The following is a 66,035-nucleotide window of genomic DNA, read 5'->3' on the forward strand; positions in this document are numbered from 1 at the left end:
CCTACCACTCGGACAACGGGTTTCAACCCTAAAACTCACCACCCGGGCCCGGGCCCGGGTTAATATCAATGCCAAAACCCTAAAACCACCCTCTGACCGGGTTCTACCCCGAAAACCCTCATCTCATGGGCCCTGGGTCCCTTGCTATCTATATCAAAACCTTGTAACTGATTTACTGACTTTTGTTACTCTGATCTCTTCCTATGCACTCTCGGACGGGTTGGAACCACTAATCTAATAACAAACAACTTTGGAACACCAACATATATAACCCTAAACACCTATCTACAAACCCTCACCACCTATCTACAAACCCTCACCACCCATCCATAAACCCTCACCACCTATCTACAAACCCTCACCACCCATCCATAAACCCTCACCACCTATCTACAAACCCTCACCACCCATCCATAAACCCTCACCACTGGCATCTCTCGGAACATTCCCAACTTCTAAACCTCGATCTCCGTATAACACACGATCCCTATCACTAATGACCTTATCACTTACTATACAATCGTCCTGTATATCACCTTCCTAATACCCATCATATATCTATCCTCCTGACCCTATAATTCCCATATATTTCTACCGTAATCATCCCTCTCACCTGGAAATACACTGAATCAACCATGGAACCCGGCAACATGACAACATATATTTGGCCATCGTCTTTATTACTTGAATACGGAAAACACGAACGCCGCTCTCGATTTCCACCTACCCACCACGCTCAACTCCTTGATATGCTCTCCGTAACCAAATAAACTCTTCCGTAATCTGCGCTCGCTTTCGTCCACAATTCCGCGCCATCTGTCCCAAATACCGAATCAACTCTGTATCGTTCGCCCGGATATTATCCACCCCATGCTCACTCAATCGCTGGAACCACCGTTCTCGGATTACTGCATTGGCATGGGGCCCATGCACCATCATCGCAATCGTCGGAATCAATGCCGTACGATATCCATCACATGCCTGGACCGTCTGCGGACTATGCTCCGTTCGCCGATCGCTCCGCGGACATATATACTGCGGCATCCCACACCAAAAATGCGCCGTGAACCCATCGTACGAAATCTGCCGTCGAATCTTGACCATCCAATCCTTACTGGCCTGCGCAATCTTGCCGCTGCCCCCTTCACCATACCAACACTTCCACATCTCATGTCCATCGTCACGGCCTCCTTGGCTGCATGTCCAACAACGATCAACCCACTTCTCAATCTCACGGATCAAAAACTCTTCATCCTCATATTGCTGACCGGCCCTCCCATCCGCCTGCTGGCATAATTCGGCCCGTTGGATATCCTGTTGCCGAAATGTATGCTGGATGGCGATTGGTACGGCCCGGGCCATGGTGCTGGGAATATCCTCCGTCGGGCCGGCCATCACCGGCTCAACCGCCCCAACATCAACCATCGGGTCATCGGCGATAACGGGGGACGCGGATCCAATCCGGGACTCCTGGTCTTCCCAATTGGGCATACATCCATCACATGCGGACTCGACCACCCGATCACCACATCGCTGTCGTTGGTATTCCTCGATGGGTCCATCCAAATACCCATCCAATATCACTCGCCGGCAACCCGTCACCGCCGCCTCCATATACTCAACAACATGGGCATGGTCGTCCGGGGGCGCATCGTGCATCCAAAACGGACGGCATTCCCGCCCCATCGTCTGACCCTCGGCCTGGATGATAATCGCCTCGCTGGGCTGTCCATCACGCCCGGCCCGCCCACTTTCCTGCGCGTAATCTAACATGGTCCGGGGCTGACCAACGTGGATCACACTGCGGATATCGGGGATATCAATCCCCATCCCTAACGCACTGGTGGCCGTGATCACCGCCCCGGCCTGGTGGCGGAATGATGCCAAAATCCCTTCCTTGTCCACCTGCTTGCTATGGTATGCGGCACAACCTAATAACTCGGCCAATGCGGTGACATGGGCCCGGACGGTGGCATATATGATCACCCGGCCGGGGTACGCTCGGCGAACACGGTCCTGGATGAACTGGATCACACTCCGCATCTGCACCCACTGGAACGGATGGTCATATCCATCGTCTACGGGGATCGTATGGACACGATATGCGATATTGGGCCGGCTGGTGTGGCCCCGATATAATACCACTTGATCCCGGACCCAATGCATCCGATGGAATAATAATTCCTCGCTGCGGGGGGGGCAATGTCGCGGTCAACATCACGATCTGGGTGGCTGCGGTTCGTAACTTGCCCAACTGCTGGAATAATGGCCGGAATCGCTCCTGTTGACTTAATACCATATGGCACTCGTCCACCACAATCCGATCTAATCGCTGTAACATCCGCTGCCGGGTCACAAAATCGGCAAATGCATCGCTGTCGGTGCTCTCGGGCGTGATCAATACGATGGATACCCCATCGGGTGGCCGTCGGGGGTCCCATACCGCACATGAAATCCCCAATCGCTGGCATCGTGCTTCCATGTCACCGCGTAATGCAATCAATGGAACAACCACGATGGTTAACCCGGCACGGCCACTCACCCACGCGGGCAACATAAACAACACACTCTTACCTCCCCCGGTGGGCATGACCGCCACAATGGGGCTTACCCCATGCTTGATGGCTTGTAATACGGGACCCTGTTGCCCCCGCAATGCTACGGTGTTGCTCCCCATCATGTGCTGGAATGCCTCGTCTATGTTGGTCTGGTGTAAATCATATCGACGCTGCGTACGGGCCTCGGCCGTTTCGACTTCCCATGGGTTGGGCTTACGCTTGGTGCCGGGGGCCCGGCGGTCATGTTCGATACGGGTGGACTCGAATCCTAAAAAATAATGCCAATCCTGGCTCACCTGGCGGAATAACTCGCGGTGCCGGGCCGTGGTGTTGGGATTCTCCATCATCATCCGGCCATATTGCGTCCCGGCAATGCTGGCGGAATGCGCGGCCTGGATATCCGCAATGAATGCTCGGATCCCATCATCATCCATGGATGTCTCGTCGTCAATGTCGGGGGCCTCCTCCTCGGTGTTGGCCTGGAACTGACTGCTGGGGCGTAAATACCGCCGGCTGATGGCGATGGCGATGTCACGGTATGCCTGTAATCCCAACTTCTGCCCATCCAATCCAATCGCGGTCTCGCGCTTCAATACCTCCCGTAACCGGACGCTACTCCACTCGGTCTGCCGATCGGGATCCGGGGACCATACATACTCGGCCCGTCGACCGATGGTGGCGGCTTCGCCCCGTATATGCCGCTGATATGACTGCATCTGCTCCACAAATGGCAATACTAACCATAAATACCATATGACCAACTCACCAATCTCCCGGGGTAAATATCGGAAAATCACCTTGGTATCATTGGCCACATGGAACCCCTTATGGTATCGACTGACAAATGTGACCATGCCATCCTCAATGAATATATTGCGGCGCTCTCGCTCACTGTTACGATGCCGGATGCTCATTAACTCGGGACCCCGGCTGGGTTGACCGGCACAAACATGGACGGCCACGCTTAACCGCTCACGGAACTGGCTCACCACTCGAAAAAACCGATCGATGGCGGGCATCCGGAACCCGGCCCCGTGGGACTGTACAAACTGACGCTGTAATCGGGGCTCGTGGCGGATACGCTCCATGAACCACGTCGGACCCTGGACCGGCCACGATGTACGTAAATCCTGTAAAAAACTCCATCCGGTGGCACTCTGCGTGGCATCATCGTACAAATGATCCCACGGGATGGCTGGGGGCGGGTGATCGGTGCAAAACATCAACTCGTGGACCAACTGCTGCCGTAACCGGCCAACCAACCCATGCACAAATCCGCGGAAATGGCCCATGGTAAAATGGATCTGTTTGTACAACAATTCATCTCCGGACTTCCACCCGATATGACCCTCGCTGGGGGTATTCATAAATATCGTCCGTCCGTACGTACGTAAATCTAACCACCACTGGACGGGGCCATTGGTCCCACGAACCATGAATAAATCCACCAAATATGTGACCCATTCGGGGAACGTTCGGTCGGGATGCTGGCGCTGCTCCTGTGTCAATGCTCCTAATATGTCATCGCTGGTGGGGGGGGGGAACTACGCATGGCCACCGGGGATGGGGGGGGGCACTGCCATATCCTTCATCATCGTGGGCATATGCCTCATCGATGCCGATCATATCACCTTCAAACCATGGCGGGTTCTGCTGCCCGGCGAACCCACGACGGATCTCCGATGACCGGGGGTCTAACCGCAATGCTTTGTGCAAAATAAAAAACCGCGCGATCTTGATCAAACTGGATATCCGGGGGGGGGAAATTCTCGGGCGTGGCCCAACCAAACTGCCCGCATCCAATCACGGCGGTGGCACAAATCATGGCACATCCATATTCATCGTTGCGGATCTTCTGGCGTAATAAATCGATGCAAAACGTTAATAATGCATGCTCGATGGGACGAATCTCGAATGGCTCGGGCTCATCATCCTCGGGGTCGGGACAACTGGCCTGGGCCTGGGCATGGCGCCACACGGCATCCCATAACTGCTGCTGTCGGGGGGTAAATGAATACTTGGGTGATTCCCAATCATGTTCAATCTGGGATGGTGAATCAACCTGGGTGTCTGATATCGGGTACGGACGTGATCATACCTGGGTTCGTGCAAAAAACATCATAATCTGCTGCCACGGTGCCACATGCTTTTGAATGGCGGTGGCATCTAAATATGCCAATAATGGCTTATGTGGACTCTCGTCCTTCATCGTACGGACCACATCAATGCGTACTAAATGCCCGCACGCCTTGGCGATCTCCTGGCTCACCGATGCCAATCGCTCCATGGCCTCCCAAATGACCAATGCGATACGCTCTGGTCCCTCGGCATCCTCCTCGGGGCGCTGGGTACTCTCGAATAATGGCTGCCGGGGGGGTCCCTTGTAAATACCGAACCCACCCCGTCCGATTCAACCATGGCGTGGCTTCATCTAACTCCCCGGCCTGGATGATGGTTTCATGGGCCTGTTGATCTTGCTGCTGATACTCCTCAACCATTTGCACTAACTGGTGAATCCGGTCGGGGTCTTCCACGGGGTCTATGGGGGGGCTCATTGGGATTGGGCTGCACAATATGAATATAATGTGAACCGGGGCCTTGGCTGAATATACGCTGACACGCAACGGCTCGGCTATTGGCGTTAATGGCGGCCTGGATGGCTTTTTCCTGTCTGGGTGTGGGACGACCACGGCTTTGCTGTACACGATACTGATGGGCCTCTATCCAATGTGCCTTCATCGTACGGATCTGGCGGCATGTATATACCTCACATTGCTGGCACAATAATCCATCCTGATAAACGGGTAACTCGGGGATGGGTTGATCAATCTGGCGGGGCCAACTATCCACCTCTGGGTGATCATCAATATGATCCCACTGCTGGATCACTCTGTCGATATACTGTACCCACGAAATGGGTATCCGATGTACGGTACTACTTAAATGGGCCTTGATCTGTCCCCGGCGTACGGCACATTGACATTTCTGGCAAATCAACACGCGAAATTCGGCATTGACACAAAATAATTCGTGGGCCTGGTATTCGGTGTCCATGTCGGATATGGAAATCTATATATCGGCTGGTATTGTATATCTGGGAAATGGGATCAACTCAATGTTGTTCAAATGGACCCAAAATAAAATGGGATGATGATGGGGGATCTGGGAAAACCCCCCTGAAATTTGAAACAAAAAAAAACAAATCCTATGACTAAACTACATATGGTGGTTGTTGATGTTGGTGGGTTTGACTGGTCGCGACCGGCGGCTGGTGGTTACCCCATCAAAAAATCTTGCTACTTTGTGGGGGACAAAATCGATACTGGATATGCTCTGATTGTGCTTAAATTTGGCTATGGAATAAAACTAATACTAAATTAAAATATATCGAAATCTGGAAACTCTACGACATTATTTTGCTAAATTCAATGGGGGTTTGAAATCTAAATTCAATGGGCCCTGGACCCACTTTTTTCCCCCATACTTAACAAAACCCTAAAAAATTCAATGGGCCTCATTGAATTTCCCCCATGGGATAGAGGAATACCTAGGACTCGCCAGTAAACAAGCCAAGGGACAGCATACACACCAGTCCGCCAAAGCAAAAGGTGTCCGAACAATGGTGGAAGCCATGTTCAATAAAAGCAACACAGCCTAGAAGCGACAGGTAATGAGGAAAGGAATCAACATATGCACCCAAAGTTCAGTCAGCACGCGTTTACTCCAGAAATTTACATCCAAGGCATGGCCTCGAAAGCAAACATGAGCCTGATGGCATGGTATAGTTCTGATAAAGAGCCCAATACGCTGGTTCCGATTCTGATTCCACGGGCGAGCGAACAGATAAGAGTGGGTCCCAGAACCTCGCAATCGACTTCAATCATCAGGGATAATGGAGAATTTTAGCCCATGACGAGAAAGGATGTCAATACAGACAAGCCAGGCTCGGTGTGCAGAAGGATCTCTACCCGACATGGCGCAGAGCCAGCGGATAGCCTTCTGAACTATCTTCGTGAGACTGGTCGCCTTTTTTGTTCCAGGCAAAGTTCTGGCGAAGAGCTCAGCCAGTATGATTGTTGTGGATTGCATGATGTAGTGGAGAAAACACCACCAGGGTGACACCTCATATAGCCAATTGATATCGGGTGTTTCGGGCAGGATGTCTAGAGTCCGTTGCGCAGCACCCACACACGTTGTTGCCATCATATCGCACACTGAGCTGGGAGAGGGTGTGCCGATGACTTGATGGGCGAGACGGCGGAGACACGGCTGCGAGATAACTAGCGTAGTGGTGTAGAAGCGGAAGGCTAGAATGGTGCGCTGGCGGATAAAAGGACGAGTACTGTCGAACTCGTCGAATCGAAACTCCGCTGGAAGACGTGAGAGCCAAGTGTCAGCAGTGGTGTTGAAATTAGATATTGCCATTTCCATCTCCAACCACGACCGCCGTGTTCCCGCCCCGGGTGCGTACAAGGTTTCGATTGCCTCTCGCGTTAACATCGCCAAATCCAGCATATAAAGGAAATAAAGGGAATTATTCGGTGGTGGGGTTTCCTTTATCGACTGGCGCGTTTGCTCGGTGCCCGTGCTTGGCGACAGGGTTACTGAAGAGGCCATGCTAGACCCAGGGGTGGTGGGCTCGCTGGAGGTGAGGAGACATGGTAACAAATTGCTCCGGGCTTCGTGGTTGGTGATAAGTTGAGTTACTCCTTCATCCCAAAAGTCCTCTTCGCGATATGGAACGGGGAGGGGCGTGGTGCAAAAGATGCCGCCGGTGCTGGGGGGCCGCCCCTTCACCACGAATCTAACGCAAACAATGCCCACCATACGCGGTATCGGGTTTCCTTCGATAGATGGGCGACACTTTCCGTCTCGTTACGGAGATTGAGTCCCATTGCCACCGCTGAGCGAATAGCTGTCCCAAGGATCCTCCAGGACCTAATAAAGACTGGATTAGGCAAACCCACCACCAAAAAAAATAAAAAAATATCAGTAAAGAACAACCAAGGTAGACACACCTGTTAACCTGACCCGTCGACAAGAGGTAAAATGCAGCTAGACCCTCTACCTGCACTTGCTGTAGGTTTGGATGGTCAAACAGCCCGACGCTGCCCATGCTTAACCGCCACGCCCGAGCAAAGTAGGCCAAGTGATCAGTGTAGTTTCCCTGGAATTGGGTTTGAAGCACATGGGAGTGTTTTGCTGCGATGGCAAACACGAGGTTTAGCACGGCTGTCCATCGCTTGCCGGGGCGCACGTCTAGACTCGAATAGAAGGACCGGTATTGGTTGATAAAAATTTCTTTGCCGATGATGGGAAAATCAGGATGAATGGTCTGGAGATAACTTTCGACGAGCCTGTCAGCAATTTGCTGGGGTGGTCGAACTGCAACGTCGATATCGTCAGGGATAGGGATGTCCGATTCGTCTAGAAAGTAATTGAGAGATGAGATCGATGGTCGATCGGGAATGTTTCCGGCAGGGGCGAGGGCGCCTTGTTCTAAATGGCGCTTAAGTCTGTAGAGCCATGTCACCTCTGAGTGCTCTCCAATGAAACCCATGGACTGGGATGCTTCATCAAGGTTGAAATCCTCGTCAGTGTAGTCCCTGGTGACCAGCGGGACTTCTCCCAGCATCGGATGGAGTGGCCAAAATTCGGGAGACTTGTTACGTTTACGACGGGATACAATGTTAGTGAGAGAAATGAGACCAAAAAATACAAGAAACAAACACAAGAAAAGATTTCAGGCCAAGGTCTGGGGAGGGGGAGACCCTTGGAAAGAGCGTGCATTCTCACACTGACTAATAGACCACCGAAGGCCTGATCAACGTGTTGCGCGGATATTGAGTCCAGACGCGGGTACAGATCTCATAGCAAGTTTTCATGGCTTTGCAGTTGTGCGGATAGATCCTTTAACTCTCTAATATCTTAGTTAGATGACGATCACAAATCATATGAAGCGCCAGCACACACTTGACCGTCTTTTCGCCTTTCCGATCGCCGCAGGAACATTGGGCACCACTATCCTGACAGCGCTGACAGGAGGGGCGATGGCCGCTGCATTTGGCTTTTTGATCGTGACAGTTATCACAGGCTCTACTAACGCGGCGACGGGTAGGATATTCACTAGGATAGACTGAGCGAGGGATCGGAACCTTTGCATTCGGGGCCGCTGGCCTTCGTTGGAATCCGAATGGTCATCGCCAGGGGTTTGTTCCATAATGACCTGGAGCCCGGACGCCCAGGGCCTGGGTATGCCTTGACTGAACTGATCGTAGAATTGGAGCTGACCCGTGAGCCGAAAATGCTGGGTGGTGGATGGTATCTGTCGGACCACTTTTCGCCAATGAAGTTACACAAGGAGAAAATACGCGGTAAGCCCCTTACCGTCCTGGGTATGATTGGTGGAATGTGGTCGAAAATGCTCTGTGATTGGGCTGACTGCAGAGCAGAGCTTTGAGCATTTAAAATCCCAAGGGAAAAAGGCCCATTTCCACTCCTTCGCCCCTCTCTGAAAGAAAGAAATTTGTCTCTTAATGTCAATTTGATTATATGTGCTATCTGATTGGTGCATTCGTATATGCAGTAATTGCTACTTTACAGTCAAGAATATTATGGGCACATCCTTTGAAATCACCGAAAGGTATTCAGATCTAATTACGAGGCCTTGGTGCCTTGGAGTAATATGGTATAATCAAAGAGCTTCATATAAACCTTCAAGTTCATACTGACGAGTGTCGTAGGCAGTTCCGCAAATTATTCATTTACCAATCAGAAAGTTGCCATCAAGGAGATTGGTAAACCATATAGTTCGATGGATCTCGCTAAGCGCACGCATCGCGAGGTTCATTTGTTGAGCAGACTGCGACACAGTAACGTACGCATCAACCGAGCACCTAAAGATGAATAGAAAGACTGTCCATATCAGTTGATCAACGTGAATGATACCTTCAATTGATCCACAAGATAGCATGCGAATTCCCGCTAAAATTGGCGGCGCAAGACAGCTAAGAATTCCTTTCGCTTAAGGGGCTTGACCAGGAAAGTGTTGATTCCGGACGACAAAGCCTCCTTCTGAGCACCGGCGCTATCAAGCCCGGTTAATGCAGCGATGGTTGTGGGTGGAAGCACGTTTTGAGCCGATTCGGATAACCCGGCGCGAAACTCCTTTTCTATGCGTCTAATTTCCCGTGATGCTTGAAAGCCATCCATTACGGGCATTGATATATCTAGTATGGTCAGCCAAGTAGTGAAAAGAAGATAGAACAGACCTCGGGACCAGTGGAGAAAACTTGGAAAACACACCAATTACGATAGCCTGAAATGCCCCAGGTTCGGCCTTAAAAAGGTCAACCGCCTGAGCGCCATCCTTAGCCGACTTGTAGGTAAACCCGCCTTTCTGAGCATAGGCACAAAGCAGCTGGAGATTGACATCATTGTCATCAACTAGCAAGACAATCCGCTCTTGGCCAACTTGTGCGTCGTTGCTCGGCGCTCCTTCCTCGCGCTTGAGAGGGAGGTCTGACAGAACTGGTTGTTTTGAATCAATCTTTTGATTTTCAGGACTTTGTCCAGGGCTCCCATTCTTCTCCTTGCTCATTGTTTCTGCGGTCGGTCGCTTGCTAATTCTCATCCGATCCTGTGGAGGATCTCTGGCATCGATGTCTACTGGGAGGTGGGAGGATCTAGGCACCTCTACCCAGTGAGTTGGCTCATCACTTTTGTGTCGTCCTTGTTCCTGTTCCTGTTGTCGTTTCAAGCACATATTTATTGCCCGAGCCAGCTTTCTCGGCCCACAAGGCTGGCTCACAAACTCAAAAAATGTTGCCTCACTTCGGTTTCGGGATAAAACATACATGCGATGAGCTTCCTCTGGCGACTGGCAGACGACGATGACCGGTGAATTATGGGTGTCTCCAAAATCCAAATTACGGGCAAGACCAAATATGTCTCTTCCATCAACGTCCTCACAATCTAACTCAGTCTGCACAGCAAAGTAGAAATCAAAACCAAAGCTTTTCCCATCTGATGGTGAGATATTAGTCACTTCAAGGCCAAACCAATCACGGCACATTCGTTCCAATGACGAATACAATGCTGTGTCACGTTGCGACTTGAGAGACTGCCCGAATCCTAGAATTCCCACAGTGCGTCCTTCAGTTTGAACTTTCAGAGAGGAAATGGATCTCGATGACGACGAATCTGAAGTTTTCATGGACTTCATGAGTGGTGCATGGATTGAGATTTGAGTGCCTTGTCCCACAGTTGATTCAATTTCAATAGATCCCCCGAGTAGACCGACAGCCTGGCGAACAATACTCAGTCCTAGCCCGCTTCCGGATGCAAGAGGATCCTCCTGCTTAAATGGGTTGAACAGATCGCTTTGTAGGAACTTTGGCCCAATGCCCTTTCCGGTATCTTTCACGGTAATAGTGACATCAAAACCCTGCTTTTGCTCGCTAGGAGACTTCTTCGAAATTGAGCTAGTAGAGCTTGCAGATGATTTCAACCCAAGGTAGATATATCCAGAAGGAGTGTACTTAAGTGCGTTGCCGAAGACATTCATAAGAATGCGTCTCCACGCACCAGCATGAGTCTCAAAATCCCATTCTGTGCTTGCGTCGATGTCAAAGATGACCGTGACCTGACTGGCTCGGGGGTCAACAGGATCTGCTTGATTAGCCTGGCCGGCGGATCGTGAGGAAGACTCCGTGAGAGCTGGGGGAGGCGTCTGTGGATGATTATAGAAGCAGTGACCGGCAAACACACAGTCTGTAACTTCTTCGAGGACAGCATCCAGCTCAACATGAGAAGTTGATGGGTTCTGACCAAGCGGGATATTCTGCTGTGATTGTGATTTCTTTCTGCGCTTTCCATTTCGAGTAGTGTCGCCTTTCCTGTATTGATCGATGAATGTTAGATCAAGCAGGCTATTGATAGTATCCAGCAGAGTACGACCACATGACTCGACCGTATGAACCATCCCATACTGGAGTGCATTCATGGCTGTGTCACTCAGAATGTCGGCCGTGCCCAAGATTCCGTGCAGTGGATTTCGAAGTTCGTGCGTGATGCTGCTGACGAGGTTGGTCTTCGCCCTCTCCGCTACCTCGACATCAATACGCCGAATTTCCGCCATTATACTGTTTGCGAAGGCAGATGTATAGACTAGCTCATTTTCCAATGTGAAGACTCGGTGTGGCTCATTTGTCCAGATCAAGGCTCCCGCAAACCATCTCTTTCGGTCTACATCCCAGATAGGTAAGACGAGAACGCTTCTGGCGCCGGAAAATATTTTGATCAAGTCATCAGCATGTCGCTGAAAGGCTGGCCTGCGTCTGCGTGTGCTTGATGAATGACAGTCATTTTTATATGGCATGGTAGCGTTATCAGATCGTGAATGTTCTTGGATTCGACGGTCACTGTCCTCTGAGACAGACCCATTTGAATTGTATGTGAAGATTTTCCCTTGGGGGTAGCGGTTAATTAAAGAGCTAAATATCGGCTCTGGTACCATGACTGCTCGGCCAGCCCTTTCTTCGTCATTGATGCTTGAGACCCTTGAGCTTGAAAATCCTAGGCATTCAGAAACTCTCTGACCACCATGGTCAGAATCCCGATCAGTATCGGTAACAGACCGACGAGACGATGATTCTGAACCAGTGCTTTCGTCGTCGCCGCCTGTCTTAGTTTCATCGAAACCGGAGCCGGACACTCTGCGCTTCTTCTCATCGACCAGATCCCCGAAGCGATGGGAATTTGCATCAAGAAACATCACTCCTTCCGCCCCAATTGACTCTCTGAGTAAATTTGCTGCGCGGGAAAAGACGTTCCTTATACTGGATGGGAAAGCGTCATGTTTTAGACTACTGCCTTCCAGGACGGCTCGCGCGACGTTCTTATCTTCAGAGAATTTTCTTCCATGGGTCGGTGGAATTTTTGTCTCGTCAGGTAGTGTTTTCTGACCAGAGTCGCCTGATTTAGGACTACTGGCTCGAGAACGATGAGCTCTGTGCGGTAGTTGTCGAATTGACAGTGTTTTCTTGCCTGTTTCCTTTGCAAGCTCTTGTAAATCTTGTTGCTCGATGTTCAGCTGGCCTTCTGCAGATTCCCCAGAGGTTTCTGCTGAAAGGTGCTGAGCATGTGCCTCTGGCCATGAATCACGAAGTGTGGATCTTCCTTCGACAAAGCTGCCAAGACCAACAATCATGCGCTCTGCTCGACGGATTTTTACTGTAGCCTCTCTCATTGACAGGTGTTCCATCACAGTCGCAGCCATATCCTTCAGAAATTGACGAGAGTGCTGATCAGGTTCCGATGATTTTGCCTTGCTGTCCATTACAGTAAAAGCACCAATATTGTATCCCCGCGGACTAATTATTGGGACTGCGACGAAAGAGCGTATTTCCGACAGCCCAGCTTGCAGGTTCGAAAGATTGAAACGCTCATCCTTTTTCATATCTAGAGCAATGAAGACGCTGTCATTATCGCCTGTATCTCCAGCCTGATGTTCACTAGAACGGCGTGGTGTTGACTCGACACAATGGCATATTCCTCGCTCCTTCGGGAACGTGCAGCTCCCCAAGATTAAGCGCTCATTTTCATTTGCCATGCGACCCCCAATAAGACTCAGGCTTGGAGTAGCCTCTGCCAGTAGATGTTGGTGGGTGGAATCAAATAGGGAAATAATAGCTCGCTCAACACCCAGTCGTTTTGTAGCTAACTGGGCGTAAGAATTCAAGGCCGAGTCCGAAGAGGCCACAGGAGTGAAGCCGTCCTCACTGGCGCGATCAAACGGGGCATAGCGTGCCGAGGATTGTTCGTGCGGAAAATATCTGTCGAGAATGAACAATCGGTTAGACAGCAGACTAACATACTATACTATTGCCACCTGGGCAGCCTCAGAGGTAAGTAAACAAGGGTGGAATCATACTTGTGGAACTCTCGTTCTTGCGCCAGTCTATAACGCGACTGCGTACCGAGACCTATGATAGCAGCCATTGACGGCGAAGATCACAGGAGAACAGTGCAGATTTGCGCGGGGGGGCCCATGATAAGCTGCAGCGTGGTTATAAAGTGGATTGGAAATTGGGCTAACCCGGTTTTTCCACTGTTGTCACCTGGTCGCGCCCAATTAAATCCACAGATTCCTCCTAGCGGGTCCATGCAATGGGACGACGTCATCGGAGATCTGAAGTCGGATCGTCTTGTCAAGACGAGCCAGACATGCCTACTAGTATGTAGCTGTTTCTCCACTGCTGTTCGATCAAGATTAGTTCTCTTAAAATATTTGTCAATGTCCCGTTGGGAATTCACAGATAATACCATATTGCTATCATCTAGTCTCATCCCTCGGCCGCAAGCTATTATCCGTCGTGGAATATTACTAGCTACCTCTTTTGTCTGTTCCTTAAAAGGATCTAGGCGGTTGAGTCAGGTTTTGTTGTGTATACTTGACCACAACTCGATTGTTCAATTTATTTCTCCTCGATCTGGTAGTCGATACGGTCTGATGATGTAAGAAATGTGAGCATTAACCAATAAGGTTCTCAGGATCGGGCGAAGGGCAGATTATTGATGGCGCACATTCGCAGACCGGGTGACCGGGGTGGGAGCATACGAGTGAGTCTGTTCCCGTTGATCGGTATCTCAAGGTGATCATCATCGTTGAAAGGAGTAACTATAATCCCCCAAGGCAAAAATGCCACTGAGATGGCGGTGCATTAGCTTCCACCAAGGGTGTTACGGAGCATCAAATCAGGGGGCTGTTGCTGACATATTGGGTATTATGATAAGCAGGTTCCTCGGTAGTCTTCAGGTAAGCGAGAAGCAGGATTTGCAAGTCACTATCGCAATATTTGGTGGCGAATAAGCCCCGAAAATGTCGACGAAAGAGGGTCGCAGTTTTACTAGTGCGCCCGAGGAATATTCAGCACCCCCATATGCCTCCTGTTTTCAACCATGTTTGCATCACTCTAAACGATCTTACTAAGCCCACATCGCATATAACTATTCTGTACTTTCCATAGTATTCAAAATAAAACACACTCAAGTACTCAATTGGCTATGCCTAGACTTCGGCACGACCCACGGGTACCCATGGGTACCCATACCCAACCCATCGATGGGTTAGGTTTTGGGTCCAAATCTCCGACCCATGATGGGTTATGGGTCGGAGCTCAAAACCCATAACCCATATTGCTGTAAACAGGGCAAACTACGAAAAATCTCGTGATTGCATAATTAATGCAAATTTAGCTGTAATTTTAGGTATTCTAGTCACATGTAAAAGAACCTACATGATGATGATAATTGATTCAAATTAATTCTATTATTCAAATTCTAGTACTGCTCAAAATTATTGTCCTCTCTGTGTTTACGCTTCCTTGTAGACATCCGTAGCTGAGTCCCATTCTCTGGTAATAGAGGCTGCTGAGGATCTTGACCCTCAACACCAAGATCTATTAATTCAGTAGTAGAAGCTACAACAATATCCTCCTCCTCCTCCTCCTCCTCCTCCTCATTATCACTAATCGAAACTATCTCAACATCCTGGAGATTCTCATCATTCTGTTCCTTTGACATCTCAATCTCATCCAACGTAAAATACTTCTCAAGCTGCTTCATCTCTGCCTCCTGGAGATCGAATCTTGATGCACACAGGAATAGCATGATTTCTTCAATAGTCTCAGACTTTAAACGGCCGCGTCGGTAATGGCAGACATCACGCGCGGTGTTAAAAAGCCGCTCAACACCAGCACCAGTTGCAGGGATTGAAAGAAAATCTCGAGCAAGCAATGCAGTTGCGGGAAACCGAGACTGGTTCTCACGCCAAAAATGAAGTGGTTCATCTTCGACTGGGTCTAGAAATAAATTAGTATAGAATATTAAAGATAAAGACTCTTTATGAAAGAGTTAAAGAACAAGACTGACCACTATCAAGATACTGAGCAGCCTTATCTCCAACAGGTTTTGCTATAGTCTTGCTCCCACTGAGCATCTTGTTGAGTTTTGATGTAGGTCTTGATGATGCCTGGGGTGTAGGTGAGGCTTGATCTCTGGCAAGACGTTGCTGATATGGAAGCAGTGCTGACTGGAATGATTTGCGATATGCAACACGCCACTGTTGCTCCCAGTCATCAGTTTGAAAGAACTGGAATTTGCTATCTGGTGCAACCATAGTACAAATCGCAAAGATATGTCCTTTCACACTATCTGTTTGCGAATAGTAGCCACCAAGCTTCTGTCGGCCAGCTTCAAGTGATTGGAGCATCTGCTTTTTCCATGGAATCCGCTTCTTCTTTAGCTGACCTATTGACTTCTCAAGATGCTCAAAGAGTGCATTGTAGAGCTTGAAAACCAGATGTGTAGTAACCTCCTTTGTCTTTGACAGCTTAGTAGTGTAGTCAAAGAAAGGCTCTGTAATACAGAGAAGATAATCAATCTGACGCCACTCCTCATTATTAAGCAACATCTCTTTACAATCATACTGCTCACAGAATGATATAAAGTAGCTGCGTAGTCGTTTGGCACGTCGAAGCATCAAAAAGGTTGAGTTCTATTGAGTTCGGACATCTTGAATAGGCACTAGCCTAGGTTCTTTAGGCTGAAGCTGGAGAAAGGTCTCTCGCCGTTGAGGACTGGTATGGATGTAAATTGCAAGATAGCGGACCTTGTTCAATGTGCCTGAAATCTCATGTTTCTGTTGTTTTGCATTTGCCTTTGCTGCAGACGATTGCTGATCGGTCCATTTTATCTCAGCGGCATCATTTTGGGGTACAGCTTTAAGACGATCAAGAAGCTGATTCAGACAGAGCTGGATGACATGGGTAAGATAAGGGATTCGGATAACAGTGGTCTCACTAGAGAGTGCTTGCTGAATTGTATCCACCAAAGTTTTGTTGTTTGTTGTATTGTCTGTTGTAATTCCAAAGACTTGATTTTGGATGTTGTGATGGGTCAAGGTCTTAAGGAGAACTGTGCTTAGATTTGCACCAGTATGTGAGCCATATAATGGCTTAAATCCAAGAAGAACCTCTTGATATACCCAGTTGGCATTAACAAAATAACCAGTGATTGCTATAAAAGCCTGGTTATAGGGAGAAGTCCAATAATCTAGTGTAATCGATATTTTTGACTTAGGAGGAAGGGTTTTGAGAGTAGAGCGTTGTTTATCTTGGATAATATCTCGTAATCGTCGCCGAATCGTTGTTGCAGAAGGTATTATCGGAGGAGAAGGTGCTAAGCGTGCAGATCGGATAAGGGTGTGGAAGGTTGGATGTTCAATAAGATGGAATAGTAGGCGATTTAAGGTGAGAAACTGCAATAGCTGTGTCTCCTATGTAGTTTGTGAGAATGACTGAGTAGCTGTTTGGCCCTAAAATAGTTAATATAAGATAAATAATAGTAAATAGAGAACATACTTCTGATATTAGGAACTGAGAGATATCCTCTTTTCTGTTGGCCTTGACCTTTTGGCAAGCTGCTGTTTTGAGATGCTTTAACAGAGTTGATGTACCATATAGACTTCTGCCATTTGGTAAAATTGATACAGGATGCTCTAAGATCCGGGCACAGTTTTTATATATAACCTTTAGTGCCCCATCTTTACAAGCGGCAACCTGATCAAAGTGACTCCAGATATCTGAATTGCGATTTGTATCCTATTTGAGATTGCTTTTCTGTCCAAAGTCTGTCTGGAGCCACCAATCAACCCAATCTGTGTGAGTCATGCTGTTGTAAAGTATAAATGCCTTTCTCCGATCGGGGCCAACACGAGTAAATAAGTCAGGGGGAGGAAGATTGCTCGGTCGGAGAAAATCAGGCTCACTACCTTCAATTGGACAAGAACCAAGAATACTGTTTGTCGGCGTAATAAGAGGATTTGAAGGAGTAAAATCAGTTAACTGACCTGTGTCCCCCTCATAAAGAGAGGGCAGAAAGTCAGACTCCTGGCTTTGGCCTTGGGACATATTGACACCAACTGAAAAATAGCTGTAGAGAAAGCGAGACATATTAGGAGAGAACATACCTTTAGCAAAGAGATTGACTGAACAGACAGATTCTTCTAAATCCAGCTGGAAAAGGGGATAAGTAAAAGCAATATAGGGAAATGATATTTTATTGGCTATGGGCACAGATCTGATCCACTGAAACCCATCACCAACCCATCAAGCCCATGTGATATATCGAAAGCCCATCGGAAACCCATCGGAAACCCATAATACCCATCAGAAACCCATTTAATACCCATTCCCAACCCATTTCCCACTTTTTGGGTCGAAAAAGATTTTGACCATGGGCAGTTTTTGGGCGAAAAACCATCCCACCTATAAGATAGACTCTTTGTCTCTAAAAGCTCTCTATTACCTGGGTATCTATAGTAAAAATGAATAAATAAATACTAGTAGACTTTATTCTCTATGAGTATTTATTAGTGCTCTAGATTTTGGTAGTTCTTGAAGTGAAAAGCATTTTTGATCCCTGTTATATTGGAGTATGTATTACCTTCCTAGAGATATATATCTCCATGTTCTTCCAAGGTTAAGCGTCAAAACAGCCAAAACATTACATACTACAAAAATAGAACCACTGCTACCTAAATTTAACAATTTGATCTGAAAAAAATAAATAATTTGATTCAAAGATTCTTCTGCTGATTTTAAAAAATGTATTTTGAGAAGAGACTGTAACTATACAGCCATGAAGTCATGAATATCAAAATTACAATGATCAGTCAGCTGAATTATCCATGCCAAGCCTCAAATTTATGCACAATATGGGTTTTTTGTACCCATATGGGTACCCATGAAAAACCCATGGGTACCCATCGGGATGGGTGCACCATTTTGAAAAAACCCATAACCCATCATGGGTTGGGTATGGGTCCAAAAGTTGGACCCATTTGGACCCATTGCCGAAGTCTAGCTATGCCCGTACTAGTCCGTACTGTAACGACAACGTTCCGACAAAAGATCCCGGTTGCTGATATAATGAGACTGGGATCACGTGCATACATTTACCTACCTCTCTCTTCTCTTGTATCTTAGACAACACATCCAACACAACACACAATCAACTCCCCTCAATAATATGAACATTGAAGCACCACTTAATAAAATAACAACCCGCGGTGGGCTGCCCGTGGGCGGGTAAGGAAATTGAAAACCCAACCCAAACCCGCGTTTGGCGAGGTCTACCTCAAGCTGCCATAGTCTAGGCCTCGCCAAAACCCGCCCGTGAAAACCCAGCCTGTTGGTTTATTAAGTGATGCTTCATTGGTCATATTATTGAGGGGAGTTAATTTTGTGTTGTGTTGAGTATTGTGTAAGATACAAGTAGACTGAGAAGTCAAGTATATGAGTATGCACGTGATCCCAGCCTCATTATTATCCATGCAACCGGGGTATCTTAACAGGCGGGTTCATCAAGGCCAAAACCCGCGTTGGGTTGCCCGTGGGCGGGTAATGAAATTGAAAACCCAACCCAAACCCGCGTTTGGCGAGGTCTAGATAAGACCCATTTGAGAAACGGATCTTTATCTTACTATGTCCATTTATGCGAGTTCGCATGTATATTTACCAGTGCAATGACACCATTAGCGCGTTCGCCTAGAGTAAGTTAAATCGTATAACTTTGCTGCTGCACGAAAAAAGGTATCATGGCTATCTTTGAGATCGGAACGGGCTAATAGGCTCCTGCCCTCTTGATTGGCTGATTTCTTTGAGGATCCTGTGCAAATTGGGGGCATGGTAAATGGTTGATTAAGGTCAGATGGTGGGAATACGCGATTTTGAATGGGGTGATCCGTTCCTTTAAGAATTACCTCAGCTCAAAAGAGTAGCTATTTATAAACATGAGTTGATAGTAGCAGCCCCTATCGGCCCGTAGAGCCTTTTTAACCACCAATGCCGACAAAGCCGAGGGTGTTGCCCAGACAGCCTATTCCACATGTAACAAAGTGATACTATAGCTTCACTTTCGTTTGGTACTTTAGAATCTCCAGATCATCATAGCTCAACACGCTCACACGGCTGCTGCGGATCTCCGGACTGGAGAGCAGCGCAGCGTAGCATTTAGCAAAATCGGTGGCCTTCATTGCGCCTGTCTTAGCCGCCGATTCGTCGACTTCAACACGCAGCGCTAGGTAGACCTCATTGAAACGGACATTGGTCTTGTAGTTATCGCGGCATGCCACATTGGCTAGAGAGAACAATGCACCTTGAGTGAGAGCGGGTGGGGCACGGGCCCCTAGATCTCCCTGCGAGCCTGTGCAGAGAGTCCAGGTACTGCGCGGGTCATTCTGATGGAGCAGGTACGGGATCGTTGCACGATATGTCCCTAACGATTGTCAGTCACTGTCTTCCCAACACCAGTCGGAGGACTTACAAAAGTTCGATTCGAAGTTGACTGTCATTATCTGGCGCAATTCCTCTGTACCGATGTCCTGTAACGGCGTGGCCGAATACCCTCCACCGGCTACGTGTCACGTTAGCCGGGCCTCAATCTTGGCATTAAATTTAGACAGTGGACAAACCTGCGGCATAGACATGTTGAAACGCGGGAAGTTTGCCAGCTTTGACTTGCTCAACGATGTTTTTCACCCCACTCTCCGAAGAGAGGTCGGCTAGGACGGTTGTGATTCCCTCCGTGGTTCCTACGTGGTAGAACAATTTGGTTGCTGAAGCCTCGTTGCGAACGACAGCCAGCACATGACGCCCTGTTTGCAGCACCGCCTTAACGGCCGACACACCAATGTTCCCGGTTGCCCCAACGACTAGGACGGTTTCCTTGCTAGGCAGTGACATCGAGAGAGGTTTTATGATGTTGTGGGATCTAACCAAGTGGAATTAATTTTCATCCCAAAAGATAGCCTTGTCTTATATACCATTCATAAGAGACAGAAACAAAGTCCTCATGTAAAATCAATAACCCGGTATCTAAAGTTTAGCCATTCGTTGAATTTCCACTCAATAGTATAGGAGATGTTATAACAAAGATGACCAATGCTCGGAAAATGACAACTACGAGTTGCGAGCGATTATCAATTCGGTGGGGAGATAGACGCGAGCTCCGAGTAGGCTGTTTAGCGGCTAAATTGCTGACAAATATAATTGACTCCGTTATCAACTCTTACGATCTGTAAATTACTCGCCGAACGAACGACTCTACTTAAAAGACGAGAAGACGGCATGTATGGTCACTCTTCCAATGCTTCGCGAATTCATTTCTGCTGTTCAGCCTTTTTCTTAGTAAACATCTTGTTTCACGTCAAAGTCGGCGCAATATGGCGCACTACATTACGACTCACGATGCCAATGGCACCGCAGTGTTCTCCCAAAAAGCTTTCGTCGCGCAAAACACAATGCCCATACCGATTGGTGATATCCAAATTATTTCTTCCAGCCATCATTTCCCTCTGAATCTCTCAAGTGAAACCGATATTGATCAGTATCAGCAAGACCGTACCAGTCCGTTTTTTCCAGGAGGTCGTCGTATATGCCCCGATGATGGCACTGCCACGTGCATAATATCAATGAAGGGTGGATCTGAGAGCGCAATGCACCGAACAATGACGGTCGATACTCTGGTGCTCATCGAAGGAGAGATGGAGATCACGCTGGACTCTGGAGAGACGCGAACTCTCAAAGCTGGCGACAGTCTTGTGCAGAGGGCAACGATGCATAAATGGAAGAATGTTACACCAAACGATGGGTTGGCAAGATGGGTCGTTTTCATCCAGGCTGCTGCTGAACCATTAAAGTTCGGGGATAAAATACTTGGACACGAATGGGCCCATTAAAGGCGTTTTAGAGGAGCGGACGCCTTGGAGGTTCAAGAAGAAGGCATACTGGCACATTGCGCAGTGTATTCAAAGCTCAGATAGCCATAAATGCGAAGCAGGGCCAGTTTAGGTCCACTGCCAACAAATACCTATAAAGACAACGCTCAGAGTACTAACAGGCCGCGTACAGTGCGCTGCATTTCTACAACTGGCTAGGAAGGCAGCCATAATCAACGATTGTCGGGATATATCCCTCTATCAGAACAAGCCAGCGTCTGATAGATCACATTTCTGTGTATGTAACCTTGCGCTAAGCTGCGGTTCCGGCTTATGGGATTCAGGGGTACTTCGAACCTGAGCCGGAACACACATTTTATCATACACGAATCAATCAACCTTTGCTTTAGAAGCATAAACTGTTCACTTAACTGTGTACACAGGACCTAGCTGGTGATACCAACACTGATCAGTGGTTGATTACAACCACAGAACAGCTCGGTTTACACGACCTGGAAGAGGCATTAACTACAAGGGAACGGGGAAACACCTTGCAGTACCCTCATTGTGAAAAATGTGCTAAAGGATATCAAAGTATCTCATTGGGAAACACTTACAGTACCTTTGAGACACGGAGGATTTCCAAAAGATCTACAGTTGAAACTGCAACGAAGATCTGCGTCTACCACGTGAACAACGCGTTAACGGGAAACACCTTGCAGTACCGTCACGACACGCAACCCATCACATTCATTTCGTTTATCTATTTCATTCACAAATACCGATTAAACAACCATACCAATTCTAGACAACCTCGGATACGCTATTGAGGAGGAGACATGGCAGAAATCCATCGATACACTCGACGAAAAGAACCAGACAGAGAAGATATTGAACGGATACATAACATGTACAATGCAGGCATGGAACACAATGCGCATCACCGACTGTGCCCTATGGAAAGACTTTCGTGAAGAATTCAACGGGTGGACCCTAGACACATTCAAGGTGGCGAACAAAACCGCACTGAAAGTGCTTCGACTTTACCTGACTACCCACAGAGTATAGATCAGAGTACGCATAGGAACATCCTACGTGAAGGGACTATACGACTGCCTCCAAGAGGTCACCCAGCACGAATGGACCAAAGAAGAGATCGAGGACCATCTGAAGGAGCACCCAGACAACTTCAACTCCAGATAGAACCCTGCACGCGACCGATCACCGACCGTCCGACCACACTCCCCAGCAGCACGAGCCACCTCGGTGAACCCACCAAATCCCCAAACCCCACAGGCCGATGTAGTAAAACCACACGGTAAACGAATCGACCAGAGATAGGAAGAATCCAGGTCCACAACTCTCGATATACTCGATACAGCCCATACAAATGATCATGTACAGCAACAAACCGACAACAGCAGATTCCAATAAAATCCCCAGGACATACCGTTACCGAGAATGGTTGAAGCAATAACGAGACAGTACAGTAATACGGACGACAAGTATGGCGGAGGACTGTACAACGACCTTGACACAAAATTGGTCAGGTTCTACGATGTCTATAAGAAGGTCGGCCTACAGAAGCATCAGTTCCACATTGCATTCTCACTTATGCTAAAAGGAAAGACGGAGAAATTTTACTTCACAAGGATCAAGGGAAAGGCAAGAGATTTTCCAACAATGGTAGGGATAATGAGGGCGCACTTTAACACAGAAGAAAACCGTCAAAGATCTATCTCTGAATAGAGAGAGACCACCTTTCCGAGAATCATTGCACAGAATCCAGAGAAATCACGCTCGGAGTGCCTCAAGATACTCTTCGAAACACTCGAGAAAATCCAGCCAGAATTGCCCCCAGAACACCGGTCGGAGACAACCCTACGGGAACAAACTATAAATACCTGCAGAGGTGTCGAGGAATGCAAATTCTCCATATACAGGCCAGCAAGCACCTTAGAAGGAGTACAAGCAGAACTACAATCAGCAGTTACCAATACAACTCTTTCACCACAGTCAGGGCAATTTCAAGCTCATAAGGAGTACAACATACACAATCAGCATTGGACTAACCACACATACGAAGAGAGAGGTCGTAGATATAGCCACAGAGGTTATAGCCAGCGCAGAGGAAGCTATAGATACAGTAATAACCGTAAACTCCCACCTTTTCGTGGATCAGGACCACAAAGAAGCTACCGTAGGAGTCGACAGGGCTATCAAGAATCCCGCCAAGGAAGATACTATATCTGTGGACGACAAGGATACTAGTCAAAATATCATACTGGAGAAGAACGAAAACGATCCCTCAACAACTTCCGCAAGCAACACTACTTCACGACAGATCAAACAGCCACCCCACAGGACTTCCAAACATTCATCAGCAACTTTGAAGGTACAGAGAAGATAGAAGGGCCGGATGACAGCAACTGGCATAACCCAACCCAAATACTCGCAGACATGACCATTAAGGATATTGAGTACAAGGGGTTTTTGACAGAACTCAGGGAAGTCGATGGAGCTAGAATAATATCTATCCTGAACGACCAATCAACATACCACTTCTTCACTAAGGACGACATTTTTCAGCAGCGACAAGCAGACGGACAGGCCATAGATGTGTTTACACTTAACAACCGGTATTCATCCGACACTTTCCAGGGCATCATACCAGATACTAGAGCCTCTGGGGTTTCGTCTGCTGGTGAACCTCAGTTCATAGCATTACGTAGGCTAGACCCCAAAGTCAGACTCAACACCTCCCGGGCTGGGGAACAGAAGATCAAATTCGGAGATAGGGATCCAAAACCCTCGTTAGGGACTATCAACGTCGATACCCCAATTAGCACTATTACGTTTCACGTCCTTCCTACGAACACACCATTTCTCTTCTACCTCAAGGACATAGATACTATAGGAGTGGAGCTCCGAAACAAGAAAAACGTGCTCAAACGAGGAGACAAGAGAGTACCTATCGTGCGTAAATGGGGACACCCATGGATGTTGCTACACAATCTAGAGGAGATAGCAGCATGGAGTCACCTCACCGAAACGGAGCTACGACAACTCCACCGACATTTTGGACACCCATCAGTCCGGAAACTGACGCGGATCCTTCAACGTACCGGGCACAAGGTTAATTCACAGTACATCGACTACCTCACGAAATTCTGCCACCATTACCAAATGAAAGGTAAGTCCCCCGGACAATTCAAGTTTACCCTGAAAGACGACTATAAGTTTAACTACTCAGTTATCATCGACATTCTATACCTCAAAGGAAAACCCATTTTACAAGTTATTGATACAGCCACATCATTTGGTACTACTAGATTCCTGAGAGACATGTCAGTACGTAATGCTTAGGACACGCTTTGCACATACTAGATCGATACCTACCAGGGACCACCGGACTACCTTATACACAATGCTGGGAAGAACTTCACATCAACAGAGTTCAAGCAGCTTGTATCGTCAATGTCGATCAAGGTTAAGGAGGTCCCTGCGGAAGCTCATAATAGCGTAGGGAAAGTGGAAAGATACCACGCACCATTACACCGTGCCTACGAGATTCTCAGGGAAGAGCTCAAGAACAAGAACATTGACAGGGAAATGATCCTGCAGATAGCTGTAAAAGCTATCAACAACTCAGCCGGACCAGATAGAATCATCCCAACCCTACTTGTCTTCGGGGCATACCCGAGAATAACTAAAATAGATCCACCATCACCTTCGGTAGTCAAGAGAGCTAAGACGATCCGCACTACAACTAAAGAGGTCCGTCGCCTATATACAGAACGCCAGGTGAATAACACTCTTGCCATACGCAACGGCCCTAATACCACCACCACATTAAGCCTCCCATTACAATCAGATATTCGAGTCTGGCACGAGAAAGGTAGATGGAAGGGCCCATACAAGCTTTTAGCAGTAGATGGAGAGACTTACACTGTGGATATGCCACATGGTCCTACGAAATTCCGATCAACTATTGTCAAGCCCTACTACAGGGAAGAACACCTAGAAGAAGAGGGAGAACAACAACACATTAGTGCAGAGAGCCAAGTAGATGAACCTATTGATACGAAACACACAGACGAGCCTAATAAAATGGTCAAGACCCAACGACAAGGACGAGAACGACCACCAGGATCGAAGAACAAACCGAAGCCACAGATAACCGTGCGGCGGAGCACTCGACGAAATACTGCTGATTACCAAGATCTTAAGGACCAGTTCATCAATGCCATCCAGGAAGAACAAGATATTTCAATGGCACTCATGACAAACAAAGAACGAGCCGACATAGAACTCTCTATCAAGTTGAGGAATGAAGGTGTTATCACAACCCCTAGATTGCCATTCAATCAATCTCGGAACGAGGAGATTGAAGGACTGATAGCCAGAGGCGTGTTCGACTTCGTACAATATGACATAATAAGGCACGCTGGCGTACGCATCTTCAATTCGCGATTAGTCAATAAGATCAAAGGAAGGGCTACGGGTACACCTTTCGAGAAGTCACGACTCGTTATCCAGGCCTACAATGACGAAGGAAAGGAGATGATTCTCACTCAATCCCCGACCATTCAGCGAGCTAGCCAACGTATCATCGTTGCACTAACCCCGTCACTAAGCAAAAGGAACATCTGCCTATCGATCCGGGACATCACACAGGCATATGTCCAATCAATAACCTCATTGAACCGACTGATTCTGGCGCATCTCCCCAAGGAGATCAAGAGCAAGTTCCCAGAAGGCACAATTATAGTAGTACGGAAACCGTTATACGGGATCCCTGAAGCCGGAACCCATTAGTGGGCAACGTACCACAAGCATCACCGGGAAAGGCTTAAAATGGTCACATCTACCTATAACCCATGTCTTTTAATCTCAACAGCAAAGACAGTCTTTGGCGTTATCGGAATACAGACCGATGACACCCTGATCTTAGGGTCCGATGAGTTTGCCACGCTCGAAGAGAAAGAATTAGCAGAGGCAAAGTTCAGCGCCAAACCCAAGGATACACTATCTCCAGGGAGCCCACTAATATTCAATGGCTGTGTCCTCACACAGAAGGAAGGAGATGTTACAGTTGAGTTACGCCAGAAGGACCAGGGTAAGAGACTCAAGCCTATCAACCACAAATCCAAGGACTTCAAACACACATACATAGAACAACATACTCGCGGAGCTTACATTACAACAATCTGCCAGCCGGAGGCTACATTCGACCTATCCATTGCCGCCCAACACCAGGATCCTGCAGAAGCCGACGTTAACACGTTGAACAAACGTGTTATGTGGCAAATAACAAATCTGGACAGAGGCATCAAATACATCACAATAGATCTATTAACTGTAAAACTCTTCGTATTCGTCGATAGATCATTCACAAACAACAAAGATTTCAGCTCCCAGATTGGATATAAGATTATCCTCGCAAACGAATCCGCTCAGAATAAGGAATTTGAGATCACCAGAAACCTAATCCATTAGAGCTCAACCAAGAGTAAACAAGTTACTAGGAGCGTCCTGGCATCGGAGATCTACAGGATAGTAGGAGATATCGATATGGCAATTGCAATCAGCACAACAATCAAGATGATCATAGACCAACTTAGCTTTGGAAAGATCCCTACCATCATATACACGGATTCATACTCTCTATATAAATGCCTCGTTAAACTCGGGACCACCAAGGAGAAGCATCTCATGATCGAAATCATGGCACTTCACCAGTCATACAAGCGAAGAGAGATAATAGAAATAAGGTGGATCAACGGGAGCAACAACCCAGCAGATACAATGACCAAAGCAGAACCCAACAAGGCCTTGGAGAAGTTTATCACCACAAACACCTTACGAGTACGAGTTAAGGGATAGGTGGAGAGAAAATAAAATGGTATGGCGAGATCTACGTGCGCAAGGAGGCACAGTGATCGGAGTTTTTCTTTTTCGTTCGTTCATTTCCTACTTGAGGGCACTGGTCCCTTTGCACAAAAGAAAAGTTGCCAGTGTCGGGATATATCCCTCTATCAGAACAAGCCGGCGTCTGATAGATCACATTTCTGTGTATGTAACCTTGCGCTAAGCTGCGGTTCCGGCTTATGGGATTCAGGGGTACTTCGAACCTGAGCCGGAACACACATTTTATCATACACGAATCAATCAACCTTTGCTTTAGAAGCATAAACTGTTCACTTAACTGTGTACACAGGACCTAGCTGGTGATACCAACAATATATTTACTATACCCTCTAAGGGTGGTAACCATTCGTGTCTTGTTCAGATCCCGATGTGGGAGAGCTTCCGCGACCTCCTTTATCGTAACCCTAACCATCGGTTTACTGAAGATCTCCTCAAAGCTGGTCTTATACAAATATTTCTTGCACTTGACTACCTACACACTGAATGCAAGCTTGTCCAAACAGGTAATACATATCCATAAGGCTTTGTCAAAATGCGTTACCCTAACCTACATTCCTATAGACATTAAAAGCGATAATATTCTCCAGGAAATAGAAGACAAGTCCATCCTTGAAAGTTTTACCCAAGCTGAGCTGAAAAGCCCTTCACCCCGCAAAACCGTCAATGATTTGCCGATCTACGCGTCGCGACGGTTTGACCTGCCGAAGGTATTTGGCCGAGCAGTTTTAAGTGATTTTGGCTCTGCTGTACAAGGAGTCGAGAGGAGGAACCACGATGCACAGCCAAATATTTACAGATCACCGGAAGTAATGCTGAAGACTGACTGGAGCTACCCGGTTGATATATGGAATGTCGGTGCCATGGTATGCTCTTCCTATTCACTCCTCTCTCTCATCATCAGGACTAACCGCTTAGGAATAATAGGTGTGGGATTTGTTTGAGGGGAGACATCTTTTCTACGGAAATGACCCTGATGGCAAAGGGTATTCGACTCGGGCGCACCTTGCAGAAGTTATGGGTTTTCTAGGGCCACCTCCTTTAGATATGCTCCAACGTGGGAAACGAAGCCATGAATTCTTTACAAGCGATGGTAAGTATTATTTTCCTGCTCAGTGTACTTAGCAAAGGCTTACGAAGACATTCTTACAGGGAAATGGAAACAGGACATAGAAATTCCGACGGGGGTCAGTCTGGAGCTGTCGGAAGAGTTCCTCGACGGAAAAAATAAGGAGATGTTTATAGCTTTTATGAGAGGGATGCTTCAGTGGCGACCTGAAGATAGGAAGACAGCGAAGGAGCTACTTCAGGACCCATGGCTGAATGATTAGTCAGAGAAGCTTGGTTTTCTGCTTTATCGTTTATCGTAGAACGTGCTCCATTAAATAAGATCTGTCATTCTGAAAGTACGAAAGTAGCAATCCCCAACAGGAATACAATTCTAGAACTTCAATTGATTCCCCAAAGATGCTGTTGTAAGCTCTATGGCACAGAAAAAAAGTCAAACAATAAGCATGATCTTCAGCCATATGCGATAGGATGGTTCGGGTTGTTCGGATTGACCTCAACCCGATCTAGAGAGAGTAACCTTCGCGGATTGTCCCACATGTCATTCGAGCGATGATAGGAACAAATAACAAATAAAAGCTTCCCAGGGCCTTCATCGTCCCTAGAACCCATTGTGCCGCTCCAAGGAGCTCCGTCGGCGTTTGTGAGGTTATCACGTATCTGTTGATGAGGAGCGTGTCTTTTCAATGAAGTATCATATTAACAAAAGGTATAGTCGACTCAAGATACAAGACGTAGCGCGAAGAAGCAAAGAAAAGATAGCTTCTTCGCGTTCAGGGGAGCCCAGATGTGCCATGTAGGTCCGCGTCCTCGGCTTAGCGTGTATGCCTCATGTACATCCCTGGCAGATTGGCTCATTATTCCTAGGCAGATATCATGCTATTAGTAGTATCCAGTTATCGCATCAGTATTTATCACCCGCAGGCTCCTGGGAGCCAAGACCATATATTGACCAATCATTTCATTAAAGACGGGGCATTTGGGCTATCTATGGCGCTGATTGACTGGTTTTTCCGCACCATTCCGAATCCACTCCGTTTTCAGAAGATTGATGTGGGTGATAAGTTAATGCCTTTGCAAAGACGGGGCTGATCGCAGAGGTTTGATCTACGAAAATGTAATTGACCTAATATCTGACCAACTATATAAGGGACTCTGTTGTAATGGGGCTGTGTGAATCAATCCGCGCCGTACTGTAGCTTGTATCTACCTGATATTGTGTAGGTGTGCATCCTTTTCTCGAATATACGAGTTAGGTACTGAGAAACATGCCTTTTGAATGGTAGAGATCTAGGGTTGCAATATGGCATGGTGTTTGCCTGTCTTTGATGAGGTGTTCATTGGGTAGGGTGTCGTTCTCATCATTGGTGGGTGAAATGAAATGGTGTGATATGTCGCCGCCTCACCTGTTACAATAATTTACGAGCCCATGGTGGTGAATGTTGAAACGGTTCATCGATGCTTTCTGCGGCATGCTCACAATCGTTTAAAAGATGCCAACAGTGATAAAAGGAATTGCATATATCGAGTCGCCAGGAAAAATGCGATGTCTTCGAATGTTGTGTTCAAATGGTGTGTCAGATAAATAACCATGTGTTTAACTGGCTGCAATTTAAGAGTAGTTTGTGTTTAAGCCCTCACAATTGATGATGATGATCTCATTCACGCAGACTGAATACCTGGCCGAAATGCTATAAATACCAGACTCGTCACCAGCAGAACCGCCGTTCGCAAGCATTCCTTTGTGATTTGGATCAAAGAATGTCGATCATGATTCGTCTCCGCGGCTACTCTTTGGTATGGATTGACCTCCAAATCATACAATGAAATAAACTGACCTTTTTTATCGCAATGGCCTGGCCTTTCTCAATAACGAAGTCTTCAGACAGCAAGTGAGTGTCATTTCCCAGTCATTTAGAGCGTTGCTAAATCGGAAGACGCTCGATATCAGCCCCGTTTCCGCTACTTCTCAAATAACCCATGGAGCGAACCTTTCTGGATCCCGAATACCCCAAGCCGCGAGCAAAGTGAGTTACAAGTTGCCTTCCTGAGTTACCTACTGATGATTGATGATAAATAGATGCCATCCTTTATACAGTCTCCTGCAGCGGACAACGATATCTGAGAACGTGAGTTTCGAACTTTGCAGCAAGTTTTAAGGCAGATGTCATGTGCTGACAGCCCTCTATATAGGTCAGCAAATTTTCTATCGCGAGTCGCTCAATGTCTTGTAAGTCATGCTAGTGCTTTGCTCCTACTCCATCCCCAACCCCCCGTACTACATTCCAATATCCATACGATTGCTATCCGTTCGTGGCTCTCTGTTCCTCAGCAAATATCGCTGATGAGTTTTTCTCGTTATAGGGCGCGCGTCAAAATGCCCTCGGCCTGACAGAGATATGCCCCCCCCCCCCCGGCGTCTTCGAAACCAAACCAGCTTTAACAACCTGATGGGCCAAGCCATGGAATATTACAACACTCGCGCCTTTGTTACTTCTGAACACGTGGTTGAAATGGCCAATTCAACCGGCGTATCTAACCAGTCTAATTCAGAAAGGCGTTATGCCCTCTGCTTAGCCATACGGTAGCATTCCACAAAGTGGTTCATCCCTTCAGCATTACCCTTTCCGATCAAAGGCTAACTGTCAATTTGTTAAGAATTTGCCATATTCTGAAGGCTACAAATCTCTTGCCGACCTCCGATCTAAAGCCTCATCGGCAGCCATGACCTAGTTCCACACTAGGCTAAGTAAGCCATCGCAGCATCCGACGTCACGAAAGAGAAATCTAGCATCGACGGCCATCGAAAAAGACCGTTGTTTCTTTTCTCCTAGTGTAAAACCAACCAGCAATGAATCGAGCTTTTGACCAGCTCTGCCAAGCCCTAATTGCAGCTCAGCAAGCGCCACGCCAGGTCGCAGCACTGGATCTATCCCAGATCTCTACCCATGGGAGCAGTCACTTTCAGGTCAGCTACTACTCACCTCAGACCAAATACCATGAGCCCCTCCTTCGGTGGAACTTTGTCCTGAAATTTTTGAAGATTTATTACTCACACGAAAAGCAGAGACAAAGCAGCTATGCATTGGGAGACATTGCCAATATTCATTTTCAGGGATACGAAATGATCCTGGGCCCTCCACATATAATCGAACTGGGCCCGCTACATCTCTGGCTGGCTTTCGCCGATAGCAAACTACATTGACGGCAAGCACCACTCTCAGGTCATGTGGAGAAGCAGTGAAACGCAGTACTGCTTCGGCGGTCCCTACAAGTCCGATCGGGATAGTGTATTGCGGTTGATATTGAGATTCTCATATAGACTACGAGCACGGCCAGTTGCGAACACTCATCTTGCGTTTGTTGCTGAAAATTGGTACGAGATCGAGTATAATCCGACGGCAATCTTTTTGCCTGTGGCCAATGCAGATCAACATCAAAGTGCTCACCTGTGTGTGTACCCAATTGATCACGTGGACAGATTGGGCCATTGCGTGTGTCACGTTGCCTTGCAGGAGATCAGTTTATCACGCTTATTCGAGAAATATTCGGACGCGGCGGAATGACTTTTACCTTGAATTTTTTTTCCTCATCCTGTCATGGCCTGGGCTGTACAAAGTAAGGCCAAAATATTCTGTCAGGATGAGGAATTGAGGTACTGGCTAGTACTGAACATGTCCAATAGAATCAGATGATTGATTGAAGGTGTATGAGAGCGGTTGAACGCCCTCGAGAGTCTGTATCATGCCAATGCGGTGTGTTACGACACCATAACTCCGAGTCTATCCCGAATACCATACGAATACTAGGGGAATTGAGCGGATGATGAACATCCTATCCCAAAAGGTATTAGTGGTATTTAACCACTCCTTCAAATCGACACAAAGGCCTAAAGTTAGAAACCTGGAGCTCCTAGAAGGTAGGGATGGTGTAATTTCGAAATTGGCCAACCCATTTCGAAATGATTTCAAGATCTCAATTTCAATTTCAGTTTTGATCTGCAAAATTTACACCTAATGAAGTTAATTTTACCTAATTAGGCTAGCTTCAATTTCAATTTCAAAAATCTCATTTCAATTTCAGCCAAAATTTGTGAAATTTCGTACACTTGAAATTTCGGCAAGCATCCCTACTAGAAGCCTTCTAGTAGAAGGTTCCCACGCAAACGTAACAAACACCGCAAACAAAGCAACATCTGAACTGGCAAAGTGTCAACTTCTCCCTGTTGCATCTTGCTGTTGCTTCACTTCAGCGCTTGATGCTTCCCGGGAGTCCATGTGGGATCAAAGTGATAGGCAAGTCTCAATAGTAAGGTTTCGGGATCTCCACCATTGCTTATCATCATGCTGACGCTTCAAATATTATTGGATACCAGGGATTACTAGCTAACGCCTTACAGCACTCCTCAGGTCACACCACTACAAAGATATCCAAGATGACCAATAGCATTTTGATGACGATGCCTATCAAACCCAGATGGCCGAGCGCTGGGACGGAAATTCGGATTATGCGCCTACACCTGTCAATTTCGCTCGCACGCCCGCCACCGTGTACTCTCCTAGCCCTGCGCCTAAATGTGCCATGGACCAACTGCAGCCCCGATTATCTTGATTTTACTCCACAGTACCTGGTCATGTTAGCAGGTTGCAAGATGCAGGTCTAAGAGCGTCCGCTTACTTGCGCCAGCGTTGCTCGATCCGAACCCGATGGACCATGGTTTGGTCGGAACGCCCGTAGTCCAGAGGTACAGTACACTCCTGTAGTGTACTGCTACGCATAGTTGCAGATCCCCCCCAATTGCTCAGCCACAAACTCGAACCGCCCCCATCTTGTGGAGACAGTGATCTCCACCGAGGCTGATTACAGAGCTGTTGATTGGATAGAAATGCTTAACCAAGTGCAAATTGCTGCCCTTTGCGTAGTTTTCACGCTACAACTCGATTACCCGATCTGGTTACTCTATTTAGTCATTATACAGCTCGCCTACCTCAACCTATCCGGCTGTCGGCATCGAGGCCAGCGTCAACAAGGCCGAGGCTAAGACGGGGGAGAAGGGGAATGAAGGGGGAAACCGAGGCGAGTTTCATAAATGGCACTCCGTACTCAACAGTAGGATTCGACCCTGGCTCCAAGGGTCGCTTGATTCACGAAGGACTTACCCTGGAGGGTCAGGTACGCTCAGTGACTCACCTAGGGCAAAAGAAAGGCTTTTCAGCCCCTTTGGTCCACTCGTTTCTCCCTGTTTTTCCCCGTGGAGGATGTGGAGGGTCGGGCGAGATTCCTTTTTCGGGAGCCGAAGTGATCCACCGTCAAGGATTAGACAATGATCCTAAGCAGTACGCGGTCATCTATGTAGTATTCTATTTGATTAATTTGATCCATATGACTAATCCTTAGTTGATTCGATCTATTCCATTAGGATGACTCCTTCGCGCCCATGTAGAAAGAACAGGCCTAACTTGCCATCGGTTACTCCGAATCTCCCCCGGACTTCCAGCCCTACCCCTACCATCCGCCACGAACGGGTGGTTCTCCTGGGCAAGAGATTCTTCTCCTGGGCAGGAGCTTCTTCGCCCTTGGCAACGGGCCAATCCTCGGCGGCTGAAGCCGAAAAAGTCCTAGCCGGGGAAAGTTTAACCGCGGCGGCGACTTGGGCACTGTAGGCAGGCAAGTATGGCGACCTGCCGTGGGGGCCGAGGGCTTGTGAGTGGACCAGCAGCGTAAGGAGGGACAAGTCTCGCGGGCTGCCGAGAGGGCCGAAGATGGTCAAACGCCTCATTCATGCGAAGTGGAGTCATGGTAGCGCTTGGCGGGATCAACCGATGGAGACCAGTGGGGCCGGGCCTGATGCCCGCAGACGCAGGAAGCAGACCTATACATCTGAAAAGGGTACAAAGGCGTTGCAAACCCCCAGATTCTGTGTCTATTCTTTCTATGTTGTTTCACTATCTCCTTACCCTCCCTCATTTATTAGAGGCACTCATCATATCAACATGTGGACAACTACCTCCGGCTTTACGGGCAGAAAGCTTCGTCTTGCCATCACTATCACCGCCGTTACTGGTTTCTCCCTTTTCGGTTACGATCAGGGTCTCATGTCCGGTCTGATCAACGGTAATGAGTTCACGAAAGAGTTCACTACTCTCGAGATCCCTAAGGGTGCGAGCGAATCATACCAGAACCAGATCAACGTCTACCGTGGTGCCGTTACTGCTTGTTATGAGATTGGATGTTTATTCGGTGCTATTTTTACTCTCTTCTTCGGTGGGAAGACCGGCCGTACTCCCTTGGTATTTGCTGGTGGTATCTTCATGACCGTCGGTGCTTTGATTTCAACCGTTTCTTACAATCACGCCTGGGGTCTCGGCCAGTTCGTTGTCGGTCGTGTTGTTTCGGGTGTGGGTAATGGCATGGTCACGGCCAACGTCCCTGTCTGGCAATCCGAGTGCTCCAAAGCCCACAACCGTGGTTTCCTCGTCTGCTTCGAGGGTGCTATTATCGCCGTCGGTACTTTCATCGCCTACTGGGTTGATTTCGGTATGTCCTTCGTGAACAGCTCCGCCCAGTGGCGGTTCCCTGTCGCCTTGCAGATCGTTTTCGCCATCGTTGTGAGCATAGGCGCTCTGATGGTGCCTGATTCCCCTCGCTGGTTCCTCATGAGAGGGCGCGAGCAAGATGCCATCGATGTTCTGGCCAAGCTCAACGGTGCTACCACCGACGATGACCAGGTTTTGGCCGAGTTCAACCTCATGAAGGCGGACCTGAAGTCCTCTGCCCACTCCAAGGGCAGCTGGAAGACGCTTTTCACCTTTGGCAAGACTCAAGAATTCCAGCGCATGATTCTCGGTTGCTCCGGTCAGTTCTTCCAGCAGTTAACTGGCTGTAACGCTGCCATCTACTACTCTACGGTGCTTTTCGAGGATAACCTCGGGCTCGATCACCAGCTATCCATGATTATGGGAGGAATCTTCGCTACCGTCTACGCCCTCGCCACGATCCCCTCGTTCTTTATGATTGAGAAGGTTGGCCGCCGTAAGCTGTACCTGATTGGTTTTATGGGCCAGGGTCTCAGTTTTATCATTACCATGGCCTGCTTGATCAAACCTACGGATATGAACGCTAATGGTGCTGCCGTCGGTATCTACGTCTATATTGTATTCTTTGCCTTTACCATCCTACCTCTCCCCTGGATCTACCCGCCGGAGATCAACCCCCTCCGTACCCGTACCATGGCTAACGCCGCCGCGACCTGCGTTAACTGGGTCACTAATTTCGCCGTCGTCATGTTTACGCCTGTTTTCTCTAGTAGGAGTGCGTGGGGTCTCTATCTCTTCTTTGCCCTATTTAACTTCATCGCTTTTGTCTTCGGATGGTTCTTCTACGTTGAGACTGCCGGTCGTGATCTTGAGGAGATCGACATCATCTTTGCAAAGGCGCACGTCGAGAAGAAGTGGCCTTTTGTCGTCGCCAACGAGCTGCCCAAGCTCAACGTTGAGCAGATCGCTCAGATGACCGCCGAGCTCGGCTTGGACAATCCTTTGGCAACCAGCTCCGGCCCTCATGAGAAGGCCGAGATGGCGTCTAGCAGTGATGAAGGCCAGAGCAGATATGCGGCCCAGGAGAAGCAAGCTGCTACTTAATTGGTTTTTTGATGTTGTATAAAGGAGATGATGGGGCACCAGAGTTGCTCATCGTTACTGAGGTACCTACTGTTAGTTGAAGGGTACATTTCGAGAAAGCATGCCATCCATTTTCTAATTTATTTTGACTGCGGTCAGTACATATCCTGTATCTAAGACTGATAGATCTCTTTCTAATTTTATTTTCCCTAGATGTACAGCATGGTTGATTAGTCGAATAATAGCCTGTGTTACAATAGTTGGCGTAAATTTTCCAACACGGAACGTTGATATCAGCAGGAAGTCTAGCACGATATTGATCAAAAGCTTGCTCGCGCTGATTATCAAAGGAACGTCCGGGTTATCCAGCGCTCCCACCGAACAGTGTGTAACAATCGAGATCAGACACTGTTTCCCTTTCTTAGGGTTTTGCGGCTCGCTGGCTTCCCTCCTAGCTTAACTCCGGGCCCACGACCCTTCCTCTTGTCCTTTTTCTTCTCTCACTATGCTAAGTATCGCTTATTGAATGCCATTATTTCCCAATAACCAGGCGCTCATTACCATGATATATATACTATTAGAGTTATCCCGGATCGTCAAAAGGAAGTGCTATACCCGCGGCCCACCTCAAACCTTTTACGAGTGATGACATTAGATATCCTCATGTGACTGCTGTATTACAAAATGAATCGGTTTCTCTATTTTAATGAAATGGGATCAAGCTCATTGCATCGTATCAATCTTGCTGCTTACCACAAAGTCACGTAGATCGATATTGCCTCTTCGTTAGCCCGTTAGGATCCGGGAGCCTCCAGGAGCTACTGGTACCATATTTCGAGGGGTCAAACCAATAATGGGAACAAAGAGCATGATGCCGAGCAGCAAATTCGAGCCCTGATACCCCAAAATACCGAAAAAGCTCTAACGCCCAAAGAAATCGTTCCCAATCCCTAGCTTGACTGAATACTCGTGTTGCCTGAATTGCAGGAAAGATGCAATATAAAAGAGCCCATAAATTCATTCCCTCTTGCGCACAGTACGGAAGACATCAGACTGCTTTACTGATGTTGAATGCGGAAAGTTGATGTGCCACATTCTGGGGAGATTGATCGTCAATGCGCAGAAGCTCTGGGATGTCATCAGTCCGACTCTCTGTTACAGCATAAGCCTGGCAGATGATTGGATATAGAAGAGACAGGGAAGTCCAAAGAATCATATGCAAATTAGCTTCGCCAACTGAAAGGAATCTGGAGGCGGGACCAAATAACTCATCTGTGGCAGGAAACCCTGTTTTTATTTCTCCAGACATATATGTAGGAGGATCTTCGCCATTCCCACTGATCTTGGCATAGAATTGCAGATGACGCCTTTCCAATACCAGGCAATCATGTAGCAGCAATTGACGGGCTTGATGATCAAGAGATTTATTTACGTCGGCGCTATCGACAGCAGCAGCAAGACACGACATATCTGTAAGGAGCTGAATCAATTCGTATAGCAGTCCTTCACCAGGCTCTTTGAGCCACCGAACTATAGGCTCAGAGAGAGATGCACAAGTCTTGAGAAAAGCTAGATATGCTTATAATTAGATATACAGATATACTTATAGCGAAAGGATTCTCTTACCACTCTAAGCTTTTGATGTTGACCATAGATTATAGCCATAATGGGAGAGTCACCCTTTCTAGGGGAGTATAGTCTGATAATTGCGCTTAGTCCATTTAGAAAGCTGCAACCAAAAGATTTATGGAAGATGCTGGATATAGGTTAGGTGCAGAAAACCAACGGCAGTACCGGATCTTTTGGAGGAATCTTCTCAAGATGCGTGAAGCTGGTATCGAAAAAGCCCTATATTACCGCACCAAGGAGTTTGACAGCTACTGCAAAGGATATCCCAAAACGTCGGAAACATCTCTTGTGGATACAATCAAGAAGTGGGAGGTTCAATATAGACCTCATATCGAACAGCTAGAAACGCGGATTCTCAGGCTCGGGAAAGATGACCTGATGCGCGTATCCGATCTTGACAATCCCCAAGTTTCTGAGAGGCTGAAAATTCAGGAGTCCTGTTGGAACTGTGCCAGAAATGAATGGGCCTTCCCCAACGAGGAAGAAAGCTTCAAGGGACTTGGCTTGCAGACTTTCTCTCCTGATATGGAATGCGTACCCTACGATAACCAATTAGTGTCAGAATCTGGTGGAGATAAATCCGCATTCATCTTCCTCTTGCCTAAAGACGACAGCTCTTTGCTCGTCTGTTCCATCGTTCCCGTGCGCGAGGGAGAATTTTTAGGTGTTTTCGCTGGTAAGATTCGTTTCTCGGAAATCTGGAGTCCCACACACGGTATTCGCGGTCCTGTTGACAATCTGTGGCTCGACTATTCACAAGTCACTGGCACGCTGAACCAAATGCTCGTCTCCGAACCTGGTGGTTCCGCAAATGTTCGGACCCATTGGGAATTAATCAATGATGATGTTGACCCAGAAAGCTGCGCCTCATGGAGAGTTTCTGTAAAAGCCACTAAGTCCATAGTGCCGTTCGAACATCTCGTTCGTCAGGCTGCTCAGCAAGAGCAATATGTGTTGCACTTATGTCCTGAGTATGCAAAGAGAGGCTTTCTCGAAATTTGCGAAACTGACTGAAACTACGTTGGACATCTTTGTTGCTACTTATAATCGGACACCGCAGATTTCATTCAGGTAACGCGCGACCTCGATCAAGCAGTCTATTTTGTCAACACCAGTATGCCTGCCCTCTCAAGGTGCCTTTTGTTGATGCCTTTTGTCATAGCCCCCACTGAGGCATCTGGGATCTGTATACAGGTCGGGAAATGTTCCAATGGGCGGAATATTCCAGGTTTGGAATTTTCTCCCAGGTGAAACTTGGATAACGGAATATATTTGGCTTCTATAATTTTTCATGATAAAAGTAAACCCATCACCCCAAAAATAAATATAAAAGAGATTATGCTATTGAATCATTTTCACCGGTAAAAATGTCTGTCTCCTGAGAATGTTTGTAGTAAGACTTCCCCTCCTAATGATACCCAAGCCCTCAAAACCAAACCTGTCAAACAATACCTAGCAATTCATACTAGTGACGCTTCCGAGGAGCGAAACTTTGCGGTCCTACGAACCACTGTGAGGGTCTCACGTATCTGTTGATGAGTAGCGTGTCTTTCGGATGAATAATCAATATTAAAGAAAGCTATAGTCGACTCTAGATACAAGACGTAGCGCGAGGAAGCAAGAGAAAGATAGCTTACTCGCGTTCAGGGGAACCCAGATGCGCCATGTGGGTCCGTGTCCTCCGCTTAGCGTGTATGCCTCATGTATATCCCTGACATGGCTAGTGATAGCATCCGAGGAGCCCACGCTGCGGTCCTAGGAATAACGTACTGTATTGCCTTCCGAAAATGATAGCTTTTTGCGCCAGAAATGGCTGTCACCATCGATGGTCATAACTAGTCGGATTTGTGGAGCAACCCTTTACCGAGAAATCATCCAATGTCGCGACGTCTTCTGCAACGGAATTAGCGTTAGGCTTTGTATTCTGCCCAGAACCGAGCTAGAACAGCCTCCTTCTAGCCATGATGACGAATACTCTTGTTTCGTTTCAGCGCTTTTTTTCCTTTTTTTCTTTGGCTGTAGAACTTGCTTATACGGAAGAGTTCGCAGTGAAGCAGGAAAATGGAGGTCTATATCTTTTTTTAGGTTTTCTTGGCACAGATTTTAAATGAGAGAGAAACGCAGTCACTAGAGCGGAAGTGGTGGGGTGCACCAAGCTTTTTTGTTATGCTATCCAAAGACGCAACTTGTCGAGTTTGTGATGTGGGGTATTGAAGCCGAAAGCCGAAAGCCGAAAGCCGAAAGCCTAAAACTGATCTCGCTTCCGGAATAATGCTGGGACCTTTGTCAGCCTGTAACACATCTAAGCGTCATCAATTGTTCAAATGGCAGGGACTTCAAAGGCATATAAGTCTCAGTTCAACCCCTGGCAACCGCTGGTTCAAAATTCCTCGGCATCGCTTAATACTTTCCAAGATGGCTACCTCAACCAAAATTTGGATCACACCGGAGAATACTGGAGTATTCTGTACTGCGAACTTGAGCTTGGCGTCCGCGCGCAAAGTGAGCGAGGTTCTTCAGCATGATATGGAAAACCACCATATCTATCTCAATGAGATTCAGTTTCACGGTAAATTTTCAATCTTTTCCTATCACAGCGGCAGCCGTAATTAACGGACAAAAAGATCATATTGTGCATTTTATGCTCACAATCTGGGCTCTCGGGGCGTCTCCCGAGACGATACAGCTACAATATGAGCGAGAGGTTAAGCGTCAGCGGCCCGCTTATCCGCGGGACGAGAAGGTCGTCGCGTCTTTTTCTGACAAAGACGAATTCATGAAGTACATGTTCCAAGAGGAACATTACTCCAACTACCTTGCCTTTTTCCAACGTGAGATTGCTGCTAAGGGTGTTCCGGCTGTCATGAAGGATTACCTGTTTGGTGGTGATAAGCTCGCTGAATCATTGCTTTCCCGAATGTTTGCAGGTCTTGTCCATCCAATTATCCATCTTGGCTTCGGTATCGAGTTTCAGCAGCCTGCGATCATTGCGCAAGCTCTTGCACAGGCCTCAGTTCATCAAGACTATTTGAGTGATCAATTCTTTGATCTTGCTTCAACTGCTGCGGCAGCCAGCTCATATTCCGCAAAGTCTCTCATGCAAATAATGAAAGAGATGCGCGCCGACGAAACGGTCAGGAATGCGTCTAGGCACGGAGACACAGATGTTTTTGAAGATGGGATCCTCAAGCGGGCGAGCGAAACGATCATTCACCATTGTAGCAAGTGGTCTGTACCAGAGGACAAGATACCGGAAAGGCTTGCGGAAATGATCAACACGGCGAGTATGTCCCTCCGCACTTTGGTTCAAACCCAAACATCTCTTTCTGACACCTCCACACAGTCTATTGGACCGCCACGGCCCAGAACCCGGAAAAGAAGTTAAAGCTGGATTTTTTCTTCATTCATACTGTCAATCTCTCCATTTTCTTCAAGGCATTCATGGAACTACCATACATTGAAACCCCTGTGAAGAGCCGGCTTTTGGAAATGAAAGGTCGAATGGATCTTTTGATCTGGGCATCTCGAAAGATGCCAGAGCCACAGGTCGACGACATCTTAAACTACCCAATCCATTTGGGCTGGCCCGAAGTCTTTTCAAAGAGTTATCTTCATCCTTCAGATGATGGTCACCTAGCGAAGTTTGTTCGTACCGTCGCTTTTGCCGAAAAGTTAAGTCATTCTTATGAGACAAAGCTTGACAGTGATATCTTTCCAGTCTCTGGAGATATGTGGCTGAAGATAGGGAATATGGGTAAGTGGTGCCGATGGTCCCCTGGGTAGAAGCCTTTCTGATTTGAAAATTCCCTTAGCCGTTGATACTGCAGGTGTTATCTTCAGTGATATCTGGGTTCGAGGGGCCGGATTTGCCGAGCCTTGGGCCAAATTTGGACCTCGGAGATAGACCACAAATTACCAGCGATCCAGGAAACTATTGGTAACGAGATGCGGTGCTCTACTTCTATTTTTCATGATACAATTATGTAAACTAGTATATGCCTTTAGTAATATATACTGGTATGTAGATATCAAAGTTTTCATTTACTAGCGTAGTATCTGGGGTTATCCGATTCAGGATCAAATGCACTTACTTCAGGCGCAAGCAGCATATCGCATCTTCAATAGGACCGAGATGGATCGTCCATCACTCGCGGACTTGGAGAGTTTCCTAGGTAATTCCCCATCCTGTCAAATGCCTCGGAGAACATCTGCTGCTATGTGTCATGCTTTTTGGGCGCCCACGCCGGATTGTGTACTCCTTTGTCGAATGCCATTTGTTCTTCCGGTGGTTAACGGCTGGATAGAGAATCCTCGATTTAACAAACATGCCGATAGTACCATTCTACAAGTTGTTTTGTCTTCTTCGAGGATTTGATCGCATGTTAGATTAGCGTCACCCAAACTGAACTGATCGGCCACCCCCATCTTGAGGATAACCAGAGCTTTCAATACCCTTGGCTGCAGATCTAGATGGAGTCATTCGCCTGGGTCACCAATCCAAAAAAAGCAAGTTGTCGGCTAATCCTCGCCCGCTGACTGGACAGACCGTACGATTCTCCACTATTTTATCGCGGTCGGTGGCAAGGAGACAGTAAGTCGAAATCACCGAGTATAATTCTAGAAATTGTCTTTTCACGGAAATCCTTTACAGTTATAATGAAGAAGTCAGCAAATGAAGCATTTGGGTTAACCTACTTATTGTACATCGGGTGAAGCGCTTCAATCCTTGATTAAGATTCTAACTCTTTGGCCTTTCCATCGTGAGGGCGAGTTGAGTAGTGAACGAGGACCAATATTTACGAAGTGTTCTTTTATTTCCGCGATGGTTTTCTCTGATGCGAAATTGGAGCTCGATTTGTCAGCCTTTCAGTCGGGTTTGGTGGCAGCAGAAAAAGTTACCGCTTGTTTGGAGAGAAGAGGAGAGTCATGTGATGCCAGCAGGCGGTAGCCTCATCTGCTTCCTGCTTCCTTCTCTTACGTAGCTTTTCTCTCATCCCTTCCCCCTTCCCTGACTTTCGCAGGTAGCAGAGTCCGGTTGCATTCGTACTGTATGCCATTGTACACTCGGTCATTCCGCTTCCATGTCTATAGCTGAGACTTGAGCGCAGCCTTTTAAGTGGAAACCGCCGAACTTGAACACACCCTACGGGCCACTGCGACCTCTTCAATTATACTAATATCCTCTTCGGTTCAATCAATTCATACCAGGCGCCAGTCATTGCCATCCACAACGACGATTATCGCATAATCTGAAATCTTGTCCTGAAATTGCGTTGAGGGTATCATTATCTCTGAAGCTGGAGTTCACAATTCTCGAAATCAACAGAAGACAGTAGCTGCATGCCAAATGAGGACCACTCTCGCTTGCCAATGGTGCCGCAGATCGAAAATCAAATGTCGTCATGATGGCATGCCCCCTTGCCAGGCCTGTACCTCAAACCCCATTCGCCAGTGCGTATTGAGCGTACCGAAAGCTAAGAAAAAGGTTCATGAACGGCCACAGTTGACCCAAGACGCTCGCGCAAGAGTTTGTACGCAAAATCGTCCACGGCCTGATGCAGGTCCTGGAACATTTCTTAGGGATCACCCCAGCCACAATGATCGGAATTTCGATAGTATCAATACCAATCTGCCATGTGTATCTACTATAATGATGGAGGCTTCGGACCCCGCACTTTCCTCTGCTCCTCCCAATGATCCTCTTCTGGGACTCGATCGAAAGGTTGTTTTGAACGCAACCGAAATTTTTCAACAACGCTTTACCATGTTCAGCTTCCTTCATGGACCTACGCTACTCAAACTCATTTACGGAGAAAACCCGTTGGATTTGAGGTTCTGTGGCATCATGGCCTTGTGTGCGCGGTTTATCCCAGAATTGATACACGAACATGGTGGTCCTCTTGCTGCATCTGAACACTTCGCTGCCTACCTACGACACAAGATAACTGCCCAGATAGTGATCAGTTTGGACATAACAATTGCCCAGACTTTACTGTTGCTGAGCTTTCATGATTGGGGTTCTGGAAAAGGCGGCCAGTCGTGGACATATAACGGTGCGTGCTCTTCCCTCTGCTTCATCACTTATTTTCCTCTACATTCACTTCATTATCCTCCGCAATTGCCAGAACTGATGGTTGAAGGCAGGCATGGCGACCAGAGCTTGTTCAGTGACCCTTGCACGACTATCCCGGTCTAAAACGCACAGACCCGCCGTCCTTCAGACGCAAGTTGAAGAGGCCCGACGGACACTATGGTCATGTTTAATGACAGAGGCAATGCTCGGATGCGGAGATCTTCGCTCACTGAGTTTCCATTCAAGGATGTACCACGTGCCTCTTCCGTCGTCTGATGAAGATTTCATATTCGGTGTCCGCCCAGAAAATGATTTGAAATATTTGGAAGTTCTTGATCTTGAGTTTTCAGACCCCCCAAAAATCCAAAGACTTGGCAACACAGGATTCGAAATCAATTTTTCGCTGATTATCCAGGGTTTCAATATCTGGTCTGAAGTTTCTCGATGGGTCTCTTCTGGTCAAAGAACACAAAGATCGCCTACCTCGAGGGGGCTCTCCTGGCGAGACGACTCATTCTGGAGTAGTAGCCTCACGGTGCTTGAGGACTGGCGAGAAGCTCAATCTTCACGCGTGCATTTCTCAGCTACCGACTCTCATTTACCGGCTTTCCTATCTCGCAGACATGGTGAGCGGTATGCCTTCGTGAATTTGATATATTACTCAACATCCATCTTCCTGCACCGCGAGTGTCTGCCTTTAATTATGAATGGCGGTCCTTCCCAGGGGGGGTCTGATGAGGCTAACACCTCTGCCGAACCAGTCTGCACCAATTGGTGGGAGACCAGTGCGGAGAAATTGGCTGAAAGCGCCCTCAACACTATCCATCTTATCAGACAACTTCTTCATCATGGGATAGATTTACAGGTTCCATTTACATGCTATTGCGTTTTCAATGCTACAACAGTACTTTATTACGCCAAGAAATGGCCCGAGATCATACCTGGGGGTCCGAATGCAGTTGAGCTTTTTGACTGGGGGGTTGAGTGGGTATCACGGGCAAGTGAAATTTGGGAGGTCGCACGAGTCTGGCGAACGACCTTGATGAAGATTGATACATTTCACATCGGTCCCGGACGCACCAGTACAGCGGCTCTCGGCCCTCAAAGTTCGTCGCAATCTCGAAACTGGGAAGAGTTGCGTTCTGACCAAATATCTCTCCCTATTGAAGGGAACTCTCCAACGCCACTTGGATTTGATGAAATTCAATTGCCCCATCAGCAGTATTATGCGACTTCAGATGGTCTGAGTTCGATATGGGACTCTCTGATAGCCCACCCCGTCCACGCATTTCCGGCAATGGATGGTGGTTTTCTGAACTTTGATTCGATTAATTCCCATATCGATACAAGGTGAATATTTAAAGCTCACGCCTTAGCTGCAGGTACCCGCTTTTTGGCCCAGCATAAAAAGTCAGGGATTGGATTTAAAATCGTCACTTCCAAGCTTCTATATTGCAATAAAATTAGCCTTCGCTTCTGGGTCAAATTGACAAATGAAAAAATATCAGCACGGTTGGTACCCACATCTTTTCGCCCAAAGTTTGCCGAAAAATGGCTAATGCGGTGACGCTTTGTTAGCGTTTTCATTTCGCATTTCACATTTCGCGTCTCGGCTTTCGCATTTCTATCCCTACTCCGCCACCCCAACCCACTTCGCCTTCAAAGTCATGATGAGGATGTTCCTCCCAAATGATGGGCTTGACCCCACCGAAGATCAATTACAGTTGTGAAAGCAACTCAACATGCGCTTTAATTTGAATGACGGGCATTGTTTTGAACCAGTTAGCAAGTACTGGATATCAAGGGGCCAGCCGTTCCTTCATGTTTGCTCATTAAATTCCTGATGATGGGGAAAAAAACTAAAACCCCCTTCCGACCTTTCTTTGCAGCGTCTGTTTTGGCAGCGTAAAAGTGGAGACATGAAGATCTAGAATAGGTAGTTCACGGCTCCTGCCATTCGAATCGGCACAGCATCCGGAATTCCTTGCGGAGGTCTGTCTATTCCAGCGTTGGGCGTGACCCTACATCTCCTGGGATTCGCATCTGGTCCAATGTTATGGGCTCCAGCTTCAGAGAGAATAGGTCGTGGATGTCCTCAAAAGATCGGCATGTTTGGCTAGAGCGTTTTACGACGGCGACCGCAACGGCAAAAAACGTACAGACTCTGATACTCACCAGGTTCTTCGCTGGGCTGTTTTCGGCGAGCCCCGTTTCAATCATTCCGGCGTGTTTTGCGAATATTTTCGATGACTATTACCGACAAGTAGCCATTACTGCATTCGCAATGGCTGTATTTGCGGGACCATCCCTATCCCCAATAGTGGGCGGGTTTATCAGGATACACAATGAACTTGGGTGGCGCTGGACCATGTATATCCCTGCAATTATGGGATGGGCCGGGACCATATTGCTACCTTGTTTTCAGAATGAGACTTGTCGTCCAGTTGTTCTAGCACAGAAAGCAAAAGCACTGAGACGGCGACATTCACATTGGGCTTTCCATACAGAACATGAAGAGATAAGCTTGAACTGGCGAGACCTCGTGTTCCAATACCTGTTCCGGCCAGCTCATATCTTGTTTACAGAGCTGATAGTTTTCCTTGTTACTCTTTACATGTCATTCGTTTATGGTTAATGTATGCATTACTTGGCGCATTTCCCATAATTTTCCAAGATAGGCACAAGATGGGCACAGCAAAATCTAGCCTGCCATTCTTGTCATTGGTCATCGGAGAGATTTTCGGAGGATTATTCGTTCTTTCAGTCTGAGACCGTACTCGTGATACCGCAGTGCCTGAAAAACAACTACTTCCGGCGGTGATAGGCGGTTCGCTTTTTGCCTTGGCGTTTATTGGTAGGCCTTGAACGAATCCCAGTCCTGAGAGCAGAAATCTAATACCGCAATATCCCATTCAGGATAGGGTGGACAGGATACACCCAGTCCATCGTTCCCACGGCATCTGGTATTTTGATTGGATTCGGAATTATTATGATCTTTCTTCAGTTCATCAACTACCTAATCGACAGCTATCTGAGTCTGTGGGTTTCTTTTCATATTCATGCACCGAATTACTCCAAAGCTAACAGAGCATGTGATATGAAGAGTCGCTTCCGTACTTGAGCTAACAGAGCATGTGATATGAAGAGTCGCTTCCGTACTTGAGCTAACAGAGCATGTGATATGAAGAGTCGCTTCCGTACTTGCGGCTAACACAATTCTTCGATCCGAGATTGCGGCCTGCTTCCCCTGTTCTCGAGACAGTTGTCCAACAACATGGGGATCCAATGGGCTGGGACCCTTTTGGGAACAATTGCGTTGCCTATGGTCCCTATCCCTCTTTTATTCAGGGAATATGGGGCGTATCTGCGACAAAAGTCCAGTAATTTATATTCCAGCCCTTCTTATATCGCTCCCGTCGTACATGGAGAAACCAATTACTTGGCACCCTATTCACACAGTAAGCAATTTCTTGCATCCGGAGAAGATTTTAGATGGGATAATGTGACGATATGTACATGCTATGATGGAAGTAGGATTACAAGGCCCGAGAGTACGTTCTCATGATCGACCCCTGATAATTCACGTTCGTTTACGCATAACAGTGTCTGAAATAGTGGACTAGAGCTTGAGGTTTTAAGATAAACATACATGGTTACTACGCGAAAAGCGATTCCGGTGCCACTGTAACCAAAGTAGAGAGGGTTGCCGGCGGAGAGGGGATGGAAACAGGAAGCCTACTATGTCAGATAGGATCACTTGCGGCCACTCAGCTAGGTGTGCCGCTGCAGGCCCACAGCTTGCTGACACATGGATAGCATCACCGGTCTGTTAGCCATATAGTATAGCATATTTCCATGCGGAATCTTGTTGCTGGTCTTCTGAAAACTTTTCGTTGTCTTTGTCTATCTAAAAACACATTGGAGGCCCAATTTGAATGTTGAAATTCTATCAGTCCATGAAGCCACCCATGAAACTGTCAAAATTGTCATGTTCTGGCAGGGCGTTTAAGATTTTCAAGAATCTAGTTGGGTCAAGTTCTTCCTCGTCCCCCCGAGATGACATATTCTGAAACGCAAGTAATGACTCTTCATCAATCACCAAACAAACTCTTAGCCTCACGCCGTGGCTCCCATAGTCCTGCTCAGCAATCCAGCTCTGGTAATGACTTCGGATCAGTTTCTTAGAAGCGCCCTCAAAACTAGTTGCGTCATCAATGATGACCGGGTCGTATTGCGCCCAAATATCCGCAAATGGTGTGGAACTTTTGTTCGGCGGGAATTTGGCCAGTTTTGAGGCGCACTCGGAATAGAGACCAAGTTTGAGATGCGTGTTGATTACATCAATCATTTTTGGAAAGACTGTATTTGAATCAAGACTGTAGGTCGTACGATAAAGGACATATCCCCAACCCTTCTTCTGTTCCTCGGGATAATGGAGGAGCTGGGTTGAAACAGATAGCCAGTCGAAAGCCATACTAAATCTTGGGCAGATAGCCCAATAGGTTCGGTCGAGGAAAAAGACGCGATTTGGTTGTTGGATGGACACAGAGGAATTAGGTACGTTACAAAACGACTCTCACAAGCGTGATTTTTAAAGGATCGGGCAGATTCTTCGGGATAATTTCGGGAGTGATTGACTGGTACACTTAAAATTACCCGATCCGAAAACGAGTTAAACAAGCATTGTGCTCTTCTCCTACTATAAAGCCAGCAGAACTAGCATACACCGCTGAGGTCATAAGAATTTATCTTCTGCTGCCGACCAGGCGCTATAACTTCGGCAAAGTGCGGAGTAGGCTGGTCCTCATCTCCACCCACCAACCTTGACAAGCAAGCGAGAGAAAGAACGGTTCAGCAGATTCTAAAAAGCCAAGCCACTAACGTCAACATCCCAAACAAGGAAGGCGAATATCCGCTTCATGCGATTCCCTTCGAAAACGGACGTGTTCACCTCGAGTGCGCCGTGCTATCGATGCTTCTCGACTACGGAGCACAAGTGTCGAGCCTGAATTGCAAGCGTCAAACTTGCCTCCACCTAGCCAGCAAAGCCGGAAATTGGAGAGCTGTTTGTATCCTCCTAGAGAAAGGATGTGACATAGCCCTACTCGATGTACATGGCTTCAGTCCTGTTCACTATGCTGTTTGCCACAACCGCTCAGACATCATACAGCTCATGTTCGAAAGCCGAAAAGAGCAATTCTCATTAGTTTGTGTCCAATTCGATGATCTTGGGAAAAGCATGTTACATCACTATACGGAATCACCGATGTGCTCTACCGAGGTGATCCGAATTCTCTTGAAAGTTGGATGTGATGTAGAAAAGCTTGATGCAAATGGGAACTCCGCCCTCAGCGAATACCTAAGGTCTTTTCATCTCGATGTTCAATATGACGTTCTTCGACTACTTTTTGAAAGTTCAGGCATAGAAGGGATACGCTGGACAGATCAAAAACAACGAAATCTTCTGCACCTACTGATGTGACAGTGGGGCGACGAAAATGTTCGTATCCTCAAAGATTTGATGTAATTACTGGATATCAAGACGAAGGATGCTTACGGCCTGGGCATTGAGCATCACGGTGCGATCCATGGGGCGTTCAACAAGCCTCTTACAAACTTTCTCCAAGATAGAGGGCAGTCGAATTTCAAGCCAAAGATTCCAGCAGCAAAACGCCTCTTGATTATACAGAAGAAGCGATCAATCGCAAACGCCACCCACATCTTTTTGGGGGCAATCGCTGGAAATCATCTCTGCAGAATTTGAAAGATATATGCAATAAACGTTGATTTGTCTCTTATGGCTCTTTGTGGTAAATTACACTGGGACATATTTGGGAAAAGACGGGCTCATTGTGACAGAAACGTATTGTCCTGACTGACTGTGCTGACTGGATCATGTCACTTCCTGACCCATGTCAAGGATGTGGTGCGGATTTCGGTGCTCATCGATGGAGTAAGATTATGAGAATAACAGTGTTGGCAATGATTCTCTGCTTGTATTAGGGGCGAAAATGAAGAGCAATGCTACCAAGAAAAGACGTCCGCTTGAAAGTATATACATGGGGATTCAGAGTGAATAGACAAACGCAAGGCAGCAATGAGCCACCATTTCCCTCAAGAATAGATACGTCCACCGATTGTGCTTTATGATTGGCTCGACATGATTGGTCCTACGCTACTCCTTGCTCCACTTTGGAGAAGCATAACCCTACGCCGTCCCTGAAGAAGCATTGTGCTATGCCGTACGCACTAGTTGTTTTAACGCGATTTTGGATCTTTATAAAAGTGAACACTGCTTAATCTCGTATGTTGATTGCCTGGATTGCCTGGATTACCATAGCCGTGATCCGGTATTACTAATACATACATTGCGGCTCCCTCAATAGTCTGGGCGAAAATCTCGCTCATGTCTTTATGCACACTTCGGTGCAAGACTATCAAGTCCTGCGAGTATTGCGAGATTACGGTCTTGATATACTTGGCAAAGATCACAGCAACAAATGCATAGTTCATCACGCAGCTATCCATGGGACTGTCAGCAACGGGCTAGTTGCGGCCTTACCAAAGCGTTCTATCCGTTCCTTTTGTGAACCTGACTGTGAGAGTCTGACGCCACTGATGTACGCTGAGAGAAGTGCTAGTCAAAATGAAGATGGAGATGAGATTTCGAATGACCAAAGATGGCAGGTTACTCTGGATCTCTTGCACATGATGGAGAACTATACGGGGTAGGAAGGTGAAAACGGTGCCGAGACTTGAATTATCAAATCCATTCTGAAGGCCCACTTCCATAACTTCAAACATACGTGTCCAACACCCCTTAAGATACCCTATTTACATGACGTGAGTCGACGTGTCCGCAGCGTAGCAAAAATTCAACCCTTTCAACCACTGAAGAGATTTCCTGGTACTCAAACAACCACCTTGACTCGTCAACTGGGGGTCTCATACAGTAAGTCGGAACGAATACTGGGTAATATTTACTGGGATGGACAGATTATAGATAAGGTTGGCAGATTCCATCCTTTCACAGACACCTTCGATAATTGATTGCCGATGTCGCGTTGACCTCCGTTGGGGTCGTAAATTGGAGAAGGGGTCATCACCACCAAAAGTGCCGTACACAGAGACGCCACATTGTCATTTTTACGTGGAATGTTCAGTTTCCCATTCATCGACCAGACGTGATACTTCCTTGAACGAAACAGGTTTCGTAAGGAACAAGTCGACTCCAGAGTCTTTTGCCCTGGACTCATCGTGTAAGCTGCTGAGTCCAGTGAAAGCGATGATCTTCGCACGGACGCAGCAATCCCGTTCTTTTTCAATTGCGCGAATGGCGGACGTTGCCTCAAACCCATTCATGATTGGCATGGAAATATCCATGAAAATCAAGTCGTACCCTTGCGATGTCTGTTCAAAAAAGTCGACAGCTGCTCTTCCATTCTCTGCCGTGTCCAAAACTAGGGCTTTTCGTTTCTTCATGAAAGTTTCTAGAAGGCGAATGTTGATGTCGTTGTCGTCTACCAGCAAGACCCGAGGTTTGCGTTGGCTTTCAGACGAGGCATCGAGAGCGCTGGATGGAAGAGAAAGCGAAGTCGCATGAGTGCCGGAGACGGTGTTCCTAGGTGTCGGATGAAGTGACATTTCTACATTTGAACACGGCACCGAATCATCGTGTTTCGGAGAATATATGGCATCACTGACATCACTAGAACCACTGGCTAAGGTTGGCGTGGCAAGAGATTCTGTAGCCGGTGATTCTAGATACCCAGACGACGATTCTTTAGACCCCTCGACTAGCGGAGACGAACCGAGCGGCCTGGGTCGTTCTGGGACCACGAACTTTTGTGTGAGGGTAAGCGGGCGTAACGTGGGAGTTGCTGGCTTCGGATCAAGGCAATTCAATATGCCGGTGGCGAGTTTCCGTGGGCCACAGGGTCGACTGAGGAGTGCCACCGACTCAGCAAAGTGCGACCAATTGTTCTCAGTATCAACAGAGCTGCTGGGGGCGTTGCAAAAAAGAATCAAGTTTCGCAATGCAGTGGGGAAATGCTGCATATTCACTTCAGATATATCGTTTTCATCCGCAAACAGAATATCAAAATACTCGTCGGCGGACCACGGGACGAGCTGTATGCCATACCAGTCCGTAATATACCGAGCAACCGAAGACCAGAACTGATTCTCGGCAAGGCTTAATAAATCAATTCTCCAAATCGCAGCACGGGTCCTTGTCAAGTCCATACGACGCAATCGAGAGGGCGCCGAATTTGTATTTTGTTCTAGTTTCTCCACACGAGGCGTTGATGGTGGACTCTCCCCTCCCATTGGACGCTCAAGAGGAAACGACACCTTGACAGTGGTGCCTTCATCCACTCGGCTCTGGATGTTGATGCTTCCGTTCAGTGTTCTCACTATGCCGCGAACAATTGACAGACCTAAGCCAGTGCCTACCGATAGCGTGTCCTCTTGTGCAAATGGAGTGTATAGACGTGTCCGGAGGTATTCACTCGAGATGCCTCTACCTGTGTCGGATATGGTCAACGTCACCATATCTTCAAGACCTTCTCGTCGATAACACTCCTTAGAACGCTGAGTGGCCTCGATAGAGACAGAAATTATACCCTCTTTCGTATACTTCAGAGAGTTTCCAAGAAGATTCATGATTAAACGCCTCAACGACCCTGGCTGGACTTGATACCGCCAGTCATTGTTGCTGATATCGACAACAATGTCCACTACTGGAGTAGACCCAAATTCATTGTCTTCTTTCGCCGATTTGGAATGCGAGTTTTGCGAAACTCCACTGGGATGGTCGGTTGGCGCTGAGGACCGTCGCATGTGGGAATGCCCCAAACATACACTTTCAACAACATCTTCTGTCAAGATGGCAACGTCTGTCGACACAAATAGATCCATGTGCGCCCGGGTTTCGTCTGTAGCCTTTGACCTCACGGGATCTCCTCTATCCTTAGATCTCCTCGTCTGCCTTTCCAAGGACATGATCTTGCTAAAATCCAATACTTGGTTCATCGTATCCAAGAGTGTTCGACCACATGCGTTTATTGCCTCGAGGAGGGATTCCTGAAAATGGTCCAACCGAGTATCAATCAAGAATTCAGCAGCTGCCAAGACACCATGCAACGGGCTTCGTAGCTCGTGGGAGATGCTGCTTATGAAATCCTCTTTTTGGCGATTTGCAATAACAGATTCAACACGGCTGTGTTCGATCATTATAGACGACGCAAAGCCGAATATTGAGCTCAAATCCACTGCACGACTGAAAACTCTCGTCGGTTGGGGAGTCCAACAAAAACACCCGGCAAACCACCGCAAAGTGGTGGCGTTCCATAACGGAACAAACATGATTTGGCACGCATCAGGGAAGTAAATATTGAGTTTGCTGGTTTCTGAGGCCCTGAGCTTGTTTTTATGTTTCCGAGGTGTGCGCGTTGATTGCTCATCGTCTGAAGTAGACAAAGACCCATCACGGTTGAAGGACCAGAGTCTTCCTTGAGGATAGCGAAGAACTAGTTGATGTAAAAAGACCTTGTCAAGATTTGCAGCCGGGCACGATGTCGTACAGGCTGCATGATATGGCAGTGCATCGTCTGTGGTAGACAGCGCAAGGACAGGCGCAGGAATATTGGAGTCGATGGGATTGCGATGGCTGTCGGTGGCACCATCTGGTGAGTCATCGCTGGTCTTCAAAAAGATCACACCGCCAGCACCGTTCAAGCTCAGACTCTGCCGCAAGAGATTCGCAGCTCGCGAAAAGAGCCTATCATCTGTGTTCGAAGGAATCAATGAACTGCTGTCGTGTTGTCGCAAGCTAGGTGAGGGTGACACTGCGTTGGTGGACATGCCTGTGTCCAACTCTTCGTCGTGGCTTGAGCTCAACGCTCGTTCGTTGCCATCTCGAAGGCTGGCATCACCGCTCTCAGCCCGTGCTGAGCAAGTTTCTGGGCCACTGTTTTGAGGAATCCTTGATCGGCTTCTCCTAGATGAAGAAGATTCCTGTGAGGTCCAACTACCGCTTGAACAGTTCGATCGAGACGTATAGATATCGTCGGCGAAACTGGAATTGCCATCAACGAAAAGACGGAGACCATGTGACAGCCGCGAGGCGCGGTGCCCTTCTACAGCCTGACGGCTGACCTGTAAATAGTTCATGACCATCGCCGCTACTGTGCCCAGGGTATTTTTTTCGCCATCAGTCAACCCTTCGCGAGGTCGAGGATCCAATACAAACAAGCATCCCAAGTTGATATCGCTATCGCTCGTTAGGGGCGTTCCGGCATAAAAGCGGGAGTGGGGCCTTCCTTCAACAAACGGCAATTGCCTGAAGCGATCCTGTTGTGCAAGATCGTCGATAACCAAAAATGGATCTTTGTTCGACGTAATTGCAACTGTCTCCTGGTTTGCAGAAATAGGTTGGTCTCAAAACGATAACTGATAGCTAGCAAAATTCGCAGACTGATTGGTCTTACCTGACATATATTCCAAGGATTTGTCAATGTCGATGTCCCGGCAAAAAGTCGGTCTTCTCCTTCCACGAATGATTCCGAGTCTCCGATTTTGGTATTTCTTGAAGCTTCGGCTAAGATAAATTGGGAGTCGCGATTTAATAAACTAGGAGACAAAGTTTAGAGTCGGTCAAGGTAAGGAAAATGGACCAATGTACGTAATAAAGGCACGTTGTGCGTTCAGGTGCAGAGCCGCCAGATGTGCGAAAGAAGTCAACGTCGTATTCGGACTATAGAAAACTCCGGCTCCAATTGAATTCCTCTCAGAGACCGAGATATCGGGAACAGCAGAGGCACTAGCCATCAAAATGTCCGGTATGGAAGCCGAATTATTATCAATCGGAAGCCATGGTTCGTTAAACGCTGCCGGATTTGTTGGCTGGAAGTACCGAAAGACTTCGCGAGCCTGACGATCGGCTTTGTGACCTTGGGAAATCTGTTCCTCTGAACCGTCCATGATCCGCAGACTAACACCACTATTGCTTTGCTGCGAGGAAGGATAGAGTGATCTGAGAGCGGGGAAATCATTCAGTCACGTGCCCAGCCACAGGCATCAACGGTAGGCCTCGCCAAACGCGGGTTCGGGGCGGGTTTTCATTTTTCCAACCCGCCCACGGGTAACCCATCGCGGGTTTTGCATTTCACAAACCCGCCCGTGGGTTTTTGGAAAATGTTCGCGGGTACCCAAATTACCCATCAAAATACATAATTGATACACAATATATGATTAGTCAGTGTGTGTATTTTTGGTAATCTATTTTGGTACCGATTTAATATTGGAAATACAATCAGATAAGATATAACATCGGCTCCGAAATATATACAGTCAACTCTCACTTATTGCACACCCTCCCATCCAAGGAAAATCATGTGCAATAAGCGGGAGGTGCAATAAGTGAGAGGATGACATAATCAATAAATTAGCTAGCCCTTAGCCCCATTGCCTATTTAGGCTTCCATCCCATATCCTCTAGGGTCACCTGACGCTTCTCCTCGACCTGAATCCTGCCAAACTCGCTGATTAAGCTCTCAACCTGACGTATATGGTCTGATGTGCTCTTTTCCTTGCTTCCAACCCATAGTAATATATCCTGTAGATGACCCATTATATCAGAATTGGACAGAATCTCTGGTGGAGGCCCATTTTCTTCAATATCTTGTGCTTCCGAGCTCTCTATATCAATATATATATCTTGCCCATCAGTCTCATCTTCATATATAATATCTTCCTCTATAGGGTTCAAAAATTGATCAAATGGTATGATATCATCATGACCAAGCTTCTCAACTGCTTCATTATATAGAGCTTGAACCTCACTAGTTAACCCTGGCTCAGGAATTGGTTGAAAACCAGCTTCTATCTCATCTTGGATAGCTTTGGTCTCATCTTCAGAACGTATTAAAGTGCTTTTTTTGAAGCAATTCTCAATCGTTTGATCTGATATTGAGCTCTTCCAAACCTGGGTTAACCAAAAGAGTGTATAAGATATACAGTCAACTCTCATGGCCTGCACACCCGTGAGTTGCACACATTTGTCAGCGACACACTTTTTTCCTGTCTAGACTAGTTTTGCCCCACTCTTACATATAAAACTCTCGTGGGCTGCACCATCTATGGTCTGCACACTTTTTTTTCCCCTTCTGTTCGCTTACTCAGCATATCTGTCCAATCACAATGCAGGATTCTACCTCGCCGTCGCCGTCGCTCCCCTCCACCCCTTCGATCCGATCTTCGGTCGCCCTTTCAGCGAAATTACCCTATCCAAAACGATCAAATGCGACTATATCTGATGCTCAGAGAAAAGCCTTACGTATCTTTGCATTTGATACACGTCCTAAGCCTACCCAGAAAGCTTGTGCTGCATGGTTTCAAGAGAAATTCGGCCGAATAATCGATCGTACGACAGTTTCTCGAACCCTTTCATCTCAATATAACTACCTAGATAATAGCGAAGCTGGGACTAAATCAAGAAAGTCTACCGCACACTGGCCGCTGTTAGATGAGGCTTTATATCAGTGGCAACGACGTCATACAGAGAAGGGGTTTCCTATGACTGGACCTCTGATTCGGCTTAAAGCTGCAGAATATTGGAAGAAGATGCCGATGTACAAAGATCAGACTATGCCTGCATTTAGTGATGGCTGGTTGACTGGCTTTAAACGTCGATATTCAATCAGATGGCATACCTTCCATGGTGAAGCTGCCTCGGTCCCAGACTCGATACTAGACCTGTACATGGGCCGGCCCATGGGCCAAAATTCGAATATCCGGCCCAATTGGGCCGGCCCATGGGTTTTCTTGGCGGCCCATGGGCTGGCCCATTTGGCCCATTTAGCCCCCAAATTTGCATAAATTATATGCAAGATATTCAATATTACTAGTGGTATTTGATAGTGTTCTAATTATACAGCTTTAACTATGGCAAATTACTAAATAGATTACCATTCACCAAATATACTGTAAGTCAAAAGATATATATTCCTTTACTCGCAAGCTAGTAGGCCTTCTTGCTTTGATCGTTTGTGAATTCGATGTAGTTGAGAACTTAGGTTTTCTTAGATTTTTTAATACTATAGGGAGCGCAGTAGTCTGATTCGATTCTCTATATTTTTAAATTGATTAATACTACTTTGGTGGTGGCTTAAATCCATTAAAATATTAACATCGGAGGGTGAAAAAAAAATTCGATGCCGACATCTAATCCGCGGGGGATAGCACTTCACGAATATCTAGGCTGAATGGGCCGGCCCATGGGCTGGCCCATTAAATTAACCAATCAGAGACCCTTAATAGGGAGTCTCCTGGCTAAGTTGCTAATCAGACTAGAGCTGCGTACACAACGCGTCCCCCCTGAGTCTCTGCTTTATTGATCTTTCAGCTAAATAGAGAGTATGTACTTGTAGAATAAAATAGTTCGTTACCTCTTTCTCTACTCTCTTCTATCTATTCAACAATCCTCGTTCTTTAATTAATTGCCTATTCTTCATTATGCCTGAAATCCAATTACCAGAGATAACCCTTATAGATGATGGCGAGGCATGTGATGTTGATGATTCATCTTTCCTGGATCTTTACTCTGACAGTATTGCGCCTGAGCACTCTGCAAGTCAAACAACACAGTCTTTCCAACCTATCAAGATCCCAGGGTGTCTTAAACCTATCAACAACCACATAATATTCGAAGCAATGAACAAGGAAGAGTTTGTTGAATGGTGGCTTCGTACATCTGCTGGGCAAGCTGAGGATGCGAGAGTATGGGATACAAAGGGCTGCCGAGCAGATATCTGGGCTTCATTCGACCAGGTTGCTTACTGTGTTACTGGGAAGCCAATGATGATGTGCAAGCGATGTGGTGCTATTCTCCACCACCCCAATGCTATAAGTCGTTCTAGTAAGAGCGCACATGGAACTACTGCGTTACGCCGCCATCTTACACGTCAAACATGCCAGGCCAGAGGGCAAGCGCAAGGGAAAGGGTCTCATCTACAGCGGCTACTACAGCATCAGGTAAGGACCTTCTTTTCCAGCCGGAAAACCATCTAATGCTTCTCTCTCTTGATTAGGCAGCCATAGCCCCTGAAGCATTCAACGAGAACCGATGGAAACAGCAACTTATTACAACAATATCTACATTACGCCTTCCCTTTACAACGATCGAACACCCTGAATTTCTGAAGCTTATCCGACTAGCTCAGCGAGCTCCCTCTCCTATCAATATGCCCTCTCGCGTAACATTACAACGTCAGATTCAAACAAAGGCAAAAGATCGTCGGAAAGAGATACTTCGGAAATTGCCAAAGCATGCAAAGCTTTCAATTAGTCTGGACTATTGGACCTCGCCCTTTCAACAAGCCTTTATGGCAGTATCTGGCTATTTTATTGATTCAGAATGGGAATACCGAGAGGTTTTACTTGATTTTAAACCTCTTGAGGGTGAGCATACTGGGGTAAATCTCAGTCAAGAGGTTCTTGAACTACTTCGAGAGTATGAGATTAAGGAGCGAGTATTGGCTATTACTACTGATAATGCGTCCAATAACTTAACCCTTGTTTCTTCTCTCCAGGAAACTCATCTCTCTCAAGGCCTGAGCTCTGATACCATTATTATCAGAGTACCATGCCTTGCTCACGTCATTCAGTTGAGCCTTAAGCAGCTCCTTGGTCAAATAAAAGCAAACCCTGTCAATGAGAATGTTGAATCTATTTGGTCAGAAGAGCATATGCAGAAAGCACGTCAAATAGCAAAAGAGTACAGTATAGCCAGCACCCTTCGCAAGGTTTGATGATCTAATACCCTCACTATTCTCCGAATCTCTACTAATTCTATTATGGTTTACCTAGATTCGAAACCTTGCTGTATTTATTAATGCAAGCCCTCAGCGCCGTGCGAATTTTAGGAACCTTCAGCCTGAAGGCTCTCAACTGTTTCCAATTCAAGATGTACGAACACGCTGGAATTCAACATTTCTGATGCTCCGCCGGGCAAAGCGACTTCAGTCCTATCTTAATACCTACTGTGTGGCAGATCACCATACTGATCTTCAGCTGAGTAGAGATGAGTGGCAGCAGATTGATTATTTGATCTGCATTACGCAGCCATTCTATCAATACACCACCGCTCTCTCAAAAACCAAAGGCATTACAATTCACATGGTTTTCAGTATCTATAATCGTCTGTTTGAGCATCTTGAAAGCCGCCAGCGTCAGTTGTGCCACAAGAAGATCTTATGGAAACGTCAGATGCTTCAGGCACTGGAAAAAGCAAGAGATAAGCTCAAGGACTATTACTCAGCGACCGATACTCCAGGGCTTATCAACATATATACCAATGGAACTATCTTAGCGCCGCAGTATAAGCTTGAGTTCTTTCAGACCCCTGAGTGGCAAGATAAGGACTTTGCAGGTGAATATAAAGCAGCACTCGAGCAGCAAATTCTTGCCTATGAAGTTCAACTCCATGATACTTGCTCACAATCTGAAGGGCCTTCTTACCCACAGCCTGTTCAAGAGATTGAAATATTGCTTGATAGTTATAGAGCTCGACCCGTAGTACCACTCTCAGAGCTCCATCAGTATCTGAAGGGGGGTAAGTATTCTCCCAAAACACAGTTTCAATACATACCTCTCTAACTATTCATTCAATAGGTACTATACTCACTTCCCCACTTGATTTCTGGAGGGACCATGAGCAGCAGTTCCCAGTGCTTGCAGCAATTGCTCGAGACATGCTTTCTGTCCCAGCTACCGGTGCAGGTGTAGAACGCTTATTCAATTCTGCCCGCGATATCTGTCATTATCGCCGCGGCTCTCTCCATGCAACGACTATTCAGGATCTCATGCTGCTCATGTGTGCTAATCGATTTGATATTGAGGAGGAGCAAATTGCTTTTATACGAGAATATAAAACAGAGTACGAGATAGATATTCAACAGGAGGATACCACAAAGCATATTCTACAGGAGATCATAGAGATTAGTGAGGGGGAGGAGGAGGAGGAGGAGGAGAAGGAGAAGACTCCTCTACAGCATCATACAAAGCGAAAAAGAGATAATTATGAAGCTGAAGAGGATACATCAGATGAGGCAGGAGGCTCTGCGGAAGAAGAGCCTCTACTACCTAAGCAATCTAATACTCAGCGTGCTTCAGGGAGGGCCCGGATACCATCGATACGGCTACAGGGATATACTACTTAATATAATCTATAATTTCATTCACATCTCTGCTCTCACTGTATCTGATTCAATATAAAAATCACTATTGTATCACAGAATCACTTTATTATCGAAACCACAGCATTACAGCCAAGATCTCGCTTAATCTTCATATTTTATGCAACGCATGTTAGCCCTAGAAAAAGCCCTATCTTTGGGCCATTGGGCCGTTTTGGGCCGGCCCATTAATGGGCTATGGGCCGGGTTTTTGACCCAATGGCCCAATTGGGCCGACCCAAATGGGCCGGCCCATGGGCCATGTACAGGTCTACTCGATACATCATGAGATGAAAGCGATCCAGATTATCTGTGATGAATATGCACCTGAGGATATCTATAATATGGATGAGACTGGTCTTTACTGGCATCGTATGCCTAATGGTGGGCTTGCATCTGAAGGTCGACCTGGCCAGAAAAGAGACAAGACTAGGATAACTATTGTCGTAGCATCGAATGCGACTGGTTCGGATCGATTACCTCTCTGGATTATTGGAACTGCAAAGACACCTCATGCATTAAGGGGTGTTAATATGGCTTCTATTGGATGTAAGTGGCGTCACAATAAGAAGGCTTGGATGCGACACGAAATTATGGAACAATGGTTACGTACTTTTTACCTACGGATCGGTAGGCAAAGACGTGTACTTCTGTTAATGGATAATTTCAGTGCACATCTTGTAGCTCTTGAAAAGGCGCCACCGCCGTCTAATATAAGGATAGTCTTCTTCCCAGCGAACGCTACATCTATCTACCAGCCCCTTGATCAGGGTATTATCCAAAACCTCAAGCATTATTATCGCAAGAGCTGGATGTATTGGATGATAGGTATGCTAGACCGTGGTATCGATCCACGTGAACGCATGAGTCTAAACTACACAGTACGGTGGTTAACACAAGCGTGGCGAACAAAGGTCAGTAATGAGACTATTCAGAACTGCTATATCAAGAGTACTGTTGTTCCCGGGTGCCGACCATCTAATCAAGATCTGACTGATCACGATCAGATAGAAAGTAACCCACTGGATCCTGAATTAAAGCCTCTTTATAATCAGGTTGTTGAAAAGCTTGCATTTCAACCAGATGCGGATGAAATATTACCATTTAATGAGTTTCTCAGCCCATCAGATGAAAATATTGATACCGCAGAGCCAGAATTAGAAGATATTATGTTTGACTTCAGTGGTGAGGATATCGACGATGATCTACCTGATCCTGACGAGGAATATATATTTGGGCCAAGACCAGAGATTCCTTCTGATGCGGTAATTCTACGACATCTATCAGATCTATCACTATGGGCTACTTATAGAGAGGGATGCACAGAGGAGAATATGTCATCAATTGAGGCTTTAACCAAAGCTTTCAAGAAGCTTGAGGTAGATAGGAAGAGACAGAAGACATTGATGGAGATGGGATTTAAACCCAAATAGGAAAAGCTTCATGTATATATTATATAATCATCTCACGAGCTACACACATTGGGTGTGTGCAAGAAAAAATCCAAGCCTCAGAGGGTGTGCAGCCCACAAGAGTTGACTGTATTCATACGATCTTGTGGATCAAAACCTCGATCAAGGATAGCAATCATCCAGCGCATCCATTTCTTCCGATAATAGTGCTTCAAATTTTGAATAATCCCTTGATCTAGAGGTTGATATATAGAAGTTGCGTTTGCGGGGAAAAAAAGAACCCTAATATGAGCAGGTGGTGGGATAGACTTCAGACCAGCAATATGTGGAGAGGCATTATCCAAAAGCAATAACGCTTTCTTATGTATAGGAATACGCCTATAAAAAGCATATAACCATTCCCTCATAATGTCTTGACGCATCCACGCCTTCTTATTCCAACGCCAGACACATCCTAGAGCTTGGAAATTGACTCCCCGGAGCGCACGTGGTGTTTTTGCAGTTCCAATTAACCATAAAGGTAATCGGTCTGATCCATCTGCATTTGTTGTAACGACAAGAGATATTCTAGTCTTATCTTTCTTCTTTCCAGCAATTTTTCCATGGGAAAGACCCCCATTTGGCATCTGCCTCCAGAATAGGCCAGTTTCATCCATATTATATATCTCAGATGGTTCATATTGATTAGACCTCGAGATGGGGCGGTTCTTTTCGAAAGTTTAGGACCGCGAACCGCCAAGAGGACCGCTAAAAGACCCGCCAAGAGGTATAAACTACATAAATTAGGATTTATACACTGTTAATTTCCTATTTAGCATACTTTATACCTACTTAAATCCTTGGCGGGTCTAAATCTAATGTCTTTAGAACCGCGGCGGGTCGGCCTTGGCGGTTATTCTCGAGGTCTAATATTGATCGCATATCGTACGAATTTCTTTCATATGATTGTGTACAGAAGATGGGACTGAAGCAGCTTCTCCATGGAAAGTATGATATCGAAGATTATGCCGGTTTTTGAAGCGCGTAAGCCAACCCTCTGAGAAAGCAGGTTTTTGTTGATCTCGATATTCAGGGATCTGAGACCAAAGCTCGTTTGCTTTGATCTGGATCAAAGGGCCAGTGATTGGAAACCCTGATTCAATATGCTTATTCACCCAATTCGAAAGCTTCTGGTCTAGAATAGGCCAGAAAGATGAAGAAAATCGTGAATTTGCCTTAGTAAGCCCTATATCAAGATAATCATATTGAGATGATAGAATTCTTGAGACCGTTGTACGATTAATCTTATGTTTAAATTGGGACAAAAACCAATCTACACACGCGGATTGGGTTGGCCTAGGGCTAGAATTAGACCAAAAGGCACGTAATGCCTGCTTTTGGGCATCTGATATGCCTAATCGAGCACGCTTTGCTGGTGGTAGAGCAGCTTTGTGTAGCTGGTCTGACAGTTGGAAGAGGTGGAAGATCGGAGATTTCAGGCATTTTGATTGGTCGATATGACTGACTAAGCGGATGACTCAGCAAATATGGGATGAAAATTGTGTGCAAAGGGTGAGTGTGCTAAAAGTGGGAGTTTTGTATGTAAAATCAAGAAAAAGTGGGTCCGTCCAAGCGAATTGTGTGCTATAAGCGGGAGTGTGCTAAGAGCGGGTGTGCAATAAGTGAGAGTTGACTATGTTGGCAGGAAAAGACCAACGAAGTAACATATATATATATTTATATATTCATGTATGCGTAGAAGAATGGAAGCAACTTAGCACGGATTCAACATGTACTGTGCAGTAGCAGAGTTAGTTCATAGGACGGGAGAGCAAAGTAAAAGATATAAATATATAGCCACACAGTACGAAAACAACACAACGTAGGACTGCACAACGGAGGCGGATTGCTTTAATTAACGAGTATCTAAGCTTACATTCTCTTTGTAGTAGAGTTGCCTATATCTAGGACCAGGAGCTATTCCCCTATTGTCCAATTACCGGTGACGATATATCGCCAACGATAATATCATTTGCCGATATCGTATCGACAGTTCAAAAAACTGTCGATGTCGATTGCCGATACGATATCGGCAGACTTCGAAGTTGACGATGCCGATTGACGATATGGGAAAACAGTGCCGATATCGTATCGTTAACAGCTCTAGCGCAATTTGTAGGTACTGCAGTATAAGAATCATAGAGAAATAGTAGTGACAGCTCGATATATGCCAATCAGAAGGATAGAAGAAGATGATGGCAAGGCGAGGACGACCTTCTTGAAACAAGATTTATTTTCTGCTGATATGAATAACAAACTTAAAGATCAAGCTTTCCTGGTAGAATTACCTCCCGTCTTCCTAATTTCTCAAAGACGCGGATCTTGTTACGGTGATGAGAGGAGGGTCTAACCGCCGAGGCGGTATATCGTGGAAAAACGCGAATCCCGCAGCGAGACACGTGATATAGCATCCATCCGACCATCCTGGTCATTCGTATATCCCTTAATGAAACACTGGAAGGTATAGTTGAAGATGCTAGAGCCTGCAAGATTTCGGTATTCAGAACTGGGTATAATGTGGAATCTTTGAGATATTATAGGTAATTACGTGACCTCGTTTTGCCGATATAACCACTAATAGCGAGCTTGTGGTAGTACATGACCGACCATCAAATCCAGCAAGGCTACCCCATGATGCTCTTTTTAACAATCCTCATCATATGCTAGAGATATGTGTAAAAGCCTTGGTAACCGAAGGCCGGTAATTCCTCTCCCAGTATTTTGCGCTATTCCTTGGGATCTGGTACGTCAGTAGTTGGAACCAGATGCCATGGTATTTTTGGCTTTACCCACAGCGCTAATACGGATTCGGTTATACTCAAATAGTTTCTTGCTAAGAGGCGTCCTAATGGTTGAAGTTGACGCTCCCCGGCGGCGGTGGGAACAGGCTCGAATAACACCGAAGCGGATTTACATAGAGCAGTTGTTAACGTGTTTCATGGGTCGGAGTACGGCAGCCGATAGTGAGGCAGGGGCCAAAATTCCTGACCCAATCATTAGCCTCACCGAGATGAGCTCCGCCTGGATTGACCGCTAAGTACACCACCAACCAGATCTCCGTATGCTCTATCAATAGCGCAGTAGGGGTACGTTTTAGATAGAGTGGTGTTGGTCAGTTAGACCGAAACCTCCAAAATGCCAGATTTTCCAACATTCTTCCAGATTTTGGTTCACCATACTAAACTTTACGAATCTTCGCCAGTTTTGAGAGCTCAAATCTCTAAGATACGCCTTTTTGACAAATCTGGCCTTCTACCATGCCTGCTGGACGACCCCAGGTCAACATGGAGCCCTATAAGGACCAAATCATTGTGCTCCTGACCCAGAAGACGCCTATTAATGTTATACTAGACATGTTGCACCAAAAAAACGGTCTCCAAATATCTCCTAGAACATTCAAGCGCCGTACGCAGGCCTGGGGTATCCAGCGACGAGCACCCACAGGCATCACCAATAACAGACCCTTACAAATACGCGTCGAGACACTCATCTGTGAGGGTAATCTGTCTCCGAAAGAGATACTCGAGGTTCTCGCCCGCGATGGCACCCCTATCTCCAACGACTCGCTTAAGCAAATCCGTAGGCGGCTTGGTATACGCCTTCACATTGATGATAAGGACGAGCAGCGTCAGCAGGAGGACGAGATACTAGAGGTACTGAAGGAGGAACAAGGCTTTGGGCTTATTGAAGGGTACGGACGGGGTCATCTTTATGCCCACTTACGCCGTCATGGGCATATCTATGCGAGAGACTGAATCTTCGATATTTGGTGTTCTTTGCGCCCCGATGCTCTTGAGCGTCGTTTGACCAATCTCCAGAGGTCGCGCGGTGCCTATAAATGCCCTGGGCCAAACTTTGTATGGCACATTGATGGATATATGAAGCTAGAGCCTTATGGGATCGAGATATATGCTGCGATTGATGGATATTCGCGTTATGTTACCTGGTTCTATGTTGGTATGCGCACCGCTATAGGGTCATTCTAAGGTCTTTGAGTATCTGACTGTCTGCCCTAGGTATAAGCACGCGAACTAGTTTCAGCGTTCTCCGTCAATATATAGATACATTATCGGCTACTGGCTTCCAACCGCGCACTATCCGCTCCGACCTAGGCACTGAGACGATGCTGATCGCCGATGCTCACTATGCATTACGGAAAGCCATTGATATCGATCCAATGCTTCAGTTTTCTGACTGCTTTTGGTATGGCCGTAGTGTCCAAAATCAACGCATCGAGTCCTGGTGGGGACAGCTTACAAGCTCTATGAATTTCGTGTGGCGTGAGCTCTTTATTTGGCTACAGGACCAGGGCCACTTTCAGGCGACTATCCCTGACCAGATTGCTCTTCTTGCTGTATATATGCCTTCTATTAAGGACACATGCGCGGAATTTGTACTGACATGGAACTCCCATCGTATAAGGAAGCAGAAAGGACGCCCCTATAGTGTTCCAGGCAAGCCATGGATGAACTACTACTATCCAGGGCAGGATACTGATGGACAGGATATCAAGGATTACCAGCACACGCTTGACCCTGCTATGCTTAGTGCTATGCGATATGACGTGGATGGCTGGGATGCTGACGAATATCTCCCCAGGCATACTATGGAATGGCGCCATACTCAGTTGCTACAAATGCAGTTTGACCCTGAAAGGCCACCAGTACGAGACGGCACCCGCCCATATGTGGAG

General features: G+C 46.8%; 19 protein-coding genes across 19 annotated transcripts in view; 11 read left to right on the forward strand and 8 right to left on the reverse strand.

Moving 5' to 3' along the window:
- Positions 1–723: 723 nt before the first annotated feature.
- Positions 724–2,043, reverse strand: N7533_003731 (uncharacterized protein; the record flags this gene model as incomplete). Its single annotated transcript, XM_057100381.1, has 1 exon — positions 724–2,043. The coding sequence occupies one exon, from the start codon at positions 2,041–2,043 to the stop codon at positions 724–726; it is 1,320 nt and encodes a 439-aa protein (XP_056960011.1).
- Positions 2,044–2,065: 22 nt separating this feature from the next.
- On the reverse strand, positions 2,066–3,850 carry N7533_003732 (uncharacterized protein; the record flags this gene model as incomplete). Its single annotated transcript, XM_057100382.1, has 1 exon — positions 2,066–3,850. The coding sequence occupies one exon, from the start codon at positions 3,848–3,850 to the stop codon at positions 2,066–2,068; it is 1,785 nt and encodes a 594-aa protein (XP_056960012.1).
- Positions 3,851–9,542: 5,692 nt separating this feature from the next.
- N7533_003733 (hybrid sensor histidine kinase/response regulator) lies at positions 9,543–13,559 on the reverse strand (the record flags this gene model as incomplete). Its single annotated transcript, XM_057100383.1, has 3 exons — positions 9,543–9,787; positions 9,864–13,393; positions 13,492–13,559. 3 exons carry the CDS (start codon positions 13,557–13,559, stop codon positions 9,543–9,545), a joined length of 3,843 nt encoding a protein of 1,280 aa, XP_056960013.1.
- Positions 13,560–14,900: 1,341 nt separating this feature from the next.
- Positions 14,901–17,530, reverse strand: N7533_003734 (hAT family dimerization domain-containing protein; the record flags this gene model as incomplete). The annotated part of the gene is made up of 4 exons (XM_057100384.1): positions 14,901–15,421; positions 15,492–16,116; positions 16,231–16,673; positions 17,470–17,530. The coding sequence occupies 4 exons, from the start codon at positions 17,528–17,530 to the stop codon at positions 14,901–14,903; spliced, it is 1,650 nt and encodes a 549-aa protein (XP_056960014.1).
- A 1,994-nt stretch (positions 17,531–19,524) lies between these two features.
- Positions 19,525–20,365, reverse strand: N7533_003735 (uncharacterized protein; the record flags this gene model as incomplete). Its single annotated transcript, XM_057100385.1, has 3 exons — positions 19,525–19,898; positions 19,947–20,036; positions 20,095–20,365. The coding sequence occupies 3 exons, from the start codon at positions 20,363–20,365 to the stop codon at positions 19,525–19,527; spliced, it is 735 nt and encodes a 244-aa protein (XP_056960015.1).
- A 479-nt stretch (positions 20,366–20,844) lies between these two features.
- N7533_003736 (cupin domain-containing protein) lies at positions 20,845–21,360 on the forward strand (the record flags this gene model as incomplete). Its single annotated transcript, XM_057100386.1, has 1 exon — positions 20,845–21,360. The coding sequence occupies one exon, from the start codon at positions 20,845–20,847 to the stop codon at positions 21,358–21,360; it is 516 nt and encodes a 171-aa protein (XP_056960016.1).
- A 2,439-nt stretch (positions 21,361–23,799) lies between these two features.
- Positions 23,800–24,705, forward strand: N7533_003737 (uncharacterized protein; the record flags this gene model as incomplete). The annotated part of the gene is made up of 1 exon (XM_057100387.1): positions 23,800–24,705. The coding sequence occupies one exon, from the start codon at positions 23,800–23,802 to the stop codon at positions 24,703–24,705; it is 906 nt and encodes a 301-aa protein (XP_056960017.1).
- A 111-nt stretch (positions 24,706–24,816) lies between these two features.
- On the forward strand, positions 24,817–26,157 carry N7533_003738 (uncharacterized protein; the record flags this gene model as incomplete). The annotated part of the gene is made up of 1 exon (XM_057100388.1): positions 24,817–26,157. The coding sequence occupies one exon, from the start codon at positions 24,817–24,819 to the stop codon at positions 26,155–26,157; it is 1,341 nt and encodes a 446-aa protein (XP_056960018.1).
- Positions 26,158–26,196: 39 nt separating this feature from the next.
- Positions 26,197–26,838, forward strand: N7533_003739 (uncharacterized protein; the record flags this gene model as incomplete). The annotated part of the gene is made up of 1 exon (XM_057100389.1): positions 26,197–26,838. One exon carries the CDS (start codon positions 26,197–26,199, stop codon positions 26,836–26,838), a length of 642 nt encoding a protein of 213 aa, XP_056960019.1.
- A 799-nt stretch (positions 26,839–27,637) lies between these two features.
- Positions 27,638–28,598, forward strand: N7533_003740 (uncharacterized protein; the record flags this gene model as incomplete). Its single annotated transcript, XM_057100390.1, has 4 exons — positions 27,638–27,773; positions 27,832–28,133; positions 28,195–28,360; positions 28,384–28,598. 4 exons carry the CDS (start codon positions 27,638–27,640, stop codon positions 28,596–28,598), a joined length of 819 nt encoding a protein of 272 aa, XP_056960020.1.
- Positions 28,599–34,328: 5,730 nt separating this feature from the next.
- On the forward strand, positions 34,329–35,975 carry N7533_003741 (sugar porter family MFS transporter; the record flags this gene model as incomplete). Its single annotated transcript, XM_057100391.1, has 1 exon — positions 34,329–35,975. The coding sequence occupies one exon, from the start codon at positions 34,329–34,331 to the stop codon at positions 35,973–35,975; it is 1,647 nt and encodes a 548-aa protein (XP_056960021.1).
- Positions 35,976–37,002: 1,027 nt separating this feature from the next.
- N7533_003742 (uncharacterized protein) lies at positions 37,003–37,619 on the reverse strand (the record flags this gene model as incomplete). The annotated part of the gene is made up of 2 exons (XM_057100392.1): positions 37,003–37,512; positions 37,581–37,619. 2 exons carry the CDS (start codon positions 37,617–37,619, stop codon positions 37,003–37,005), a joined length of 549 nt encoding a protein of 182 aa, XP_056960022.1.
- Positions 37,620–37,775: 156 nt separating this feature from the next.
- On the forward strand, positions 37,776–38,597 carry N7533_003743 (uncharacterized protein; the record flags this gene model as incomplete). Its single annotated transcript, XM_057100393.1, has 1 exon — positions 37,776–38,597. The coding sequence occupies one exon, from the start codon at positions 37,776–37,778 to the stop codon at positions 38,595–38,597; it is 822 nt and encodes a 273-aa protein (XP_056960023.1).
- Positions 38,598–39,998: 1,401 nt separating this feature from the next.
- On the forward strand, positions 39,999–41,487 carry N7533_003744 (questin oxidase family protein; the record flags this gene model as incomplete). Its single annotated transcript, XM_057100394.1, has 4 exons — positions 39,999–40,152; positions 40,208–40,867; positions 40,927–41,337; positions 41,396–41,487. 4 exons carry the CDS (start codon positions 39,999–40,001, stop codon positions 41,485–41,487), a joined length of 1,317 nt encoding a protein of 438 aa, XP_056960024.1.
- Positions 41,488–43,236: 1,749 nt separating this feature from the next.
- Positions 43,237–43,779, forward strand: N7533_003745 (fungal specific transcription factor domain-containing protein; the record flags this gene model as incomplete). Its single annotated transcript, XM_057100395.1, has 2 exons — positions 43,237–43,636; positions 43,709–43,779. 2 exons carry the CDS (start codon positions 43,237–43,239, stop codon positions 43,777–43,779), a joined length of 471 nt encoding a protein of 156 aa, XP_056960025.1.
- Positions 43,780–43,903: 124 nt separating this feature from the next.
- On the forward strand, positions 43,904–45,010 carry N7533_003746 (fungal specific transcription factor domain-containing protein; the record flags this gene model as incomplete). Its single annotated transcript, XM_057100396.1, has 1 exon — positions 43,904–45,010. The coding sequence occupies one exon, from the start codon at positions 43,904–43,906 to the stop codon at positions 45,008–45,010; it is 1,107 nt and encodes a 368-aa protein (XP_056960026.1).
- Positions 45,011–47,605: 2,595 nt separating this feature from the next.
- Positions 47,606–48,130, reverse strand: N7533_003747 (uncharacterized protein; the record flags this gene model as incomplete). The annotated part of the gene is made up of 1 exon (XM_057100397.1): positions 47,606–48,130. One exon carries the CDS (start codon positions 48,128–48,130, stop codon positions 47,606–47,608), a length of 525 nt encoding a protein of 174 aa, XP_056960027.1.
- A 2,672-nt stretch (positions 48,131–50,802) lies between these two features.
- On the reverse strand, positions 50,803–54,639 carry N7533_003748 (hybrid sensor histidine kinase/response regulator; the record flags this gene model as incomplete). The annotated part of the gene is made up of 3 exons (XM_057100398.1): positions 50,803–54,072; positions 54,147–54,288; positions 54,341–54,639. 3 exons carry the CDS (start codon positions 54,637–54,639, stop codon positions 50,803–50,805), a joined length of 3,711 nt encoding a protein of 1,236 aa, XP_056960028.1.
- Positions 54,640–64,599: 9,960 nt separating this feature from the next.
- The window catches only part of N7533_003749 (uncharacterized protein), a gene marked incomplete at both ends in the record, with an annotated part of 1,541 nt that continues 105 nt past the window's right edge, over positions 64,600–66,035 (forward strand). Inside the window, 3 exons of the mRNA XM_057100399.1 lie at positions 64,600–65,033; positions 65,163–65,299; positions 65,359–66,035. The exon at positions 65,359–66,035 is cut by the window's right edge and continues 105 nt beyond it. Coding sequence (XP_056960029.1) covers positions 64,600–65,033; positions 65,163–65,299; positions 65,359–66,035 — 1,248 coding nt within the window. The remainder of the gene's footprint in view (positions 65,034–65,162; positions 65,300–65,358) is intronic.

Source organism: Penicillium manginii, assembly GCF_028828005.1.
Source record: "Penicillium manginii strain IBT 31320 chromosome Unknown utg000004l:1.0-7231830.0:1.0-7236170.0, whole genome shotgun sequence".
Lineage (NCBI taxonomy): Eukaryota > Fungi > Ascomycota > Eurotiomycetes > Eurotiales > Aspergillaceae > Penicillium > Penicillium manginii.